The sequence below is a fragment of the Salvelinus fontinalis genome, chromosome 13, assembly GCF_029448725.1.
Source record: "Salvelinus fontinalis isolate EN_2023a chromosome 13, ASM2944872v1, whole genome shotgun sequence".
In the NCBI taxonomy this organism is placed as follows: domain Eukaryota; kingdom Metazoa; phylum Chordata; class Actinopteri; order Salmoniformes; family Salmonidae; genus Salvelinus; species Salvelinus fontinalis.
This window is the reverse complement of record NC_074677.1, coordinates 36,568,592-36,640,680: the sequence shown is the minus strand read 5'-3', so window position 1 is coordinate 36,640,680 and position 72,089 is coordinate 36,568,592. Positions and strand designations below refer to the sequence as shown.

Sequence of the window (72,089 nt, the reverse complement as noted above, 5' to 3'; positions counted from 1 at the left end):
AGGCATCTCACAGTACGGACATTGCAATTTATTGCCCTTGCCACATCTGCAGTCTTCATGCCTCCTTGCAGCATGCCTAAGGCACATTCAAGCAGATGAGCAGGGACCCTGGGCATCTTTCTTTTGGTGTTTTTCAGAGTCAGTAGAAAGGCCTCTTTAGTGTCCTCAGTTTTCATAACTGTGACCTTAATTGCCTACCGTCTGTAAGCTGTTAGTGTCTTAACAACCATTCCACAGGTGCATGTTCATTAATTGTTTATGGTTCATTGAACAAGCATGGGAAACAGTGTTTAAACCCTTTACAATGATCTGTGAAGTTATTTGGATTTTTACGAATTATCTTTGAAAGACAGGGTCCTGAAAAAATGACTTTTTTTTCGTGAGTTTACATCAACTGGCCTCTCAAAGACAACTTTCCAACAGACTCAAACTTTTCCCAGTCTGCTTTATGAAAGCCCCATCTTCTGAATGGTACTCTATCTGGAATAGTAACATCACAGTTCATGGTACACCAAATCAGGAAATGATCACTTCCAACAGTAGAATCATCCATTCCATTCCATTCACACATAGATGCAATAGAGTTAGAAGCCAGTGTGAGGCCCAGGCAAGATGTAACCACTCCAACAACTACTGTACCACATCCATCGTTAAGACATACCAATGCTCGTTTCCATCATACCTTCCACAATAGTACCATTAGCAGCTGTGCATTAAAGTTGCCTCACAATCTCTAGAGCCCAATTCTCGTGATATTTCAGACGTCACTACAGTTAGTTGACGACAAGGGTTGTAAAAATGTTGCAACTTAATATTACTACCTGGATTGTAGATTTCCACCACACATTCATATTCAGATGGGACAGGTATATTACGATATACAAGACCTTCCCTTATGAACATAGATCAACTGGACAGGGTGGTGGTTGTGCTATCAGATCTGATCTAACAATAACCAGGAATAATAAAATCAAGATGTGGTCTAAGCCATGTTCCTTGAACACATCAGGGTTGATCTCTAAATCTATTACACATTTCTTAAACTCCTGACCATTAGCAATAAGGCTTCTGGCATTCCATTGAAGAATGACAAAAACCATAACTTTGCCTATCAAACTTAGACATTCCATCATTAGGACTCAACATATCACCAATCATTGTGACAATAACATTTGTTACTCTTAACTATTTTGCTGCTTCAACTTCGCAGTTCTTTCCATCAATGCAGTAAAGTTGATAACCTTTCAAATGAAGGCTATAAAGTCAATCTGATTAACTATCAACGGGTCCTTTGACAACACATTTGTGAGAAAAAGGATTTCTGAACAGGTCTCCTATCCATGTCAGGACTAACATACGCAACATTCGACAGGAGGTCCACTTATTCCAGGACTGACCCTATTACCTCCAGCATTCTTCTTAATAGTTCCACCAATCTGCCTTGCAGTCTCTGCATAAGATAAATTAGTGAATTAGTGATGATTTTTCCTTTTCAGCACAGACATCCAGGTCTTTGACTTATCCCCACCAATATCATCAGAACAATTATCCATGTCGACCATAGTCCAGCAAATCTGTTGCTAAACCGCCTGCCACAATATTGAACGATAGATTCTGTTTCGCTTATCCACCGACCTGTTTCTGGTCAACCAGCAATGTTAGTTTCCGTAACTAATCTTGTCGCACAACGAAGGGTTTGACTGCGGCCTGAAATTCCCATCCGAAGGTCCGTTTGATCACGTAGTTTCGCAAAATGCAAAATCCCACTTGTTTCGCCGTCGTTCCGGTGCCTTCTATTGCAAGCCATTTTCAAAACCAATGGTGCGTACAAATCCTGGATGGCTGACAGGGGGCACTGTATTTAGGTCAAGGCACAGCCATGTTGGTACTCCTCAATTGTAAGAAAGACGTTGAAAGCTATAGAAATGCATTTATTAAGTTCTACATTTGTTTGACACGTTTATTCTATTTGACACTAATGCATACTTGTAAAATATATACACAAGCAAAAATATTTTTTTTGCGAGTACTAATGTTACTGCCACCACAACAAAAAAATACATGCAATTTTGTCCTTGAAACATCTCATTGAAATAATGTGGAATTCCATTCATTCCTATGGAGGACTGCTGCAATAGGGAGTGCCAATATGGCCGACCAGTGGCTTCAAAGCCTCTGATTAGGGTTGAACAACCTGCTAAATCTTTTCTGTCAAGGACGGGGGGCTTTGCCAAATGTGAAGAAAGTGGGTGGGGGGGCAGTGGTGTGAAGTACTTAAGTGGTACTAGAAGTTTGTTGGGTCATCTGTACTTTACTATTTGAGACAACTTTTCCTTCACTACATTCCTTAAGAAAATAATGTATTTTTTACTCCATACATTTTCCTTGACACGCAAAAGTACGTTAAATTTTGAATGCTTAGCAGGACAGGAAAAGGGTCCAATTCACACTATTATCAAGAGAAAATCCCTGGTCATCCCTACTGCCTCTGATCTGGAAGACTCACTAAACACATAGTTCATTTGTAAATGTCTGAGTGTTGGAGTGTGCCCCTGGCTTTCCGTAAATATATATATATATTTTTAAATGGTACCGTCTGGTTTGCTTAATAAGGAATTTGAAACCATTTGTACTTTTACTAAAGTATATTTAAAACCAAATACTTTCACTCAAGTAGTGTTTTACTGGGTGACTCACTTTTACTTGGGGGACAATGAGCAAAAACACACCCATTCAAATATAAACAATGCATAACAAAGTAGCCATGTGCTATGTTGTCCTAATCTTTAAATGAATTATAAAAAGAAAAAGTGCAGAGACCATAAAACCGGTGTTCTGTGTTCTCCATTTAGTCTTGGTCAGTACCCATGCAGCAGCATTCTGTATGTTTGCAGTTGACCAATGGCTTTCTTGGGTAGACCAGACAGGAGAGTATTACAGTAGTCAAGCCTACTTGCAATAAAAGCATGGATGAGTCTCTCTGTAACTGCCTGACAGAGAAACGGCCGCACATGTTCCTCAGATGGTCACATGACTAATGTGCGATTTGAGTTCAGAATCTAAAATAACACCTAGGTTTTCTTAACTTCATTGACCGTGAATTAAAACGTGCAGTCAGACTATCACTCCGTGCTTTGGCTCCAGTACCTCGGTCTTGTCTAGATTTAGCTGGAGGAAGTTGAGCCATCCAAGTATTTAAAAATCACTAATACAGTCCCAATCATTTATCCGTGGAGCTAAAATCCTCCGGTGACACAGAAATGTAAAGTTGTGAAAAATCAATGCTGTGCTTTCTGATAACATATATAAAGTGAACAGTGCCGGACCAAAAATCGAACCTTTTGCAATGCCATGTGATATGTATACTGAACAAATATACAGTTGAAGTCAGAAGTTTACATACACCTTAGCCAAATACATTTAAACTCAGTTTCACAATTCCTGACATTTAATACTAGTAAAAATTCCCTGTCTTAGGTCAGTAAGGATCACCACTTTATTTTAAGAATATGAAATGTCAGAATAATAGTAGAGAATTAATTATTTCATCTTTTATTTCTTTCATAACATTCCCAGTGGGTCAGAAGTTTACATACACTTAATTAGTATTTGGTAGCATTGCCTTGAAATTGTTTAACTTGGGTCAAACGTTTCAGGTAGCCTTCCACAAGCTTCCCACCATAAGTTGGGTGAATTATGGCCCATTCCTCCTGACAGAGCTGGGGTAACCGAGTCAGGTTTGTAGGCCTCCTTGCTCGCACACACTTTTTCAGTTCTGCCCACATATTTTCTATAGGATTGAGGTCAGGGCTTTGTGATGGCCACTCCAATACCTTGACTATGTTGTCCTTAAGCCATTTTGCCACAAATTTGGAAGTATGCTTGGAGTCATTGTCCATTTGGAAGACCCATTTGCGACCAAGCTTTAACTTCCTGACTCATGTCTTGAGATGTTGCTTTAATATATCCACATAATTTTCTCTGAACAGTTGATGTGTCTGTTACTTGAACTCTGAAGCATTTATTTCGGCTGCAATTTCTGAGGCTGTTAACTAATGAACTTATTCTCTGCAGCAGAGGTAACTCTGGGTCTTCCTTTCCTGTGGTGGCCCTCATGAGAGCCAGTTTCATCATAGCGCCTGATGGTTTTTGTGACTGCACTTGAAGAAACTTTCAAAGTTCTTTAAATTTTCCGGATTGACTGACCTTCATGTCTTAAAGTAATGATGAACTGTCATTTCTCTTTGCTTATTTGCGCTGTTCTTGCCATAATATGGACTTGGTCTTTTACCAAATAGGGCTATCTTCTGTATACTACCCCTACCTAGTAACAACACAAGTTTTGATGTCTAGTTTTGATGTCTTTACTATTATTCTACAATGTAGAAAAAAGTAAAATTCAAGAAAATCCCTTGAATGAGTAGGCGTTCAAACTTTTGACTGGTACTGTATTAGCTAAGACATGACTGATACATGTTGAAAAAATCTTTCACATGCACTGGAACCTAAAATGAACTACTGTAGCATGCTAACGTTAATGTACTGAAGCCTGCAAGATGTGCACACGATTTCACAACTTCAGACGTCTACCATACAACAAAGCACGAATTTAAGTAGATTTTTTTTTGCTACGATTGTAAATGTATTGAAAATGCAGCCAAGTGCTGGCTGATTCTCCCGATACCGAAACCAATGCTACGTGCATTATAAGTAGATGACAAATCGCACTGTATATTAACATTTACAGTTCTCTTTTCCATTCTTACAACTTCACGTGGCAATAACATTCATCGTTTTCATGCAATATTATAAAAAAAAATACTTAAAGCTCTGTGTGATGTAAACAATTGATGCTGTGTCAAGGCCGCAGTATGTTTGTTGAAAATTTGAGTTGGGGCGGGGCTCATGCCAAAGGACGAATATGATTGGACAACACGTCAAACTGGCGATGATGGTTGGATTAATTTAGTTGAGCCTTTCTCGCATTTCCATTGGTGGCTTTTTGCTAGTTGAGACTGGCTAGACATAGGATTGGCTGACAGTGTCAGTAATTTCATGAGACAGAAATCTAAAATCGGTCACAAATATATTTAGCAGATGTTATTGCGGGTGTAGCGAAATGCTTGTGTTCCTAGCTCCAATGCAGTAATATCTAACAATTCACAACAATACACACAAACCTAAAGTAAAAGAATTGGGTTAAGAAATATATAAATATTAGAATGAGCAATGTGCTCCAAAAGGAGTCGGGATCTCGGAGACCAGAACACTCAGACGACAGAGGAATGGGGTCGACTCCAGGCGAAGGCATATTAATTAGAAAATCGTTGTGAAACCGCACATTTTTTTAACAATTAGTTGAGTAAAGTTTTAGCTTCTGTCTTAAGCATCCTAAATAATGCCATAGATTCAATTTCTCAAAAAGAGAATCACAGAATTAAGGGAAGCATGGTGGAAGGGGCAAACCTGCAATGGTAAGTGATTGTTGTCTACGAAGACTGGAGACAAACCGCTGAGCCATGGCGATTTTAAATAGTGGCAAAAACACACAAATAAAACTCAAATGCTGCTTTTCATTGCTGACCAGCAGATGTCACTAATATGCATTGTTAAAAGCTTTAATAATATAAGATTTTAGGCACAATTTGGTCCCAAAGGCTTCAGAAAACCTCAGTTTCCCATCACTAGCGTGCATGAGCAGTCATCTGAGCACTGTAGCGCCATCGATTCTGCGCCCCTCCACCCTCTTGGACCAGGAAGTAACAACTGCAGGAGTAGTGGCTGCGGCAGCAATCTGTCCATTTGCGCGGTTCGCGAGCGGGAGGCCCGCTTCGCAGGTTTTTTGCGGCGGTTCGCGGCCTTTGCGTCTGGTACCGGATATAGTAAAGCTTAACTTTTCCTATTCATTGTCTGTTAAATATTACGCCCATAGTGATGACTTGTGGCCACAGGTTTGTTTTGTGGCGCTGTTCCACATCCCATAGGCCACTATACTGTTAGCTACCTCACAGAGCGAACAACCATCAGAGTCACTGTAGATACAGACCGACCTGGCATTTCTCTATGTGAAAATGACTTCTTACAATGACTGCAATTATTCTCTGATTTATGTCCAAGATATCTATCTTCAGCTGCCTCTAGATCCAGTTCACTTTTAATAGATAGTCTCAAATTGTTTGCCATGCTGTCACTAAATCCATATATTGAGCAAAAAAGACTCAATGAAATTGATTGTTTTCTTTGTAGCTTGCTTATATACACACACTACAGTAGGCTAGTACAGGGGCTAGCTACAGTACACCTTTACTGAATGACAACAATGTAGCCTGAACACTTCGGTCTAGCTAGCTGGCCTTAGACATTCATAAATTAACATATGGAGAGATAACAAATTCATGCAGCTGTGGTCGTGCCACTTGTTTAGCCATTTACCTGCTTTAAAAAAATATATAATAAACATTTTAAAAGAGTGAAAATACTTAAGCCTTCAGCCATACCAGCAGGTCTCCCATGAAAAAGTGATGTTGACTTCAGTGGGATACCCAGGTAATTAAAGCTAAAATGTTCTGTTCACTCAATAAATAGAAGTGTGTGTTGTTCAGTGGCAGATTTTCCTAAAGAAAATAGACCAAGATAGTATCAGCAGTTCTCAATCAGATGACACACCTGGTCTCATTCATTTATAGATGTTACTTATATTGAGAATGATTTCCATATCTGATATTGTTCATGGTGTAACTGTGCTATTTTTAAAAACACACAGTAAACAAAAAGCTGCCATCATTGTGGGTGCCATATAATTTGTGTGCATGTCTTGAAGTTATGCACATTTCATGTTAATATTCCAATACCCTAAGTCCTCCATTCCCGAACATGAAGCTGCCTGACCCTAGCCGGAAGTACCAGAGAAGTGTTAGCTTAAGGTATGAATTCATATTGAGTAAAATTAAGTTCACTCAAGTTCTTATTTAGTGACTGACACGAATTGGAGCATGAACAGGCTTAGTCTACACCCGTGGAACAACAGCCATGTAATCCATTTGTCAACAACGGTTGTGCCAATTAATGCATATCGCAACTGTCGAGAGGTGTGTACACACTAAGCCTTAGAGGTTTCGTAACTTCACATGATTAGGCCTATGTAAATACAGATCTGAATGTTTGATATCCTTTCTACTGTAAACTGTTGATTGTAGTTGATGCCAAAGCTAATCATTTAATATTCTACTACAAGGACTCTGTCAGCTTTTAGATGTGTGCATTATTGGATACTACAGCACTGTTGGAGCTAGGAACACAAGCCTTTCACTACACCCGCAATAACATCTGTTAAATACAGTGGGGCAAAAATGTATTTAGTCAGCCACCAATTGTGCAAGTTCTCCCACTTAAAAAGATGAGGCCTGTAATTTTCATCATAGGTACACTTCAACTATGACAGACAAAATGAGGGAAAAAAATCCAGAAAATCACATTGTAGGATTTTTAATGAATTTATTTGCAAATTATGGTGGAAAATAAATATTTGGTCACCTACAAACAAGCAAGATTTCTGGCTCTCACAGACCTGTAACTTCTTTAAGAGGCTCCTCTGTCCTCCACTCGTTACCTGTATTAATGACACCTGTTTGAACTTGTTATCAGTATAAAAGACAGCTGTCCACAACCTCAAACAGTCACACTCCAAACTCCACTATGGCCAAGACCAAAGAGCTGTCAAAGGACACCAGAAACAAAATTGTAGACCTGCACCAGGCTGGGAAGACTGAATCTGCAATAGGTAAGCAGCTTGGTTTGAAGAAATCAACTGTGGGAGCAATTATTAGGAAATGGAAGACATACAAGACCACTGATAATCTCCCTCGATCTGGGGCTCCACGCAAGATCTCACCCCGTGAGGTCAAAATGATCACAAGAACGGTGAGCAAAAATCCCAGAACCACACGGGGGGACCTAGTGAATGACCTGCAGAGAGCTGGGACCAAAGTAACAAAGCCTACCATCAGTAACACACTACGCCGCCAGGGACTCAAATCCTGCAGTGCCAAACGTGTCCCCCTGCTTAAGCCAGTACATGTCCAGGCCCGTCTGAAGTTTGCTAGAGAGCATTTGGATGATCCAGAAGAAGATTGGGAGAATGTCATATGGTCAGATGAAACCAAAATAGAACTTTTTGGTAAAAACTCAACTTGTCTTGTTTAGAGGACAAAGAATGCTGTGTTGCATCCAAAGAACACCATACCTACTGTGAAGCATGGGGGTGGAAACATCATGCTTTGGGGCTGTTTTTCTGCAAAGGGACCAGGACGACTGATCCGTGTAAAGGAAAGAATGAATGGGGCCATGTATCGTGAGATTTTGAGTGAAAACCTCCTTCCATCAGCAAGGGCATTGAAGATGAAACGTGGCTGGGTCTTTCAGCATGACAATGATCCCAAACACACCGCCCGGGCAACGAAGGAGTGGCTTCGTAAGAAGCATTTCAAGGTCCTGGAGTGGCCTAGCCAGTCTCCAGATCTCAACCCCATAGAAAATCTTTGGATGGAGTTGAAAATCCGTGTTGCCCAGCAACAGCCCCAAAACATCACTGCTCTAGAGGAGATCTGCATGGAGGAATGGGCCAAAATACCATCAACAGTGTGTGAAAACCTTGTGAAGACTTACAGAAAACGTTTGACCTCTGTCATTGCCAACAAAGGGTATATAACAAAGTATTGAGATAAACTTTTATTATTGACCAAATACTTATTTTCCACCATAATTTGCAAATAAATTCATAAAAAATCCTACAATGTGATTTTCTGGATTTTTTTCCCTCATTTTGTCTGTCATAGTTGAAGTGTACTTATGATGGAAATTACAGCCCTCTCTCATCTTTTTAAGTGTGAGAACTTGCACAATTGGTGGCTGACTAAATACTTTTTTGCCCCACTGTATGTGTATGTGACCAATAAAATGTCATGAGACTGAAAAGTAGAGATGGATGATGGAGAAGGGGGAGTGACTACAGACAGAAACAAGTGCTGAAAATCTATTTCCATTGATGGAAGTGGTTTGGACTCATTTGATGTATATTTATTGCACAGGTACTGTACATCCATTATTGTTAATTACTATTGTGTTAATGTGGTGAATGTCTTGTATTAAACCAACTTCGATAGTAAGTTCGTTGTACAAAGGATTGTGCTCCAACAATCATAAATATGGCTTTGGTTTCATTAAAGTAAACCTCAACGTAAAGCAATCTGTGTAATATATTGTCTTTATATGCATTACAATGGAAAATGAAATGTCCTCCAGATGCAAGACGTCCTCCAGAAATGGCTGAAATTTTACTTTGAAAAGCGATATCCCAACTACAAGCACAGTACACACACTGAAGGGTAAAAAAAAAAACATTAACAAGTGGTTTTTAGACAACTTTTTAGCCATTCAAGACATTGGTCTGATGGGAATGGGATGTCATCATGCTTGAGGAACAATACAGAACAAGAAGAGGAAAGCCCCCACTTGTGCAATGCTATGACTTAACTGGACCACCTATTGAGATGTGCCTCTAGGTAAACCAGGTGTTACATTAGGTGAAAGGAGACAAGTACCAGTAGGAAAATAAAAAGCAGTGTGTTTACATACTGTTTCCACTAAACAGACCTAAAACATCTAGGTTTGTTGCATGAAGAAATTAATAAATAGGTGTTGATGATTTAGAATGTAGAGGTAGAATAGAGGTAGAATATTTAAAGTCGAACATTCTATTTTCTGTGTTAAGATTATTCATTTTTTTAACATTTCACAGGATATGCCTTGCTCTAAAGAAGCACTCAGTTAATGAGTGGGTCACAGTGGGTTCTCTCCTCTCCTGTAAAACTGTTTGGTCTGAGGGAATAATTATAATAAAGACAAATTCCATAAACTGATTTTTTTTAAATGATGCTACGGCTGTACATGACTGACCCCATCAACCCCTACTGTCACGATTGTCTTCTTTAGAGAGAGTGGACCAAGGCGCAGCGTGTGCAAAATACATCTTCTCTTTATTTTGAAGATGAACATGAAATGAAACACTTATACAAACTATACAAAAACAACAGTGACGCTACAAACGAAAGTGCGCACCCATAAGCTACTTACGTTCAACATAGACAATTCCCCACAAACACATGATGCCCATGGCTGCCTTAAATATGGCTCCCAATTAGAGACAATAAACCACAGCTGTCTCTAATTGAGAACCAATCTAGGCAGCCATCGACATACAAACACCTAGACAAGACATTTCCCCATTAAACCTACAAACCCCTAGACAAACCAAAACACATACTTCCCCATGTCACACCCTGACCTAACTAAAATAACAATGAAAACAAAGATAACTAAGGCCAGGGTGTGACACCTACCTACATGCACATATCTACCTAGCACCTCTGCACATAACCGTGTATATAGCCAGGTTTTTACTCATTGTGTATTTATTCCGTGTTATTTTTTCTATAGTTTCTCTGCATTGTTGGGAAGGGCCTGTAAATAAGCAGTTCACTGGTAGTACACCCGTTGTTTACAAAGCACGTGACAAATACAATTTGATCTGTATAATACAATTCTCCTCATGGTGCAAAATGTAACTTCTACACTTAGGGTTTTTACTACTGTTGGTTATGGTCATTGTGTAACACAATTAGAGGAATCATTTGGAACAGCATTGTGTACACCTTTCTCCATGTAAAAACGTATGCAAACATCTTGCAGATTCACACCTATACAAACCTTTGTTGCAGTTTTAGAAGATGCTGCTTCAAACACTCGATCAGACGACCTCAATCTCAAACATTTTTTTCAATACGATCACTTGTCGTAGTATGTCAGAGTATGTTAGAGGTTCATTATCGCCAGACTCGCCAGAGCCAAAACATTCGCATGGAATTTACGACACCCTTTGTGATAAGCCATATCTAAATTGCAGTAGTCCAACAATCAAACAAACTACCATTTGCATTTATAGGTGACAAAATAATTGTCTTACCTCTTCATCGATTGTCTTCTTCTCCATAGGGATTTAAATTGGTTGTGCTCTGTGTTAATTACCATAGGCTACACATACTAATAAGGCAATCAGGTCAATCGGGTGACCGAGGTAAAGACCGTTTCAAGTTGGATATTTAACGGATATTCACGCTTTCAAACCTCAATAGCTTTCTGTCACGTTCCTGACCTGTTTTCCTTGTTTTTGTATGTGTTTAGTTGGTCAGGGCGTGAGTTGGGGTGGGCATTCTATGTTAAGTGTTTCTGTTGGGTTAAATGTGTTGCCTGATATGGTTCTCAATTAGAGGCAGGTGTTTGACGTTTCCTCTGATTGAGAACCATATTAAGGTAGGCTGTTTTCACTGTTTCTTTGTGGGTGATTGTTCCTGTGTCTGTGTATGTCGCACCACACGGGACTGTTTCGTTTGTGTTCGTGTATGTGTTCGTTCCTGTTCGTGCGTTATGCTATCTCGTTCAGGTTTGTTCACATCGTTTCTTGTTTTGTAGCTTATTCAAGTGTATTTCGTGTCAGTGTTCGTCTTGTCTATTAAATTCATCATGGAAAATTACCACGCTGCACATTGGTCCTCAGATCCTTCTCGCCTCTCCTCGTCTGAGGAGGAGGAAGAGCTAGACTGCCGTTACACTTTCAAACCACTTGAGCCAAATAAGTGGAAAAATTGCCCACAGCATTGCACAGGTCTTATTTTCACGATTTGGAAATTAATTCGCTTTCCAAAGGGAATAAACATGTGTAAATGTGAGCACCATTTTGTGTTCCAAGTTGAACTGGTAAATGAAGTACAAGCATTATTTACATTCGAATTTCAATAGCTTCTTGGTCATGTGACCTACTTGACTCAAACAATGTCCAGAATGTCCAATGACTACCCTTCTATATTGCACACCATTTAGTTTGTCCATTTTCATCTCACAAGATTTTACATGAATTTTTCAAAATGTAAAATTTCAATAGCTCCTTGGTCATGTGACCTAATGACTTCAAACAAGGTTCAGAATGTCCACTGACTATACCATCATATCACACACTCTGATGTTTGTCTACTTTCATATCATGCTATTAGACTTAAATCTGTAAGCTTTGCAGGCTTTCATTTCACAAGGGTGTTAAAACATTATTTTGAAGTTAACAAATGTTCCAGCCTCACAATAACTATCTTTCACATGGACACTGAAAAGATCTGCAAATGGCTGTATGTGGAATGGATCAAGGACAGGAGAGGTGTTCAAACAGAGGTGCTTAAAGGAAGGTGCACAGGTAGGCCTCATGAAAAGCACTGTTTTATATGCTCTTTTTAATCACAGTAATAGGCACTGATTTGTCAGTCAGAGTAAGCTTGATAAGGTGAAAGAATCCTTTTCATAGCGTCACTTTCATATACTGTACATTTTTAAGACAAATCCTTCTACATTGAGGATAAGAATGCAGTTTACATAACCTGATAATGACTTGATATTTGAGTGCATTCACAACAAGCCACCTGCAGACAACTTGCAAAATGCAATAGTGCATTTAAGGGTTAGTTTTTCTGATGGAAATAGTTATTTGATGCATGGCCTACTATTTCTAACTGGAAAAATAAATTCCTATGTCTTTTGTGAGTAAAATTGGTTTTTTTTTGTTTTGTTTTTTACATTTTTGTAAAGAGGTATGAGGGTTGTGATATGGGTGATTTAATAGTAAAATCATTTAAGGGATCAATACATGTCTATATTGCTTCCCCAGTATCTGCATGAACCATCATGCCAAGTGTTTTTGGTTGACCCTGCTGGACAGAAAGAGAAGGAGAAATCGGAACATGCTGCATTCAAATTCAGGTTTTCAGACATGCGCAGAGCAGACTGAAAGGGGAAGGGGAGCTCTTGACTTGAACCACAGGGGTTCTCTGTAAAGAGAGAGTAATCCAAAAGGCACAGACACACCCCTTGACTTTCAACTGGCACCGTTGACCTGTATGTATTCTCTCCTGATTGGCTCTGTGGTGCACAGTCTGGCAGTCTGACTAAAGTGCCAGAGGTATGAGGAGAGACATCCTCCTTTGTATTTATGGGAACAAATATTTCCTAACACTTTGGATCCTATTCTTGGACAGTTAGAAGACACAATGCATCAATGGAAAAAAATAAAAAATCCTAATTACTAGAGGTCGACCGATTATGATTTTCAACGCCTATACCGATTATTGGGGGACCAAAAAAGCCGATACCGATTAATCGGCCGATTTTTAAAAAATGTACTTGTAATAATGACAATTACAACAATACTGAATGAACACTTATTTTAACTTAATATAATACATCAATAAAATCAATTTAGCCTCAAATAAATAATGAAACATGTTCAATTTGGTTTAAATAATGCAAAAACAAAGTGTTGGAGAAGAAAGTAAAAGTGCAATATGTGCCATGTAAGAATGCTAACGTTTAACTTCCTTGCTCAGAACATGAGAACATATGAAAGCTGGTGGTTCCTTTTGACATGAGTCTTCAATATTCCCAGGTAAGAAGTTTTAGGTTGTAGTTATTGTCGGAATTATAGGACTATTTCTCTCTATACCATTTGTATTTCATTAACCTTTAACTATTGGATGTTCTTATAGGCACTTTAGTATTGCCAGTGTAACAGTATAGCTTCCATCCCTCTCCTCGCTCCTACCTGGGCTTGAACCAGGAACACAACGACAACAGCCACCCTCGAAGCAGCGTTACCCATGCAGAGAAAAGGGAATAAAAACTCCAAGTCTCAGAGCGAGTGACGTTTGAAATGCTATTAGCGCGCACCCCGCTAACTAGCTAGCCATTTCACATCGGTTACACCAGCCTAATCTCGGGAGTTGATAGGCTTGAAGCACAACGAAGAGCTGCTGGCAAAACGCAGGAAGGTGCTGTTTGAATGAATGCTTACGAGCATGCTGCTGCCTACCACCGCTCAGTCAGACTGCTCTATCAAATCATAAACTTAGGTCATTAATATGGTCGAATCCAGAAACTATCATCTCGAAAACAAGACATTTATTCTTTCAGTGAAATACAGAACTGTTCCGTATTTTATCTAACGGGTGGCATCCATAAGTCTAAATATTCCTGTTACATTGCACAACCTTCAATGTTATGTCATAATTACGTAAAATTCTGGCAAATTAGGCGGCCCAAACTGTTGCATATACACTGACTCTGCGTGCAATGAACGCAAGAGAAGTGACACAATTTCACCTGGTTAATATTGCCTGCTAACCTGGATTTATTTTAGCTCAATATGCAGGTTTAAAAATATATACTTCTGTGTATTGATTTTAAGAAAGGCATTGATGTTTATGGTTAGGTACACATTGGAGCAACGATACGCACCGCATCGATTATATGCAATGCAGGACACGCTAGATAAACTAGTAATATCATCAACCATGTGTAGTTAACTAGTGATTATGATGGATTGAGTGATTGTTTTTTATAAGATAAGTTTAATGCTAGCTAGCAACTTACCTTGGCTTCTACTGCATTCGCGTAACAGGCAGGCTCCCCGTGGAGTGCAATGTAATCAGGTGGTTAGAGCGTTGGACTAGTTAACTGTAAGGTTGCAAGATTGAATCCCCCGAGCTGACAAGGTAAAAATCTGTCGTTCTGCCACTGAACGAGGCAGTTAACCCACCGTTCCTAGGCCGTCATTGAAAATAAGAAGATGTTCTTAACTGACTTGCCTAGTTAAATAAAGAGTGAATAAAGGTGAAAATATATATATTTTAAATCGGCCAAATCGGTGTCCAAAAATACAGATTTCCGAATGTTATGAGAACTTGAAATCGGCCCTAATTAATTGGCCATTCCGATTAATCGGTCGACCTCTACTAATTACTGTCCGTGATTAACCTCAACCTTGTGGGTCTGTGGGTGTTTGGGCCAATAAAGTGCCAACTCAATTCTACCAGTGACAAGTCTCTCATGCCCCTATGAACGGGGACACAGGGCAATAGTTTTTAATCTAAACCAGCCCTTTTTTGCTGGAGTACACTAACCCCTAATTGGGGCTCTTTTCTTGACACCCAGTAGCAGTTTACCAGATAAGCAGTCAAGAAGATCAAAAATTTGATTGTTGTAAGGGTGTATGTCTTGTGCTGGCCACATTGTCACATCCATTCTGGATTCTGAGTGGTAAAATCATAGCTGAAAAATGCCTCTATGTATGTGTATACATTTTCCCCCAAACAATCTACTGCAGAGTTCTGTCATGCTATACAGGTCTGTGCCCAAACAGTTCGAGCTTCTACTTTTAAAAATCCACCTTTCCAGAAATAAGTACTGTTGTCGCTTGTTACAGACCCCCCTCAGCCCCCAGCTGCGCCCTGGACACCATATGTGAATTAATTGCCCCCCATTTATCTTCAGAGTTTGTACTGTTAGGTGACCTAAACTGGGATATGCTTAACACCCCGGCCGTCCTACAATCTAAGCTAGATGCCCTCAATCTCACCCAAATTATCAAGGAACCTACCAGGTACAACCCCAAATCCGGAAACTCGGGCACCCTCATAGATATCATCCTGACCAACCTGTCCTCTAAATACACCTCTGCTGTCTTCAACCAGGATCTCAGCGATCACTGCCTCATTGCTTGCGTCCATAATGGGTCCGCGATCAAACGACCACCCCTCATCACAGTCAAACGCTTGCTAAAACACTTCAGCGAGTAGGCCTTTCTAATCGACCTGGCCCGGGTATCCTGGAAAGATATTGACCTCATTCTGTCAGTAGAGGATGCCTGGTTATTCTTTAAAAGTGCTTTACCTCACCATCTTAAATAAGCATGCCCCATTCAAAAAATGTAGAACCAGGAACAGATATAGCCCTTGGTTCACTCCAGACCTGACTGCTCTTGACCAGCACAAAAACATCCTGTGGCGTACTGCATCAGCATCGAATAGCCCCCGCAATATGCAACTTTTCAGGGAAGTTAGGAACTTATCGACAGACTCAACAGCCTTGGTTTCTCAAATGAGTGCCTCGCCCGGTTCACCAACTACTTCTCAGATAGAGTTCAGTGTGTCAAATCGGAGGGCTTGTTGCCCGGACCTCTGGCAGTCTCTATGGGGGTGCCACAGGGTTCAATTCTCGGGTCAACTCTTTTGTCTGTATACATCAATGATGTCGCTCTTGCAGCTGGGGATTCTCTGATCCACTTCTACGCAGACGACACCATTCTGTATACATCTGGCCCTTCTTTGGACACTGTGTTAACTAACCACACAACTCTCCTTCCATGGTCTCCAACTGCTCTTAAATGCAAGTAAAACTAAATGCATGCTCTTCAACCAATCGCTGCCCGCACCTGCCCGCCCGCCTAGCATCACTACTCTGGACGGTTCTGACTTAGAATATGTGGACAACTACAAATACCTAGGTGTCTGGCTAGACTGTAAACTCTCTTTCCAGACTCATATTAAGTATCTCCAATCCAAAATTAAATCTAGAATTGGCTTCCTATTTCAAAACTGTTACGGATACAAGTATTCTGTGTGTGTATTTGTTTTCTTTCCTTCTGCCCTAGTCACAGGTGTCGCCAATCAGTCGCCACTGAAGACACCTGCTCCTTTTCCCTTACCCAATCACATCCCCTTTCCCTTGGTTTAAAAACCCAGTCAGTTATTTTTCCCTTTCTCTCTCTCTCTCTCTCTCTCTCTCTCTCTCTCTCTCTCTCTCTCTCTCTCTCTCTCTCTCTCTCTCTCTCTCTTTGTATGAAGCTATCTCTCTTTTGTTTTGGTGCCTACATCTCACCTTGTCAGTAATTATGTGAGTATGTATTGTTGTGGTTCATGACTGTTTGTTTGTTTGTGGGAAAAGGGGGTACAAAGCCAAGTCGCCCATGGTTATACATTACCCGTAGGAATACTTTGTCTAAGTACCCTAGTTAGAACTGGGCGGACCACCCACTGTATTTTATTGGTTAGTGATAAGGGAATTTATATGCTTAAAGGTAATGATTAAAGAATTCCACCCTGAAGCGTAACTATTAGTGATTACTAGTTTATGTAGCATGTATAATGAACAATTAAAGTACTAAACGTAAGTCCAATAAGGTTCAGTAGAGACATGTGAGGGAGAGAAATGTGTGTGTGTCTAAGAAAATACTGAGCACAATTCAACTGTATGACCTGACTTGACTAGAACTCTTAGAAACTTACAATAGGACAGGGAGTCCTTTCAAGGTTCCTCTAATCTTGGGGGAATGGAACTGTCGGCTTGGTAATGATAAACAGTGGATACAACTCACCTACTGTTCGTGTGTATGTATGTGCGTAGGATATCTACTGTTTGTGTGGAGGTATGTGCGTAAGTAGGGAGTGAGCTATAAAATGGATGTCTTTGTATTATGGACTTCAGAACGTTCTCTGAATAAACTGTATGGACCTTTTGCATAAACTGAGTCTTTGCCTAATTTTATTAAACCCAGGGTCTTACAAACCTCGAGAATTAGTCAAAGCTTTAGTAATTGTTTGTTATTATCATTGGGATCGAAAATTCTCTTGACAGTTAGTTAGCTAGCTGTTATTGAGGAAAGTCATTGGGTCCAGCTCAGCCCCTTTTCCCCACACCCCATTACCGTGTGTTTAAAATAAACCTGACGTGTTTGATGGTAGGTTTAAGTTGTCTGTTGATTTCTTTTAGTTCTCACTGTTCCTTTTCACTGTTATAATTTGCATGAGCTACGTTGCGGGTCTCGTTTCCATCCCCCCTAGACTGCAGGGCCAAAGGGATTCGTAACACAACAAGCATCCGTCACTCATACTGCCAAACATACCCTCGTAAAAGTGACTATCCTACTGATCCTGGACTTTGGCGATGTCATTTACAAAATAGCCTCCAACACTCTATTTTGGGGGCGCCAACACTCTGGGTTTGTGCTGTGGTGGAGATCTTTGTGGGCTATACTCGGCCTTGTCTCAGGATTGTAAGTTGGTGGTTGAAGATATCCCTCTAGTGGTGCGGGGGCTGTGCTTTGGCAAAGTGGGTGGGGTTATACTGGTGCTGTCCCCAGTCCACCTGGCCTTGCTGCTGTTCCAGTTTCAACTGTTCTGCCTGCGGCTATGGAACCCCTACCTGTACCCAGACCTGCTGCTTCCAACTCTTAATGATCGGCTATGAAAGCCAACTGACATTTATTCCTGATTATTATTTGACCATGCTTGTCATTTATGAACATTTTGAAAATCTTGGCTCTCTCTAATTCTCTCCTTCTCTCTTTCTTTCTTTCTCTCGGAGGACCTGAGCCCTAGGACCATACGTCAGGACTACCGGGCATGATGACTCCTTGCTGTCCCCAGTCCACCTGGCCTTGCTGCTATTCCAGTTTCAACTGTTCTGCCTGCGGCTATGGAACCCCTACCTGTCCCAGACCTGCTGTTTTCAACTCTTAATGATCGGCTATGAACTGACATTTATTCCTGATTATTATTTGACCATGCTTGTCATTTATGAACATTTTGAACATCTTGGCCATGATCTGTTATAATCTCCACCCGGCACAGCCAGAAGAGGAATGGCCACCCCTCATAGCCTGGTTCCTCTCTAGGTTTCTTCCTAGGTTTTGGCCTTTCTAGGGAGTTTTTCCTAGCCACCGTGCTTCTACACCTGCATTGCTTGCTGTTTGGGGTTTTAGGCTGGGTTTCTGTACAGCACTTCGAGATATTAGCTGATGTACGAAGGGCTATGTAAAATAAACTTGATTTGATTTGATTTACTCAACAAATTGGATGCAGTCTATCACAGTGCCATTCGTTTCGTCACCAAAGCCACATATACTACTCACCACTGCGACCTGTATGCTCTCGTTGGCTGGCCCTCGCTTCATATTCGTCACCAAACCCACTGGCTCCAGGTCATCTATAAGTCCTTGCTAGGTAAAGCCCCGCCTTATCGCAGCTCACTGGTTACCATAGCAGCACCCACCCGTAGCACGCGCTCCAGCAGGTATATTTCACTGGTCATCCCCAAAGCCAATTCCTATTTGGCCAACTTTCCTTCGAGTTCTCTGCTGCCAATGACTGGAACAAATTGCAAAAATCACTGAAGCTGGAGACTCATATCTCCCTCACTATCTTTAAGCATCAGCTTACAGGTCATTGCACCTGTACATAGCCCATCTGTAAATAGCCCATCTAACTACCTCATCTCCATATTGTTATTTTATTTATATTTATTGTTTTGCTCCTTTGCACCCCAGTATCTCTACTTGCACATTCATCTTCTGCACATCTATCACTCCAGTGTTTATTTGCGAAATTGTAATTATTTCGCCACTACGGCCTATTTATTGCCTTACCTCCCTAATATTTCTTCATTTGCACACACTGTATAGAGACTTTTGTGTTGTGTTATTGACTGTACGTTTTTTTATTTCTTGTGTAACTCTGTGTTTGTGTCACACTGCTTTGCTTTATCTTGGCCAGGTCGCAGTTGTAAATGAGAACTTGTTTTCAACTGGCTTAGCTGGTTGAATAAAAGTAACATAAAAAAATACTATGTGGGAATGTCTTATGTCCGTTCTACATGTATTGCTGGTACATGGAATATTCCTCAACTGCATATATCATAAATTGCTTTTGCAAATAGAAGAATTATGTTCAACAACTGACATTTTCAGATTATTTTGACAAACACACTTTGGTGCTTACAATTCATTCTCTATTGTCATAGATTTGGTGGGAACTGTCATCTGTGATCTTGGTGATATGACCTTCTTTTTGCACGTACTGATGAAACTGTCACTTAATATTTTTTTCTTAGTCTACAAACGCTCTACATTTATTATCTGTGATAGGGTTGGATCCTATATGCTACTTTTATTATTGTCCTGTAAATGGTTCAGTGCCTATAATTTAGGCTGTGTGTAGAATGGAGCATAAAGGAAATTACCTCTACTACTAGATTACAGTGATAAGGAAAACAGCATACAAATTTGGCTTGTGTATTCATTTGCCTATAACTAATCAGAATTCCATTATGTTTACATAAAACGAGAATACTTCAAAACGAGAAGATCCTGCCATGGAAAAGATGACTGGGTGGACATAAAGTGGAAAGGAGGGGAAATAACTCACACCATGCAGCAGGACACCTTCAGCTGCGGGGTCTTTGTAATGCAGGTTTGATAGTTACACTTTCAATAATGAATGGTTAGCTGTTATGTGACAATTAGGTCAAAGGCGTTATTTTTTGGTGTAGATGACCAAGGAGGTTGCACAGAACTTCCCCAACATCCCCTCCCAAATTGATATGGAACATTCAAAAACACATGGAGTGTTAAGGCTGTCGCTCTCCTCATCCTCGGATGAGGTGAGGAGAGAAGGATCTTCAGACCAAAATGCGGTTTCAGGGAAATAAGCCATCTTTTATTTTATAACAACGAAAACTGATGATGATGGCAACACGAAAACAAACACTTTAACAAACTTACAAAATAACAAAACGACGTAGAACGAAACCTGAACATAAACTCACATCACTAAACGTAAACTCACGGACAGGAACGTTACATCAAAACACACGAACAGCCAAATAGCCCCGAAAGTGAATAACATCGACAACGACGAAGACATCACAGGAGACAATCACCCACAAACAAACAGTGAGAACGGCCTACCTAAATATGACTCTTAATTAGAGGAAAACGCAAACCACCTGCCTCTAATCAAGAGCCATACCAGGTAACCCAAAACCAACATAGAAACAGATAACATAGACTGCCCACCCAAAACACATGCCCTGACCATAAACACATAAAAAACAACATAAAACAGGTCAGGACTGTTACAGAACCCCCCCCTCAAGGTGCGAACGCCGGGCGCACCAGCACAAAGTCCAGGGGAGGGTCTGGGTGGGCAGTTGACCACGGTGGTGGCTCCGGCTCAGGACGCTCTCCCCACACCACCATAGTCACTCCCCTCTTCTGTCTACCCCTTCCACTGACCACCCTAAAACTACCTTCCCCTAAATAAACAGCCAGCACCGGGACAAGGGGCAGCACCGGGACAAGGGGTAGCACCGGGACAAGGGGTAGCACCGGGACAAGGGGCAGCACCGGAACAAGGGGCAGCACCAGGATAAGGACCAGCACCGGAATAAGGGGCAGCACCGGGACAAGGGGCAGCACCGGGACAAGGGGCAGCACCGGGACAAGGGGCAGCACCGGGACAAGGGGCAGCACCGGGACAAGGGGCAGCACCGGGACAAGGGGCAGCACCGGGACAAGGGGCAGCACCGGGACAAGGGGCAGCACCGGGACAAGGGGCAACACCGGGACAAGGGGCAGATCCCGGCTGAAGGACTCTGGCAGGTCCTGGCTGAGGAACTCTGGCAGGTCCTGTTTGGACGGCTCTGGCAGGTTCCTGGCTGGACGGCTCTGGCAGGTCCTGTCTGGTTGGCGGCTCTGGCAGATCCTGTCTAGTTGGCGGCTCTGGCAGATCCTGTCTGGTTGGCGGCTCTGGCAGATCCTGTCTGGTTGGCGGCTCTGGCAGATCCTGTCTGGCGGGCGGCTCTAGCGGCTCCTGTCTGGCGGGCGGCTCTAGCGGCTCCTGTCTGGCGGACGGCTCTGTAGGCTCATGGCAGACGGGCGGCTTTGCAGGCTCATGACAGACGGGCGGCTTTGCAGGCTCATGACAGACGGGCGGCTTTGCAGGCTCATGGCAGACGGATGGCTCAGACGGCGCTGGGGAGACGGATGGCTCAGATGGCGCTGGGGAGACGGATGGCTCAGATGGCGCTGGGGAGACGGATGGCTCAGATGGCGCTGGGGAGACGGATGGCTCAGATGGCGCTGGGGAGACGGATGGCTCAGATGGCGCTGGGGAGACGGATGGCTCTGTAGGAAAGAGAAGGAGAGACAGCCTGGTGCGTGGTCTAGGCACTGGCTGCGCTGGAGAGGAGGAAACAGCAGGAGAGAGAACCCGGAGAGACAGCCTGGTACGGGGGGCTGCCACCGGAGGACTGGTACATGGAGGTGGCACCGGGTCTACCGGACCGTGAAGGAGGACACGTGCTCTTGAGCACCGAGCCTCCCCAACCCCACCAGGTTGAATGATCCCCGTAGCCCTGCCAGTGCAGCGAGGTGGAATAGCCCGCACTGGCCTATGCAGGCGAACCGGGGACACCACCTGTAAGGCTGGTGCCATGTACGCCGGCCCGAGGAGACGTACTGGAGGCCAGATACGTTGGGCCGGCTTCATGACATCCGGCTCGATGCCCAACCTAGCCCTCCCAGTGCGGCAAGGTGGAATAGCCCGCACTGGGCTAAGCACGCGTACTGGGGACACCGTGCGCTTTACCGCATAACACGGTGTCTTACCAGTACGACGCCTTCTACCTCCACGGTAAGCACGGGGAGTTGGCTCGGGTATCCTACCCGGCTTTGCCACACTCCTCGTGTGCCCCCCCCCAAGAAATGTTTTGGTCTGACTCACGGGCTCCCAACCGCGTCGTCGCGCTGCCTCCTCATACCAGCGCCTCTCAGCCTTCGCTGCTTCCAACTCCTCCTTTGGACGGCGATATTCCCCTGGTTGAGCCCAAGGTCCTCTACCGTCCAGGATCTCCTCCCAAGTCCAGGAGTCCTTGTTGCTCCGTAGAGCATTCCCATACCGCTTGGTCTTAGCGTGGTGGGTGATTCTGTTAAGGCTGTCGCTCTCCTCATCCTCGGATGAGGTGAGGAGAGAAGGATCTTCAGACCAAAATGCGGTTTCAGGGAAATAAGCCATCTTTTATTTTATAACAACGAAAACTGATGATGATGGCAACACGAAAACAAACACTTTAACAAACTTACAAAATAACAAAACGACGTAGAACGAAACCTGAACATAAACTCACATCACTAAACGTAAACTCACGGACAGGAACTTACATCAAAACACACGAACAGCCAAATAGCCCCGAAAGTGAATAACATCGACAACGACGAAGACATCACAGGAGACAATCACCCACAAACAAACAGTGAGAACGGCCTACCTAAATATGACTCTTAATTAGAGGAAAACGCAAACCACCTGCCTCTAATCAAGAGCCATACCAGGTAACCCAAAACCAACATAGAAACAGATAACATAGACTGCCCACCCAAAACACATGCCCTGACCATAAACACATAAAAAACAACATAAAACAGGTCAGGACTGTTACATGGAGAAACTGCGAAAAGAAATGGCTGAGGATATACAAAAAATGTCTGGTATGTAATGACATTTAATTCAAAGTAAATGTACGTTTATTTTTATGTAGTTGTGTCGGACAGCCATATGTTCAGTTCATGCCTATGATTTCAGAGTTCAACAAAGCCAACAACTGCTTCATGTGTGCCACTGATAAAGAACCTGGATGTGGCCCAAAGACTGACTGGGTTAGTAACTTTATTTAACATATTTATAATATTTTGACAGTGACGGCATGTAAGACAATTTATGATATAACACAATGCAACGCTTGTCGTGGTTGGAAGAAGAGGAGGACCAATGCGCAGCGTGGTAAGTGTCCATATTGATTTAATACGAAATAATGAATACTGAACAAAAACAAGAAAACGACAAACGAACAATCCTGTACGGTGAACCAAAAACACAGAACAGAAAATATAATCACCCACAAAACACAATGAAAAACAGGCTACCTAAATATGGCTCCCAATCAGAGACAACGACTGACACCTGCCTCTGATTGAGAACCATACTAGGCCAAACACATAGAAATAGAACAATAGAACAAAACATAGAAAAAACAACATAGAATGCCCACCCCAACTCACGCCCTGACCAAACTAAAATAAAGACATAACAAAGGAACTAAGGTCAGAACGTGACACACAATGGATGGCTAATTTGTCATTTATCGTACTGCAATGATATTTTATATTATTTATAACGTATTACGCTTTGTTTTGTTTTAGATTGAATGTTTTGCATGCCAACGGTGGTTCCATGTGCTCTAACTAGGAATGAAGACGAGTTCAACAGAGTAATGAACACAAACTGGAAGTGCTGTCTTTGTTGTTGAAAATGTATGCTATACACCATCCACACTGAAGAGGCTCTGAAATGTACATCAACCAGGGATAAAGAGAAAGTTAACACTGTGAAATGCTTCATACTTATTTGAAGTTAAGTGTCTGACATGTTGGAAAAGATTAAAGGCCTACAATTTCTGTTTAATTTGTCGACATTACATTTTTAGTCATTGATATAGTGACCACCATTACTGTGGTTGTCACGTTCCTGACCTGTTTCTGTTAGTTTTTGTATGTGTTAATTGGTCAGGACGTGAGTTTGGGTGGGCAGTCTACGTTTTCTGTTTCTATGTTTGTTTAAGGGTTGCCTGGTATGGCTCTCAATTAGAGGCAGGTGTTTGGCGTTTCCTCTAATTGAGAGTCATATTAAGGTAGGTTGTTTCACATTGTTTGTTGTGGGTGGTTGTCTCCTGTGTCTGTGTCTGTTTGTTGCACCATACGGGACTGTTTCGTGCGTTCTTTGTTTTATGTAGTAATTTTTCCTGTTGTGCGTTCTTCGTGTTTTATGTAAGTTCGTATGTTCAGGTTTGTCTACATTCGTTTTGTTTATTATTCAAGTGTTTTCGTTTCGTGTTTTTCCCGTCTTGTTTAATTAAAATTATGTCATTTCACAACGCTGCGCCTTGGTTCAATCCATGCTCCTCCTCTTCGGATGAAGAGGAGGAGGAACACCGTTACAGTGGTTACATGTTCATTATATGTATTGACCAGCAAACCCACTGCAGCCTACCTCACTTGCTCACTCTCTATCCCTGCTTTGGACAATTAATAGCATGACTCTCGTACTTTGCCGTTTTCCTTTATGGTTGATATTAACGACGAAAGGAGATTATCAGTCTCTCTCTTATTGTGTACCGCTGTTAAATACTGTGAAAAAATTAAAAACAGGGGAAATAAGTACTTAGAATGACTAATTATTATACATAAATATTTAAAAAAGGGTAAACACAACACTGGACTGAACCCTCTAATTGTCAAACTAATATTAATGTACAACAATATAGAAGAGACATAACTAGAGGTTATGCAATATGGGTGTATATCCACTGCACACTTCTTAGGTGTGTAATTGACATGACCAAGGAGCTATTCATATTTAAAACTATGAAAAATGTATGTTACACCGTGTGATTTTACAGCACACCAACAAGAGTGTGCAATATAGAAGGGTACATTCTGCACCTTGTTTGAAGTCATTAGGTCACATGACCAAGGAGCTATTGAAATTTTACATTTTGAACAATTCATGTAAAAACGTTTGAGATGTAAATGGGCTAACTAAAGGGTGTGCAATATAGAAAAGTAGTCAGTGGACATTCTGAACCTTGTTTGAAGTCCCTAGGTCACATGACCAAGGAGCTATTGAAATTTAACATTTTGAGAAATTCATGTAAAATCTTGTGAGATGAAAATGGACTAACTAAATGTAGATGTGCAATATAGAAGGGTAGTCAGTGGACATTCTGAACCATGTTTGAAGTCATTTGGTCACATGACCAAGGAGCTATTGAAATTCAAAAATGTAAATAAATAATTTAAAATAGTGCGAGATGTAAAGCGACAAAAAATAAATGTGTGCAATGGTTGTCTATGCCATCGGGTTAGCTAGAGCCAGTTTTGAAAGTTTTAGGAGTAATGGTTAAATAGCTATTGAAATTTGAAAAATGTGATTTGTCACTGTTGACGGTCCCTAACTGCTGTTGGTGGACGTAAGGAAGACTACAGGCGAATATCCGTCGAATATCCACCCTGAAACTGTCTTTACCTCGGTAATCGGGTGCAGCTGTCAGACAACGTTGTGAACAGGTTGACAATAACCTTTTTCCCTAGCTTGGCAATACTTTATGCAATGTAAATCACAAAACATCATATGGCAACTTAGCCCTATAAATAGAATGCCAAATTCATGGCATTAATATAATAAACATTTGTATATTGTCTTATCCATATATATTATGAATAACATTTATAAAAGACAATATTCAGGTAAAAGTTTATTATTAATATCATTTATTTGGCATCCTATTTTTAAGGCTAATGGGAACTACTTCTAAACTTCTAAAGATCAATTATGAATGAATTATATTATACCTAGCTACACGTTGAAATTGTGGTGTCTTTTGGCCAAATCAGATGTCAATGTACTACCATGAATGTAGCCTACATAAACCCAAACTCACTCCAAATTTACCTTCGCATAGCTTGTGTAAAACAAGTTAGAGTTACTTTCAACTATTCAATGTAATTACGGTAGAGAGCATAGCTATGGAAATTAGTATGGATCAGAATCCGTGGTTCTGGTCCAAACACTTAAAAGACACATCCTCGTCCACTTAACCTCGCCTTCTGCCTTTGGGGGAATCCCCTTTTGGGGGAATCTTGGTGGGTGTTCCAAATGATTAGCCAAGCAAGGGAAGTTTGCAACGTAAGCCCCTCAGCCCTCGTTTTTAGTCGAGTTTGCGAGTGTACAATTATGTTCACTTCGGGGCCTGAAACATCCCATAATTCAATTCGCAACGACTGTACATCCGCAAAGAAAAGTCTGAGAAAACTTAAAAACAACATCAATGTAGAAGCCAACATACAAGTCTTAAGTAAAAACGAATGCAAATAGGTTAGAAATTGTGCTACTAATGCACATGACAGCACAAATTAAATCAAATCAAATGTATTTATATAGCCCTTCTTACATCAGCTGATATCTCAAAGTGCTGTACAGAAACCCAGCCTAAAACCCCAAACAGCAAGCAATGCAGGTGTAGAAGCACGGTGGCTAGGAAAAACTCCCTAGAAAGGCCAAAACCTAGAAAGAAACCTAGAGAGGAACCAGGATATGAAGGGTAGCCAGTCCTCTTCTGGCTGTGCCGGGTGGAGATTATAACAGAACATGGCCAAGATGTTCAAATGTTCATAAATGACCAGCATGGTCAAATAATAATAATCACAGTAGTTGTCGAGGGTGCAGCAAGTCAGCACCTCAGGAGTAAATGTCAGTTGGCTTTTCATAGCCGATCATTAAGAGTATCTCTACCACTCCTGCGGTCTCTAGAGAGTTGAAAACAGCAGGTCTGGGACAGGTAGCACGTCCGGTGAACAGGTCAGGGTTCCATAGCCGCAGGCAGAACAGTTGAAACTGGAGCAACAGCACGGCCAGGTGGACTGGGGACAGCAGGTAGTCCTGAGGCATGGTCCTAGGGCTCATGTCCTCCGAGAGAGAGAAAGAAAGAGAGCATACTTAAATTCACACAGAACACAAGATAAGACAGGAGAAGTACTCCAGATATAACAAACTGACCCTAGCCCCCCGACACATAAACTAATGCAGCATAAATACTGGAGGCTGAGACAGGAGGGTTCATGAACGTCATCAGAAGTGTCCTCTTAATTTGAGGGCTGAGGGGATAGGGTGTGTCTTAAGTGTCTGGACTGCAACCCGAGTCGACCATACATATGGCACCTCTATGTGCCGTTGCTTAGTTTTTGAAACAAGCTGTGTTCCTTTCTGCTGAGCTATTATGTCAACACACGGTCTGCGGTCCAAACACTTAAAAGACACACCCTATCCCCTCAGCCCTCAAATTAAGAGGACACTTCTGATGACGTTCATGACGTCTGACGAGTATACACTTACAGGGCGAGGAAGGAATTACTTTTAAATGGACAACCCTTGGCCAGAAATTCGTCACTCGTTCATCCGGCGATGATTGTGTTTTCAGCCACCGGTAGCTTATGGGTGCTTTATATGTGCTACAATCAATTATAAGTGCATGTCTACTTGTTTTAAATATATGATTATTAATATACGCCTACAGTATGATAGCTAGAAAATGTATTAGCTAAATAATGTTAGCCTGCCTAGCTGGAACTTCTGAAGAAGGGAAATGTTTTATTTCTACAATTTCCAAAAGCTAACCAAACAAAAACATCATTACTTTTACGAGACGTATTTGTGCCGTCATGTGCATCAGTAGCACAATTTCCAATTTATTAAAATTAGTTTATACTTACACTTGTATGTTGACTCCATACTGACGTCGAGGTTTACATTTTTCACTGACTTTTCTTAGCGGATGTACAATCATCGCAAATTGAATTATGGGGAGTTTCAGGCCAAGGAGTGAACATAATTGCAAATTCGACTAAAAATGAGGGCTGAGCGGCTTACGTTGCAAACTTCCCTTGCTTAGCTAATCATTTGGACCGCCCTCCAAGATGGTGTGGGGATTCCCCCAAGGGCATAAGGCGAGGGTATGTGGACGTGGAGGTTTCTTTTATCAGACACAAACCATTCACATGCTTGCCAACCAGATGTAATGACGAGTCAATGTACAATGTCCTAAGTGCAATCAAGCAAACACCACCTCTTCCTTCTTAATCTGACTTTTGAATCTTGGTCCACCGACCTTTCTTTGGAGAGCATATAAATGCCGGCCCTTGGGCTCAGAGTCCTATCTTTTCTGCCACACATCTATCAAAATGGCTCTGATCTTACATTTGGCCTTACTTCTACATAGTGGAAGATTAATATAAATTATATCTAGTTTTAAAGCTATTTTGGCTATCTGGTCTACAATTCCATTCCCTTCCACATCTGAATGGGCTGGTCATGGCTCACATCAACACCATTATCCCAGAAACCCTAGACCCAGAAACCCTAGACCCACTCAATTGCATACTGCCCCAACAGATCCACAGATGCAATCTCTATTGCACTCCACACTGCCCTTTCACACCTGGACAAAAGGAACACCTATGTGAGAATGCTATTCATTGACTACAGCTCAGTGTTCAACACCATAGTGCCCTTAAAGCTCATCACTAAGCTAAGGACCGTGGGACTTAACACCTCCCTCTGCAACTGGATTCTGGACTTCCTGACGGGCCACCCCCCAGATCAAATCAAATCAAAGTTTATTTGTCACGTGCGCCGAACACAAAAGGTGTAGACCTTACAGTGAAATGCTTTGTGTGTGTGTAAGTAAAGAAATAAAACAACAGTAAAAATACATTTGAAAAAAGAGTAGCAAGGCTATATACAGACACCTGTTAGTCAGGCTTATTGAGGTAGTATGTACGTGTAGGTATCGTTAAAGTGACTATGCATATATGATGAACAGAGAGTAGCAGAAGCGTAAAAAGAGGGGTTGGCGGGTGGTGGGACACAATGCAGATAGCCCGGTTAGCCAATGTGTGGGAGCACTGGTTGGTCGGGCCAATTTAGGTAGTATGTACATGAATGTATTGTTAAAGTGACTATGCATATATGATAAAATGAGAGTAGCAGCAGCGTAAAAGAGGGGTTGGGGGGCGGCACACAATGCAAATAGTCCGGGTAACCATTCGGTTACCTGTTCAGGAGTCTTATGGCTTGGGGGTAAAAACTGTTGAGAAGCCTTTTTGTCCTAGACTTGGCCCTCCGGTACCGCTTGCCATGCGGTAGTAGAGAGAACAGTCTATGACTGGGGTGGCTGGGGTCTTTGACAATTTTTAGGGCCTTCCTCTGACACCGCCTGGTATAGAGGTCCTGGATGGCAGGCAGCTTTGCCCCAGTGATGTACTGGGCCGTACGCACTACCCTCTGAAGTGCCTTGCGGTCAGAGGCCAAGCAATTGCCGTACCAGGCAGTGATGCAACCGGTCAGGTGATAAGTGTAGGTAACAACACATCCGCCATGCTGATCCTCAACACGGGGGCCCCTTAGGGGTGCATGCTCAGTCCCATCCTGTACTCCCTGTTCACTCATGACTGCACGGCCAAGCACAACTCCAACACCATCATTAGGATTGCTGACGACACAACAGTGGTAGGGCTGATCACAGACAACGACGAGACAGCCTATAGGGAGGAGGTCAGAGATCTGACCGTGTGGTGCAAGGACAACAACCTCTCCCTCAACGTGATCAAGACAAAGGAGATGATTGTGGACTACAGGAAAAGGAGGACCGAGCACGCCCCCATTCTCATCGACAGGGTTTTAGTGGAGCAGGTTGAGAGCTTCAAGTTCCTTGGCGTCCACATCACCAACAAACTAACATGGTCCATGCACACCAAGATAGTCGTGAAGAGGGCACAACAAAATATATTCCCCCTCAGGAGACTGAAAAGATTTGGCATGGGTCCTCAGATCCTCAAAAGGTTCTACAGCTGCACCATCGAGAGCATCCTGACAGGTTGCATCACTACCTGGTTTGGCAACTGCTCAGCCTCCGACCGCAAGGCACTACAGAGGGTCGTGCGTACTGACTAGTACATCACTGGGGCCAAGCTTCCTGCCATCCAGGACCTCTTTACCAGGCGGTGTCAGAGGAAGGCCCTAGAAAGTGTCAAAGACTCCAACCACCCTAGTCATAGACTGTTGTCTCTGCTACCGCACGGCAAGCGGTACCGGAGCGCCAAGTGTAGGTTCAAAAGGCTTCTCAGCAGCTTCTACCCCCAAGCCATAAAGACTCCTGAACATCTAATCAAATGGCTACCCAGACTATTTGCATTCCCCCCCTCCTTTACGGTGCTGCTACTCTCTTTTATTATCCATGCATAGTCACTTTAATAGCTCTACCTACATGTACATATTACCTCAATTACCTCAACTAACCGGTGACCCTGCACATTGACGCTGTACCGGTACCCCCTGTATATAGCCACGCTATTGTTATTTTACTGCTGTTCTTTATTTGTTACTTTTATTTATTTTCTTTTTTTAGGTATTTTTCTTAAAACTGCATTGTTGGTTAAGGGCTTGTAAGTCAGCATTTCACTGTAAGGTCTACACCTGTTGTATTCAGCGCATGTGATTTTGATCCAGCAGAATCTCACTACTACACCCAGTCTATCAATTCTCCATAATAACATTAATACCTCCAATAGTAGGTCACTGCTATTATATTAACCAAATGATAAAATATTTAATACAGACAGAGAATCTGAGCATACTATAATTCTAACAGGTTGTACGTCCTCCAGTCACTGGAGGGCAACTATTTTCGCCAACAGTTCAACTGAGTATACTGACAGTTCATTTGTTAGTCTTCTACATATCTGCACATCAAATTCAGGAACGTAAACAACTGCTTCTGTGTGCCCACTCTGCATCCTTCGATCCCCCAAAAAAAGCATAAAAACTTCTACCAATGTAATTGTCAACCAGTTTCCCTATATCACTGACTTCTGACCAATACTCACTCTCAGTGTATTACATTACCCCTCATACACCAGTATGAGTCACTGTTTAGGCAGGACTTGTTGGACTTGGGCTTCAGATTTTATTTAAATATAGGTATCTCTTTATTTAGGTTGATGACATGACATTGAAACAATGACGTTGAATCAAACATACCATTTTATTATCAACTTGAAACAAGGTAAAAACATTTTTTTTAATCAAATATGAAATTCAACATAATTTCAACCACCCAATTGAATATAGGATGAAAAACAGACATTGATTAAATAGTAAGAATATGCAAAAATGTCAACATCTAAATGAAAATGAAAATGTGACCTGGATCTGGTGTTGCATGTTCAAACGTATTTACAACACCACATTAAATTAATTTAGTTGCAATTTCCATGTAGATTCTACGTGAGATTTTTAACCATTCTGCGAGGAATATTCAACACAATTTCAACGTATAGATAGTTTTGCTGATTATGTTGAAATTAGATTGATGTAACAACCTGTTAGTCAGGTTAAGTCATTGTATTTAAGTTTAAGTTTTACCATAATTTCGATGTTTGCAATGCTGGTTGAATTTATATGAAAACAGTACTGGTTGATGACTTTTTGCAAATCCAGATGTTTCAAACATAGATTCAACGGCACAATACGTTGACAAATTATGTTGAAACAACGTTGATTCAACCAGATTGTGTCCAGTGGGTTATGAGTAACCTTAGAGTAAGCCCTGTTGGGCTGCAAACATTTTAATTCACATTAGAACACATATGCCATGAATTAGTTAACTGTGTTCAAAGACTTGGTTGGTCATACAACTATTAGCTGTAAAGACAATATTTTCATGATTACTAAACACATTACAGGCCACAGTATGGTAATCAAATTGTGTCAAAATACCAAATGTTTTCAGGGTATACAACAAATCTCCAAGACCATGAAATCCAACAGATACTGTTCTAGGGGCTGCTGATTGCTCTGTTGTTGGCCCACTTCATCATTAGGTAAGAGTTATATGAGGTTGGTTGAGGGCACTCTCCAGGATCTGAGTCTTACCCTCCGTGCTGCTTATCTGTTCTCATGTAACCTACCTTCGGGGTTAAGGATGTGGAAAATGACTGCATGTGACTTGTGTGTATACGCCTGCAACTCATTGCTCTACCCTATATTATTCTTATTATTATTCTGCTTAAAGAACTCTACATCTTATCTTGGCATTGAACTCAAAGAAAATACTTGATATTCACAGTTATGTTTGTTACATACAGAGCCTTCAGAAAGTGTTCATACCCATTGACTTATTCCACATTTTGTTGTGTTACAGCCTGAATTCAAAATTGATTAAATAGATTTTTTCTCTTAATGATCTACACAATACCACATAATACCACACAATACCACATAATGACAAAGTGAAAACATGTTTTTAGAATATTTTGCAAATTTATTGAAAATGAAATACATAAATATCTCATTTATTTAAGTATTCACACCTTTGGCTGCAATTACAGCTGTGAGTCTTTCTGGGTAAGTCTCGAAGAGGTTTGCACACCTGAATTAAAAAAATTCTTCAAGCTCTGTGAAGTTGGTTGTTTATTATTGCAAGACATCCGTCTTGCCATAGATTTTCAAGCCAATTTAAATCAGAACTATAACTAGACGACTCAAGAACATTCATAGTGAGTCCATGCACATTTTTACTCCTGAACCTATTTAGGCTTGCCATAACAAAGGGGATGAATACTTACTGACTCAAGACATTTCAGCTTTTCATTTTTAATTGATTTGTAAAAATTGAAAAAAACCTATTCCAGTTTGTCATTATGGGGTGTTGTGTGTAGGCCAGTGACACAAAATCTAAATGTAATATTCAGGCTGTAACAAAACAAAATATGGAACAAGTCAAGGGGTGTGAATACTTTCTGAAGACACTGTACTCTTAATGCAACAGTCATAAAGTTAATATGAAAATTATTTTCTTATTAGGAAGGACATTTATTGTACATTTGTGCATACCCTTGTGAGTTTGAAAGTGCTTAGAAAGTGCTAGGCCTAAAGCCATGGTCTCAGGCAGCTTTCAAGTTTGAACAGTGGATTCAGTCGGCTCATCATTTCCATGGTCACCCTGCTCAACGGTATTGGCAGCAGCCAGAGTGTCTGCCTCAGCCTCAGATGCTGAGTCTTCGTCAGAAAGGTCTGCGTCTGAGAGGATCCCGCAGCCTGTGTGGCACAGCTGGCGCTCCAGGTTGGTGATGCGCCGCTTCAGCCGCTGCTGTGTGGCCGTGTACTCGCTGAGCAGGCGGGCGAAGCGCGTCTGCAGGGTGTCCAGAGAGGACTCCAGCCTCTCCACCTTCTCCTCAGTGTCCTCTCCACCCAGTCTGCCAGCCTCTGCATTCTCATCCAGGAGGCCCTCCTTCATAAGGATCTCCTTCCCCCTCTCCTCCAGCACCTTCTTAGCATCAGGGTACTCGGTCACTGCTTCCATCAGGTCGTCCTTAGAGAGGCAGAAGAGGTCAGAATAGCCGATGCTGCGGATATTGGCCGTCCTGCGGTTTCCCATTTTGCTTCCCTGGATGTTGAGGATACTTATCTCCCCAAAGCAGCTGCCGGCGGTGAGGAGGGCGTACTGTGTGACCCCGTCATTTGCCACCACTGCCAGCTTCCCCTCTTTGATGATGTACATCTCCTTCCCTATGTCCCCTTTGCGGCAGATGTAGTCCCCTGGGCTATAGACCTGTGGCCGGAGTTTCAGCACCAGCTCCACCAACAATCCAGCCTCACAGTCCTGAAAGATACGCACTTTCTTCAGGGTCTCCAGGTGCACATTGATGGCGATCTCAGCCCGCAATTTGTTAGGCAAGTTCTTCAATACCTCCTGCTCATCCACTGCTTTCTTATTAGTCCAGAGGTAGTCAAACCACTTAATGACGCGTGCTTCCAGCTCCTTGCTGACCCGGCGGAAGTGCATGTAGTGTTTGATGGCATCAATACGGGCCTGAAACTCTGCACGTGTGGCATTCATGTTGGAAATCATGGAGCCAACATTACCCACAATCGTGGCAAAGATCAGCACCCCAACTAGGAAGTCAAAGACCACAAAAAGATACTCCTCATCCCGTACAGGTGCAGGCATCTCTCCAATAGTGGTGAGGGTGAGGGTGGACCAGTACAGGCAGTAGACATAGCCCCGGGTTAGGGAGCCATACTCAGGGTTGGAGATGTTGGGGTACACCCAGGTATCAGAGCCAAACCCTAGAGATTTGGAAATAGCAAAGTAGATGCAGGCGTTCCAGTGGATGATGACCAGGATGTAGAGCACCAAGTTGCAGATGCGGAAGATGTTGGGGTAGTTTGTGCGTGTCTCAGTGCGGTCAAAGAACTCAAACATGCGTGGGAAGCGCAGCAGGCGATTGAATCTGAGCTCTGGGGTGTGGATTCCTGTGGATATGTAGGCCAGATCAGTGGGTAGGATGGACACGACATCCAGCTTGAACTGAAATGTGCGGACGTAGCTGTCTCTCAGCTTGGAGAGGTCCTTCACCAGCAGACCCTGCTCCAGAAACCCTGTGGTATAAAGAAGGTGTTGCCATTAGCACGAAAATATCTACCCAGGTTATCAATCATCTCTCACATCTCTTTGTTTGGATCAGTAAATAATAAATACAGCTATACATAATGTAACAAAAGTGTGTTTAGTCTCAAGCTAGGACCTGGTTTAAGGGTGTATATGATGGTGATGTACCTGTGCGGAGTCGGACACATGTGTCCAAGATGTACAAAGCGTCTGAAAGGTAGTCCAGCACCAACCAGCAGATGTAATTGCTTGTCTGCAGTTTGTCAAAGCATGCCCTACACAAAGAAGAGAAAAAGAGAATACTTAACTCCAGCATCAAACTTCCATCTATCAGTCCAACATTATATTGTTTCATTTTACTGATGAATTAACATCCCCTCTGGTGTTGTGCTATGTGTGGACTGTAGGACCAAACAGAAAATGCCTGTGTTCTCAACTACCTAGCCACAATGAGGATCCAGTTGTATAGCACAGCTATAGCAATAACAAACAGCCAACGGTAGTACATGTCGTCTGATGGGGACACAACGAACACACCCCATTTTTTCCTGAGAAATGAAAGAGAATGGTTCATGTCAAATCAGGTTACACAGCCTTTTTTGTTTCTGCAGGTAGACATGGGTGGATCTGATCTTCAAGGGCCATGTGTCTGAAAGACTAACCACTGAATATATATCAGCTTTAATAATGACTACATTATTATGATGAGGCTGTAGACTGTATCAAATGGGGTCCATTTAAGGTAGTAAACCAGACGATGGATTTTTATTAAACTGAAGTAGATACATGTTACATTGTAATTCAGAACAGTTTATAGCATATTTAGAGAATCATCACAGAGACAGACATACCTAAATCTCCCTTTGGTATTGTTGCCATTGGCATCAGGCTGCGTATTGCTGATGCGACTAGGGGCAGTCCTGAGCTCAGGGCCACGGAAGCGTTCCAAGAAAGAGTCTGGCCGCTCCTCCTCCTCTACAAGGCTCCTGTGTGCCCACTCCCTCAGAATCACCACCAAATTCACTAATCTGAGCGAGAGAGAGAAAGAGAGAGAGAGAGAAAGAGAGCGAGAGAGAGGGAAGGGAGAGACAGCTATTCAGAGATACCGGTAAAGCGTAGCAGAGTTTGTATAAAATAACTGTATTAAGCAGAGTAAATTGGGACAGATTAGCATATGGGTGAGGCAATTTCAACATCACACTATCTATCAGTTGTGAGCTTTGGAAACTACCATTGCTGAGGTACCAGAATTCACCTAGACAGAGCTCCCCGTCCTTGAAAAGAGTTCCTTGAGTTGTTTCCACCATCGAGAGCGGCCACCCGTGCCAGCTCTGAGGATGTGTCATCATTATCATGATCACATTCTGATGGCACTCTAGGAGAAGAGAAGACAGAGGCAGACGCAGAAAAGATGCACTCTTGAGCAGGGGTAGGTATACATTTGGATGCACAAACAATGACCATTTGAGTCTCTGATTAGCAGTTGAAAAAGGGAGGCAGGGTCAAATACTGTACATGGTGGTACATTGTGTAAAACAGGAAGAGTTGTATATAAGCATAAAGGATGCATGCAGCAAAGAAATATAATTCTAGAACTAGAACCCTATGCAGGCCTCTCTGTATAACCCACCTGCTGAGAGTACTCTCAGCTCTCTCCCTCTCTGGCTCCTCCTCCACAGTGGTCTTCACTGAGAGACGATGGGGGGACAAGTCTCTGTCGGCCACCTGGCCTGTCATCTTCAGCTGAAATGAGCTTTCAATTCATACAGAGAAACAGTAAGAGTCTTTCCATTCCATCTGATTTGATACGCCCAAAAACTGACCACTACTTGACCATAATTATGAGCTTTTCATACAGTATGTAACTAACATCTTGTTACGTGCCTCCTAACGGAGGGAGGTGCAGGAATCAGGAGCAGGAGAGCGAGGAATTCCCAGTGGCAAAATAGTTTAATGAGCAGTCCAAAACACAACTACAACATGGGACTGAAACACGCCCAAACGAGGTTGCCACACACACAGGGAAATAAAGCGCATACACACGGGGGAGAAACCTCTACTCCTAAACTCAATACCTAACGGCACAACTGCCGTGAGAAAAGAAACCCCATGGTGCAGACACGCACCCCTAAATAACGTAACCACAGAAAACAATCCCGCACAAAGACTAGCAGGCAGCGGAGGTAAATATACCCACCGAAATCAGCTAACCAGACACAGTTGTAAACAATACAGACAGACACAAACGAAAAGTAAAAATGGATCGGTGGCAGCTAGTAGGCTAGCGACAACGACCGCCGAGCACCACCCGAACAGGGAGAGGAACCACCTTCGGTGGAAGTCGTGACACATCTGCATGGCACCATGGTATTTAGTCATATAATCATTAAATGTGGCTGGTGTTTTGCCATGGTCAGGGCCGGATTAATGCAGGGGCTTACCGGGGCTGAAGCCCCTGGGCCCAGCCCCTTGGGGGGCCCAAGAGGAGGAAAAATGTTTTTAATAAAATCATACACTGAGTACAGTTGTGGACAAAAGTTTTGAGAATGACACAAATATTAATTTTCACAAAGTCTGCTGCCTCAGTGTCTTTAGATATTTTTGTCAGATGTTACTATGGAATACTGAAGTATAATTACAAGCATTTCACAAAGGCTTTTATTGACAATTACATGAAGTTGATGCAAAGAGTCAATATTTGCAGTGTTGACCCTTCTTTTTCGAGACCTCTGCAATCCACCCTGGCATGCTGTCAATTAACTTCTGGGCCACATCCTAACTGATGGCAGCCCATTCTTGCATAATCAATGCATGGAGTTTGTCAGAATTGTGGGTTGTTTGTTTGTCCACCCGCCTCTTGAGGATTGACCACAAGTTCTCAATGGGATTGAGGTCTGGGGAGTTTCCTGGCCATGGACCAAAAATATCGATGTTTTGTTCCCTGAGCCACTTAGTTATCACTTTTGCCTTATGGCAAGGTGCTCCATCATGCTGGAAAAGGCATTGTTTGTCACCAAACTGTTCCTGTATGGTTGGGAGAAGTTGCTCTCGGAGGATGTGTTGGTACCATTCTTTATTCAAAATTGTGAGTAAGCCCACTCCCTTGGCTGAGAAGCAACCCTATACATGAATTGTCTCAGGATGCTTTACTGTTTGCATGACACAGGACTGATGGTAGCGCTCACCTTGTCTTCTCCGGACAAGCTTTTTTCCAGATGCACCAAACAATCAGAAAGGGGGTTCATCAGAGAATATGACTTTACCCCAGTCTTCAGCAATCCAATCCCTGTACCTTTTGCAGAATATTAGTCTGTGCCTGAGGTTTCCCTGGAGAGAAGTGGCTTCTTTGCTGCCTTTCTTGACACCAGGCCATCCTCCAAAAGTCTTTGTCTCACTGTGTGTGCAGATGCACTCACACCTGCCTGCTGCCATTCCTGAGCAAGCTCTGTACTGGTGGTGCCGCGATCCCGCAGCTGAATCAATTTTAGGAGACGGTCCTGGCGCTTGCTGGACTTTCTTGGGCGCCATGAAGCCTTCTTCACAACAATTGAACCACTCTCCTTGAAGTTCTTGATTATCCGATAAATGGTTGATTTAGGTGCAATCTTACTGGCAGCAATATCCTTGCCTGTGAAGCCCTTTTTGTGCAAAGCAATGATAACGGCACGTGTTTCCTTGCAGGTAACCATGGATGACAGAGGAAGAACAATGGTTCCAAGCACCACCCTCCTTTTGAAGCTTCCAGTCTGTTATTCGAACTCAATCAGCATGGCAGAGTGATCTCCAGCCTTGTACTCGTCAACACTCACACCTATGTTAATGAGAGAATCACTGAGATGACGTCAACTGGTCCTTTTGTGGCAGGGCTGAAATGCAGTGGAAATGTTTTTGGGGGATTCAGTTAATTTGCATGGCAAAGAGGGACTTTGCAATTAATTGCAATTCATCTGATCACTCTTCATAACATTCTGGAGTATATGCAAATTGCCATCATACAAATTTAGGCAGCAGACTTTGTGAAAATTAATATTTGTGTCATTATCAAAACCTTTGGCCACGACTGTACAAAACATTAAGGAAAACATTTCCATGACATAGACTGACCAGGTGAATCTAGATGAAAGCTATGATGCCTTATTGATGTCACTTGTTAAATCCACTTCAATCAGTGTAGATGATGGTGAGGAGACAGGTTCATGTCACGTTCGTTGTAATAATGGTCGGACCAAGGCGCAGCGTATGTTGAGTTCCACATGATTTTAATGAAAGTGAAACTAAGCAACAACAAAAACAAATAAACAATAAACTTACAACGAACCGTGACTATAGAGATGCTATGTGCACTAACTCAAAACACATACATTCAAACAATATCCCATAACCCACAGGTGGAAAAATGCCACTTAAGTATGATCCCCAATTAGAGACAACGATTACCAGCTGTCTCTAATTGGGAATCCTACCCAAACCCCAACATAGAAAATAAACCTAGAACCCCACATAGAAATAATAAACTAGACTAAAACCTCTAGTCACACCCTGACCTACTCTACCATAGAAAATACAGGCTTTCTATGGTCAGGACGTGACAGTTAAAGAAGGACTTTTAAGCCTTGAGACAATTGAGACATGGATTGTGCCATTCAGAGGGGGAAGGGCCAAGACAAAATATTTAAGTGCCTTTGAACGGGGTATGGTAGTAGGTGCGAGGCACACAGGTTTGTGTCAAGAACTGCAACACTGCAGGATTTTTCACGCTCAACAGTTTCCCGTATTTATCAAGAATGGTCTACCACCCAAAGGACATCCAAACAACTTGACACAACTGTGGGAAGCATTTGGAGTAAACACGGGCCAGCCTGCCTGTGGAACGCTTTCGACACCTTGTAGAGTCCATGCCCCGACAAATTGAGGCTGTTCTGAGGGCAAAGGAAGGGGGGTGCAACTCAATACTAGAAAGTTTCCTTAAAGTGGAATTGACAGCATTTTAGCAACATGAAATCTTATTCAAATCTGATTATATACACCCACAGGAAGAATATGACTATTTTTTTTGACAATTTCTGACAAGCGAGCACTTTGATATGGTCATTTTCAAGTTTTCAAAAATTCTTAAAATGGTTGGGAATTACATATACTAAGGCATTTGTGAAAATGCTATAGCAATATACAGTGGGAAAGTGGCAGTGCGTTTCGACAATTAATAGACACTGCAGTAAATAAAATCGAACAAAAAAAATATGTCTCATCCAGGACCAGAGTCTATGCAGACCTTAGCCAATCAGAGTTACAATAGGCCTTTATGCAAACAAGCCATTTGTCACACGAGCCTGCCATCATTCATTTGAATTGGACTGTGTGTGTTTACAAGCAGTAGCACCAGCGCGTCTTTAGATCATTAGAATGCATTTGGCAAAAGCCAAAAAATACACCTGAATGGATTTCTGCAAATATGTAAATACCTCGGGAGTCTTCTTACATTTGGGAACTTTACAGTCCTATTGATCACACAACCATGAAAAGGTAGGCTGTATTTCCCTATACATCAACAAGATCACCATCTAAAGCTAGCCAGAGTAAGCTGAGCTAAAATCTAACGAAGGAGCATTAGATAAACCCTCTCAAACTTTTTCAGCTACTTGGCCGTAAGTAGCCTGCTCGTCCTTCTGCAGCTTGCCTGCCAATGCATGCTTGTCCCAACCAAGCACCCAAGCTAACTGGCTAAAGTTGGATCGCTTGCTAGCTAGCTACCTCCAGACACAGATAAGAACACACCTCACTCTGACCAGTTTACTCGCCCTAGCAGAGCTGGTTAGGCTGTTTACATGCTCTCTAGCGCGTTCGTGACTAACATACTTTTTTTGCTGACGTTTACTGACACCTGTCATATTCAGCGGGTGTTGCGTGTTCGTAATTTCATCAGTTATTCTGCGCTCTAGCACATTCAGGCGAGGGTGCTCTGAAATCATAGTAGATAGCCAGAGTGAATTTGCGAACGCAAGAGATATGCTAACTGGATAACAGTCGTTCAAGTTCAGCATAGCTAGCTAGCTAGCTAGCTAGCAAAGCGATTCACATTTCTTGCTAGCTAACCAAATGACACCTGCATATCTGGCTGTGTAGCCACCGAAAAACAATATGAGGGAAAAGTCAGTCAGTCACTAACTCCTCCAATGACATGACATCCTCCTAGCAACTCGCTATCTAGCTAACGTTAGGCTCTGTGTTTTTAGCTATCTACATAAATAGATGCGCTAGCCTATTAGCCACGTTATAACTGACTTGTGATCATTTCCCTTGCTAGTTTGATTGTATTGACATTCCTAGCCTCAGTTGCAGTCGTCCGTTTTTGTCAGAAATATTTAGTCATTTAAACTGAAACAGTGCATACCGAATGGAGGCAGCAAACAATGTACCAGGCCAGCTGTGATTTACGTGATAGCAATATTTTTTGGACTACCAAGAAATGCATTGGTGAATTATATTAATCATGCATTGAACTGCATCCATCTATTCTGCCAACAAAGCCTGGAATGTTAAGTCAAATATAACCTATTTTTAAAACCTCCTTTAAAGTTAGTTTTGTAGCATAAACTGGGAATTTGATATTTTTGACTGATTGTCTGATTTTTGACTGATTGTCTGTTTTGATTCATATCTGCAAAGTAGTTAAAACGCTATCAGTTTGACCTTAATGTTTTGTACACTCAATGTACAAAACATTAAAGCAGTATAAACAGCATACACTCAATGTACAAAACATTAAATCAGTATAAACAGTATACACTGAGCATGGACTCTACAAGGTTTTGAAAGCGTTCCACGGGGATGCTGGCCCATGTTGACTCCAGTGCTTCCTACAGTTGTCAAGTAGCCTGGATGTCCTTTGGGTGGTGGACCATTCTTGATACACACGGGAAACTGTTGAGTTGAAAAACAAAGCAGCGTTGCTGTTCTTGACACACTCAAACCAGGTCGCCTGGCACCTACTATCATACCCCGTTCAAAGACACTTAAATATTTTGTCTTGCCCATTCACCCTATGAATGACACACATACACAAATCAATGTCTCAATTTTCTCAAGGCTTAAAAATCCTTCTTTAACCTGTCTCCTCCCGTTCATCTACACTGATTGAAGTGGATTTAACAAGTTACATATATAAGGGATCATAGCTTTCACCTGGATTCACCTGGTCAGTCTACGTCATGGACAGAGTTCTTAATGTTTTGTACACTCAGCATATATTATACAGTTTACACAGTGTATATATATATACACTGCTCAAAAAAATAAAGGGAACACTTAAACAACACAATGTAACTCCAAGTCAATCACACTTCTGTGAAATCAAACTGTCCACTTAGGAAGCAACACTGATTGACAATAAATTTCACATGATGTTGTGCAAATGGAATAGACAAAAGGTGGAAATTATAGGCAATTAGCAAGACACCCCCCAAAACAGGAGTGATTCTGCAGGTGGTGACCACAGACCACTTCTCAGTTCCTATGCTTCCTGGCTGATGTTTTGGTCACTTTTGAATGCTGGCGGTGCTCTCACTCTAGTGGTAGCATGAGACGGAGTCTACAACCCACACAAGTGGCTCAGGTAGTGCAGCTCATCCAGGATGGCACATCAATGCGAACTGTGGCAAAAAGGTTTGCTGTGTCTGTCAGCGTAGTGTCCAGAGCATGGAGGCGCTACCAGGAGACAGGCCAGTACATCAGGAGACGTGGAAGAGGCCGTAGGAGGGCAACAACCCAGCAGCAGGACCGCTACCTCCGCCTTTGTGCAAGGAGGTGCACTGCCAGAGCCCTGCAAAATGACCTCCAGCAGGCCACAAATGTGCACGTGTCTGCTCAAACGGTCAGAAACAGACTCCATGAGGGTGGTATGAGGGCCCGACGTCCACAGGTGGGTGTTGTGCTTACAGCCCAGCACCGTGCAGGACATTTGGCATTTGCCAGAGAACACCAAGATTGGCAAATTCGCCACTGGCGCCCTGTGCTCTTCACAGATGAAAGCAGGTTCACACTGAGCACATGTGACAGACGTGACAGAGTCTGGAGACGCCGTGGAGAACGTTCTGCTGCCTGCAACATCCTCCAGCATGACCGGTTTGGCGGTGGGTCAGTAATGTTGTGTGGTGGCATTTCTTTGTGGGGCCGCACAGCCCTCCATGTGCTCGCCAGAGGTAGCCTGACTGCCATTAGGTGCCGAGATGAGATCCTCAGACCCCTTGTGAGACCATATGCTGACTCATGCACATTTGTGGCCTGCTGGAGGTCATTTTGCAGGGCTCTGGCAGTGCACCTCCTTGCACAAAGGCGGAGGTAGCAGTCCCGCTGCTGGGTTGTTGCCATCCTACGGCCTCCTCCACGTCTCCTGATGTACTGGCCTGTCTCCTGGTAGCGCCTCCATGCTCTGGACACTACGCTGACAGACACAGCAAACCTTTTTGCCACAGCTCGCATTGATGTGCCATCCTGGATGAACTGCACTACCTGAGCCACTTGTGTGGGTTGTAGACTCCGTCTCATGCTACCACTAGAGTGAGAGCACCGCCAGCATTCAAAAGTGACCAAAACATCAGCCAGGAAGCATAGGAACTGAGAAGTGGTCTGTGGTCACCACCTGCAGAATCACTCCTGTTTTGGGGGGTGTCTTGCTAATTGCCTATAATTTCCACCTTTTGTCTATTCCATTTGCACAACAGCATGTGAAATATATTGTCAATCAGTGTTGCTTCCTAAGTGGACAGTTTGATTTCACAGAAGTGTGATTGACTTGGAGTTACATTGTGTTGTTTAAGTGTTCCCTTTATTTTTTTGAGCAGTGTGTATATATATACTGCAACCGCCAACCACAGGAGGATTCAGGAGACCGCTCTCAATGAGTGTACAGTAGACAGCCTGCTGCGGTCAGCTGCTGCTCTGCTAATCCTCAGATGGGGGAGGAGAGGAGGTAGGGGCCCACGTGGGTAACTGGGGGGCCCTGTCTTGGTTAATAAAACATTTAAAAATGAACTACATAATAAATAAATGTGACTGGTCAATTGTATGAGTCAGGGGCTGGCCCAAGCCCATAGTGGGCGCAAGAGGCAGAAAAAAACAACAACAAAAAACTATTCCGTTACTGTTTTTATTATTTTTTATCCAACCACAGGCGCCCACTCTCAATGTTCAAAATACACCAGAGAGCATCTTTTGACACAGAGGACCAATAGTAATAAAAAAAATACCTGTGGATTACATTTTATCACAAGCTCATACAGGTAATAACCAAATAAAGGAAATACCAACATAAAGTGTCTTAAAATGGTGTTGGGCCACCACGAGCTGCCAGAACAGCTTCAATGCGCCTTGGCATAGATTCTACAAGTGGACCTAAATCATGCCAGGAAAATATACCCCACACCATAACATAAACGTTGTATCCCGCATTTACTAAAGTGTTTCCTTTATTTTGTGTGTTACAGGTTTACTACTGTCGGGAAGGCGACAATTTGGGCAGCTTGGACACCAAATATACAGCTTGTTGCGTTGTCGCCGTAGACATACACTACCGGTCAAAAGTTTTAGAACACCTACTCATTCAAGGGTTTTCCTTAAGTTTGACTATTTTCTACATTGTCGAATAATAGTGAAGACATCAAAACTATGAAGTAACACATATGGAATCATGTAGTAACCAAACAAGTGTTAAACAAATCAAAATATATTTTATATTTGAGATTCTTCAAGTAGCCACCCTTTGCCTTGATGACAACTTTGCACACGCTTGGCATTTTCTCAACCAACTTCATGAGGTAGTCACCTGGAATGCATTTCAATTAACAGGTGTGCCTTCTTAAAAGTTAATTTGTGGAATTTCTTTCCTTCTTAAAGTGTTTGAGTCAATCAGTTATCCTGTGACAAGGTAGGGGGGTATACAGAAGATCCATATATGTCCATATTATGGCAGGAACAGCTCAAATAAGCAAAGAGAAATGACAGTGCCAAAATAGTCATCATAAAATATATTTGTTTAACACTTTTTTGGTTACTACATGCTTCCATATGTGTTATTTCATAGTTCTACCATGTAGAAAATAGAAAAAATAAAGAAAAAGCCTTGAATGAGTAGGTGTTCTAAAACTTTTGACCGGTAGTGTATAATCCATAGAAGGGCTTCAGAACCTCTCACCCTGGAAATTATAGTGTCAAACTCATGGATACACTAGCAATGGCTGCCAGTCCTGACTTGTTTGGGAACTGCCATCTATGGATTATATTTCTATGGTTGGTTGCGGCTGTCTGTTTGCCTTTTGCCATTAAAAAATAGAATCGCAGGATAAACTTAGTTTGGAAAGCAAATGCCTACTGCTGAAAAGAGAAGACTGATCTGTCTGTAGAACCAATATAAAGAAAACAAAGCCCCGGGGCCTAGGATTTCTTAATCCGGCCCTGGCCATGTTTCAGGGGTGTACTGTATGTGGAAGATAAGTGCTATAGTCATGGTTTGGTACAGATGTAGGATCTTAATTTGAGCCAGTCTCCTACAGCAGGAAAATAATCCTTCAGCAACAGGAAATGTTAATTATTAGTCTATGCGGATTATACTTAATGGACATTTTTGTAGGGGTTGGTACATTTTTCATAAGGGAAAATAAAGTCTGAAATGGAAATGACAAACTTCAGAAGCCTTTTAAAACCTAAAATACACTACAATTTTCACATTTCCTGCATTGTCCTGCAAAAGGTTGATCAAATTAAGATCCTACATCTGTAACTCTCTCTTCAGTGTTTAGGGAGTGTGTGACAGATAGAGCAGAGGGACAGAAGACGACTGGGACTGCCAGCCACATTCCCTCATCTGGGGCCTCCGAAACAGGCTGTGGTCGCCGTGGTGACTATTTTGGCATCCACAGCAACCAGGGTTGTCAGCCAATACTACCTCCTGCTCCTCTCACCCGTCAGGGGTTGGAAAAATATGTATAGTCTACTATAAAGGGTGTATGTTGACGGTATATGAGGATAAACATTGTTTGAGAGCAATGATACGGTATGGTGACAATGTATGATCCTTCTAACACCACTGTACTGTGTGAAATATGGTCTCTATGTTGTAGGCTTCTGAGTAAACATCCTAGCCACAACCTACTTTTTTTCTGAGAAAGAGAAATGTGGTAGCCTAAACCATATTGAGCACATAATCCTTTACTGTTTCACTAATTACAGATTGCAGTGGCATAACTATCTGTCTGATCTGGTAGAATTTCACTAAACAAAGATTTACAAACCTACCACACTGAGACAGAGCTTGAGAGGATCTGCACAGAACAATGGGAGAAACTCTCCAAATACAGGTGTGCCAAGCTTGTAGCGTCATACCCAAGAAGACTCGAGGCTGTAATTGCTGCCAAAGGTGCTTCAACAAAGTACTGAGTAAAGGGTCTGAATAGTTATGTAAATGTGATATTTTAATAATTTGGGGTAGAAATTAGCAAAAATTTCAGAAAACCTGCTTTTGCTTTTCCATAATGGGGTATTGTGTGTAGATTGAAGAGCAAAATTTTTTTTTTAATCAACTTTAGAATAAAGCTGTAACCTAACAAAATTTGGAAAACGTCAAGGGGTCTGAACACTTTCCGAAGGCACTGTATATATAAGTTTGGAGATTTGTATGACATATTTGAATAATATAATGTTGGAATTAAACAATCAAGGCCTTCAAACACCTATTGGACAATAATTCAAAAAATTAAATGTATTTTTATAGTGTCTGACAGAGTTGACAAATCCAGTTAGTGAGCATTTTATGAATAAAATAAAAATAAATAGGTTGCTCCTTTACATGCTGTGATAGCTGATACTTAGTCTATCAAAATATATATTTAACTTTTTTGTTAATATATATATTTCTTTTAAGTGAGATGGCCCCGTCTTTCAAGAATCCTGAGCTCTAAAATAGCAACATTTTCTCTCAGCCTCATGGCAAAATTTGTAAATTAGAATAAGATTAGCTATACAACTGCACATTTTTCTCTCTGGCCTTTGCTCGGAACTTATGGGGGCCTTGTGAAACTGTGCTATGCCACTGACCTACCTCTAAATTGTCATTACGTTCTGACACGTGGAAGCACTGAAAGTATTGAGAAGGGTGGTGTTAGGGCCATGACTGGCTCATGGAAGTTGAAGCAGACAAATGATGATGGTGTTTAGACAACTGTTTCCAATGTTTTACTAATTGGTGGATCATTAGGGGAAACAGTCAGCCTGAGGCACAGTACTCTGCTCAGTGAGCCAATCTAACTGCTCCCACAGGACCAAGCTCTCCACATCATAGCTGACAACAGGTGCGTTTCATCACTTGAGGCAGCGAAGGTAGTGACTGTCTATATGCCCAGTGTATCATGTGTGTCTCATGACTGTGACTAAGTTGCTACATTAACATAGTGATAAATGCAGGCAACAAGTGTCTGTTGGCCATATGTAATTTCCTATGGCAATGGGAAAGTGCCACATGCTACATAAGAACACAGACCAAAATAACAAAAATAACAATGAATGCTATAAACACATAGTATAAACACATAGTACAGTGCCGTTTCGCTAAAAGATAAATGTTTTTAGGGAGGTGGTCACTCACCAGCTTGTTTCTATACCCTGCTTGCATCCAATCACTCCAGTAAAATTCTTATGGCCATTTCAAAGACAACCAGAGCTCCTTTCCAGCTATTGTTTCCATTGCGGAGAAGATGGAACTGCAGGAGCATGCATTACTGAAGGAGCACCAAGCCAACACATTTCATACCTCTTCCTTGCTTCGTCAACATGTCACGTCCTCTAATTGTGTCAGGTTTTTGAAGTGGTTCTTCTTTCTTCCCCTGGGGTCTCCTCCTTTCTTCACTTGTGGAAAGCATAGGCACTGCTTGTCAACATGTCTAAGGCAACAGGACTTCCAATAGACTGACTGTAGGCAGAGCAGGATGGGTGAAGGGGAAGAGAGAAAAAGAGGGCGGGGACGTGGAGAGCTTTCAGGGGTAAAAAGGAGTGCTTAGCCTCTCTGTCTTAATGAGAAGAACAAGCACCAAGAGAGTAAAGTCCGATCAGCAAGTCACATCAAGTGGGTGACAGACACTTCGTCCCCCATGTAGAGAATTGACTCTGGTTAGCTTCTGTCCTGTTAATTCAGTAACTAATGAACACTAACATAGAAAAAAAAGTAGACACTCCCCAATGTAGCATTCAGTGCCTGTAAATCCAGATAATGAAGCCCATGAGAGCCAAAGCAGTCTGTCATCTCATCTTGTCTTTCACCCTCATAGAGCTCTCTGACAGACTGTGGCAGACAGTCTCCACTTAGTAAACAGTATGCGACAGAGAGGACTTAGAAAGCCTGAGGGGGCTTGTGGTTTAGAGCAGTCTCAGCATCTGTTCAGGATTCAGACCAGTGAACAACGTCCAACGATCTGCTATCTGGGTTCCCCATGGTTTAATCACTACACCGAAACTAAAGAACCTCTATATGGATAAGAGAACACATCCACCCAAAGAACACTGAAGTTAGTGCCATTATGTATCCGAGTTTACAGAGTTGCACTTAAGTACAGCAGCCTACTGTTACTTTATGGATTGAAACTGTTGTGAATGCAAACAAGTAGAGCATGCAGGTTTCTGGAGAAAATAAGCAATGCATTTGGGTAAATAGGTGAACTGCACTGTAGTGTAAAGCCTAGGGCGGTGCAACCGCATCACCTGTCCCTCCACAGACTGTAGAGATTAACCTGCAAGTAGACAGTCCACAGAGCATACGTCCCTTCAGACCTCCCACAGCACACAATGAATACAGGGAAACAGAACCACCATTCACTATGCATACCTTTTGTTGTCTGCTTGCCAAAGGACAGAAAATACTATATGACCACGGCTGAAATAAGGTTCCACAATGTATTGTATATGTAGGCCTATGTATAAATAACAAGCAGATTCTTACGCATTGTTCATTTTCTTATTTATTATTTGTATAAAGCACTTCAGAGTAAACATGTACACATGAGACCAAAATGCAATGGTACGGTAACTATGGAATATAATGAAAATATCTGCAAGGCAGAAATAGTTTAGGCAATTTTTTTGGTCATGTTGAATACAAAAGAAAAGAGGAAACTAATGCGCATCAGAAGTTGGCATTAAAAGATACTGCACAACCAGGGACACCAAACTATCAAGTGAGCTCCCTTGGTTTCTTCCAGAGTAATAAGACATACCAATAGCACAATAGAAAAAAGCCAGACAGACACCCAGCTGCTCTCAGCTTACTAGCTAGCTACCATAATCCCCCCAAAATAAAGTAAATACAGGAATACACAGAGAATACCCTTCAGGTTTGGTCATTACTAAGGTTTGACCTTATGGCTTCCATAGATATGCAGCTGTTGACAAGACTAGATATTAAGATATGCATGCATTTCAATAAGGGAGAGGAGAAAGTTCAGGTGCAACACCTAAACCGCCACCATTTCAGTTAGTCCAAGTTAAATATTGTTATCCACTGTGTAAGGGATGATATGATTATGTATTATATAGTGTACACGTCAAGGATATAATTGTAACATAATCAACCGGAGTAGAACTACTCAGAAACACAACCTGTTAACTGGAAAAATACATACATACATATACCATACAGCATTCTGAAACATGAATTGAGAGTGTTGCATATCGAAAAGTAACATAGGAAGTTGTCCTCTGTAACATGAGGCATAGTGTTCTTCAGTAACTTTATGTTTTGGGCTTACCTCATAAGACTGCACAATATTTTGTAGTATACATACCTCCGTTCAAAACGAGGTTGAAATTTTAGGTTTTGATTGCAAAGAGTCTTACAGTTTTTTTTCAATCACTTTGGTGCAAGTTTCACAAGTATGTGATACATTTTCTCAACGCTTAGTACAAAACAGATGATCAAAAAGGCAGTTTCTAAACTACGCACATATTCAATTGACTAAGTACAACACACAATCATTCACCTTTTCATAAAACTTAAATCAGTGTTTCATCTTGAAATAAATAAGTCTAACATTGCAATACGTTCAAATAAAGTAAAAGCTTTTCACAACACAATGCTCACGTTACTTTTGATATGATTGTATTTTTTACTATTACCTAATCCGAATGGTCTAAATTGATAATCATTTAACCATTTGGTAAACCTCTAGATGTTAAACTGGTTTGTCTACTACAGATTGAGAAATACACCATGAAAATGTTTGTAAAGTATGAACATAAAGTATGATATATACTGTATTATAAACTGGGTGGTTCGAGCCCTGAATGCTGATTGGCTGACAGCCGAGGTATCAGACCTCATACCACGAGTATGAAAAAACATTTATTTTTACTGCTCTAAAATACATTGGTAACCAGTTTATAATAGCACTAAGGCACCTTGGGGGTTTGTGGTATTTGGCCAATATACCACGGCTAGGGGCTGTGTCCAGGCACTCCGCGATGCGTCGTGGATAAGAACAGCCCTTGGCTGTGGTATATTGGCCATATACCACACCTGTTCGTGCCTTATTGTGTGAATATACTATGATGGTGACCATTTATTTTATTCTACTGTAAGTAAAAAAACATATACAAGACCAAAAATGTACTGTGTGTAACAATTGAATCCCCTAAATAATTGTCGAGGGCCATATTGATATTTTTTTTATTATTGAGCGGAATGCCGCAGATTTCTTCTCCAGGACCTATTCGTTTGTCGAAAGCTATTTGCCGGACAGAAAAAGGTCCATTATTTCCCACCGGCCGTATGTTGCTCACCACTGCCCTAAATATGTGCCCAAAATTACAGGTGTCTTTTTGATTGGGGGAGGGGTTACACTGCTTTACTATAATTGCATTGGTCAATATAGTACTGTAATTCATAATATGCCATTTAGGTAGAGCAGGCACTTTTATCCAAAGTGGCAACAGTGAGTCAACACATTTTCCTGTGTGACCCCAATAGGAATTGAACCAAAAACTCTGCGGTGTTGCTAGTGCCATGCTCTTACTGAGCCACATAGGGCCAATACAACACAATATTAGAATACAGGTGGAAGGTGTATGATTGCAATCCCCATGAGTGTGCCACCCTCCTTCAGGCCATGGATGAGGCATGCAATGACATCATTCCAGATCTATGTCAGGCTTGGATTCACCATGTCAAAAGGTTTTTCCCCCAGGTGCATGAACAATGAGGACATTTACTGTGTTAATGAGAACCTATGGTGAAATGCTTAACTGGCTTGATGCAAACTTGTGCCTGCTAAACGTTAAGTTTCTTTCATTTGATTACAGTACACCTATAGTGTAATTATATCTGAATACATTTATATTTTGCATCAATGACTGTGAAAGAATGAACACACATGGGATAGAAATTAGATTTTCAGTAAATGTTGATGGGTAGTGTAAGTGTATTCCCTAACGTGAAAACTGTGTAATGTAATGTACAGTCCTGTAGCATACTACATTTAAAGGGGAATTTTGAAACATGTATCTTGCATGTTTGCTAATGGATTAACTGGTTGTTAAAATAACTAAATTGAGAAGATATCATGATGCTGTGTTTAGAGTTTTGTACAAAAAGTTTTGAAAAAGTACCACACACACAGGTGAATATAGCACAAAACCGATAAAAAAAAAAAAAAACTGCAAATGTCTATTGGTAACAATTCTTCCACATGTCTTTCTTCATTCCCGGGTGGCCCTTAATAAAGCGAAAGGCTTGTGGGTAGTTGTGTGGCAATGCCAAAGTGGCACAACCAGTCCGTTAAGCCCTCTTCATCCCCCGGCCCATCAAGCAGGCGAACACGGTCATCACCATCTTGGGCTTGACCTCCACCAGGTCGTCTGGGAGAGCGTAGACACGCGCGCCGATCTTCCTCGCCATGGAGACGGCATATCTAATAGGGAAAATGGGTTGTTTCATTTAATATTGATCAGCACTTACTTCTATGGCTCGACATCTCAGACACATTCCTATTTGTTTAATATTCATTCGTATAACTTGTGAATATATACTTCACAACCCCTCCATATTTCAATTTTTTTAACAGATAGTATAGCAAAAAAACAGGAAGTAGTTGAAGCTTGAGTTCTTCATACAGGTCAATATCCCAAATCAATGATCATCAGGACAGGTATATCAGTGGAAGTCTTACTTGGCGTTCTCCAGCTTGTCCTCGGCTGAGAGGCTACCAGTCTTGACCAGGTCGTAGCTGATGCTGCCAGGTTGGATGGCATCAATCAGGTCCACCACTGGTAAACTGGTGCTGATCTCCTTGTCCTGACAATCAAGGGCAGAGGACACACAGTGTCAAATACCCTGCTTCACAAATCAGCTCAAGTACAGTGTCAGAATTTGTGGCATGCCACAGATTAGGTCTGCCGATTGGAGGATTCAATGTAGCGACTGCATTATCACTACAGAACATAGTTGTATAACACATGTATGCACCTAACAAAGATATAAACAAATGTATTAAATGAACAACCTAAATATATCAATAAAGCTTTACAAACCTTGAAGCTTGAGATCTTGGTTGTTTTCCCTGCCTCTGACAAGGTTGTATTGACCCATTTAACAATGATGTCATCATTAGCTTTTTGTCCATCTCCTAAGTCCTCCAGTACATTCAGCGTATATCTAGGAGAGATGTCAAGAGTTAGCTCACATATTGATCAGTTTCTTGGGCACTCGGCAGTGTGCAATGGTCAGCATGTAACCATCGAAGGCCCGTCAAAAGTACACCAAAAACAATCCACTTATTCATCAAGTTCTGCTTAAGAATGAACAATCCACTGTTTAAATGTTCCAGTGCAGTTGCCTGAAGGACAGGTTTACAAAACATTTGCCCCTATGCTGCTTTACCTCTTCTTTTACGACCCTGATTTACTGAGAAATAATCGTGTGAGAGCATGTCATAAATATTGTTGACAGTGACGCCACAGATACTAGCACTGCACCAGGACAAACCGGCAATTCTAGTTAGTCTACACGCACCACCCACTTCAACAACTGGCCCTGCCTAGCAGAACCATTGAGAAAACAACTGGTTGGTATTTAAGTAACAATGCAAAGCTACATTGGAGCTGCATATTTGGGGTTTCAGGAAACAACAAATAAGATAGTCAAAATATTTAGTCAGAATATGAAAACAAGACAATTGCCCCTTTGCTAAGTTCTGCCCCAGATCGCTCCAAAGGATAGCAACTAGAGGTCGACCGATTGTGATTTTTCAACGCCGTACCGATACCGTTTATTGTAGGACCAAAAAAAGCCGATACCAATTAAATCGGACGATTTAAAAAATAAAAAAAATAAATTGTAATCATGACAATTACAACAATACTGAATGAACACTTATTTTAACTTAATATAATACATCAAATGAAACATGTTGAATTTGGTTTAAATAATGCAAAAACAAAGTGTTGGACAAGAAAGTAAAAGTGCCATGTAAGAAAGCTAACGTTTAAGTTCCTTGCTCAGAACATGAGAACATATGAAAGCTGGTGGTTCCTTTTAACTTCAATATTCCCAGGTAAGAAGTTTTAGGTTGTAGTTATTATAGGAATTATAGGACTATTTCTCTCTATACCATTTGTATTTCATTAAACTTTGACTATTTGATGTTCTTATAGGCACTTTAGAATTGCCAGTGTAACAGTATAGCTTCCATCCCACCCCTAATAAAAAAATAAAAAAAAACAGTATAGCTTCCATCCCTCTCCTCGCTCCTACCCGGGCTCGAACCAGGAACACAACGACAACAGCCACCCTCGAAGCAGCGTTACCCATGCAGAGCAAGGGGAACAACTACTCCAAGTCTCAGAGCGAGTGACGTTTAAAACTCTATTAGCGCGCACCCCGCCGACTAGCTAGCCATTTCACATCGGTTACACCAGCCTAATCTTGGGAGTTGATAGGCTTGAAGTCATAAACAGCGCAATGGTTGAAGCATTGCGAAGAGCTGCTGGCAAAACGCACGAAAGCGCTGTTTGAATGAATGCTTACGAGCCTGCTGGTGCCTACCATCGCTCAGTCAGACTGCTCTATCAAATCATAGACTTAGTTATAACATAACACACAGAAATACGAGCCTTAGGTCATTAATATGGTCAAATCCGGAAACTATCCTCTCAAACAAAACGTTTATTCTTTCATTGAAATACGTAACCGTTCCGTATTTTATCTAGCGGGTGGCATCCATAAGTCTAAATATTCCTGTTACATTGCACAACCTTCAATGTTATGTCATAATTACGTAAAATTCTGGCAAATTATTTCGCAATGAGCCAGGCGGCCCAAACTGTTGCATATACTCTGACTGCGTGCAATGAACGCAAGAGAAGTGACAATTTCACCTGGTTAATATTGCCTGCTAACCTGGATTTATTTTAGCTAAATATGCAGGTTTAAAAATATATACTTCTGTGTATTGATTTTAAGAAAAGCATTGATGTTTATGGTTAGGTACGTTTGAGCAACGACAGTCCTTTTTCGCGAATGCGCACTGCATCGATTATATGCAACCCAGGACACGCTAGATAAACTAGTAATATCATCAACCATGTGTAGTTATAACTAGTGATTATGATTGATTGTTTTTTATAAAGATAAGTTTAATGCTAGCTAGCAACTTAACTTGGCTTCTTACTGCATTCGCGTAACAGGTAGGCTGCTCGTGAGGCAGGTGATTAGAGCGTTGGACTAGTTAACCGTAAGGTTACAAGATTGAATCCCTGAGCCGACAAGGTAAAGATCTGTCGTTCTGCCCCTGAACAAGGCAGTTAACCCACCGTTCCTAGGCCGTCATTGAAAATAAGAATGTGTTGTTAACTGACTTGCCTTGTTAAATAAAGGTGCAACCAAAAAATAAAATAAAAAATCCCCTCTTTTTTAAAAAAAATCTGCAAAATCGGTGTCCAAAATTACCGATTTCCGATTGTTATGAAAACTTGAAAATCGGCCCTAATTAAATCGGCCATTCCAATTAATCGGTCGACCTCTAATAGCAACTGTCGTTGAGTCCGAACACCTCAGACAAGCTCATGTTTCAAACGCATGAAAGCCAATGAGAGCTATGGCAAAACAGAGTTAATCAAAAAGTAGCTAAATTACAGTGCACGAGGGGAACTTGCTACTCTGATTTCTGAAATGCAGAGCCTGTTGTATTTTTAGAATCTGAAATTAGACTTTTGTTACTTTGTTTGCTAGCTCAGCTGGTTAGCTAGCGTTTTCTCAATGACCATCAAACCTTGCTAAAGCTAGCTAGGCAGTTAACAAAACATTTTCTCAAAATGTATGTAAGCTAGCTAAGTTAGCTACATTATGAATACAACCATCTGCTGTCGACGTCAGGATACTACTTGAGAGTACTAATCAGCTCCAAGTGGTTAGTAGTAACGTTGACTGCATGCATTCAGAGCCATCCAGTGGCTAGCCACACTACAAACTTCATCGTAACAGGTTCCCCTGAAGTGTAATGACAGTCCACCACAACATACCCAATAGTGTCCTAATTATCAAGGGATAGTCTGCGTTTAATTTTATGGTGTATTAAAAACACAGTTTGGCCTCCCGAGTGGCACAGTGATCTAAGGCACTGCATCGCTGTGCCACTAGAGATTCTGGGTTCGAGTCCAGGCTCTGTCGCAGCCGGCCACGACCTGGAAACCCATGGGGCGGTGCACAATTGGCCCAGCGTCGTCCGGGTTAGGGGAGGGTTTGGCCGGCAGGGATGTCCTTGTCCCATCGCGCACTAGCGACTCCTGTGGCAGGCCCGGGCACAGTGCACGCTGACACTGTCGCCAGGTGCATGGTGTTTCCTGCGACACATTGGCGCGGCTGACTTCCAGGTTAAGTGGGCACTGTGTCAAGAAGCAGTGCGGCTTGGTTGGGTTGTGTTTTCGGAGGACGCACGGCTCTCGACCTACGCCTCTCCCGAGTCCGTACCGGAGTTGCAGCGACGAGACAAGACTAACTACCAATTGGGTACCACATAATTGGGGAGAAAACAGGGCAACATTTTTTTGAGATTGATGTGAGGGGTTTTCTCCAGAAGTTTGAATGGGGAATGGAGCTTCCTGGGAAAATGTTGTCCGAGTGGGGCGGTGGTCAGCGAAGAGTAAATTGGAGTCAAATTTCCTTTCAGCGCTTATCCCTTCTTTATTTACCTGTGCACACATATGTTTTCCATAAACATCAAAGTAACAGCAACATATTTTGCAGTGGTGAAAACAGAAAATGTGTCCCTGGTTATTGAAGGTATGTTACATATTGATCTAAGCATGTGCCAGGACTCACCTCCTCATCAGCTGCCACACCAGGGCCAGCGTCAGGGTGGCATTGCCATCGTTCAGGTCCTGCCCACCGATGCCAACAAGAGAGAACTTCGCCGTCGTCTTCCCCAGCTCCACCGCATAGTTGCAGTTCTCCAACTGAGCAGAGAAAACATAGTAGTTGTGAAGAGAAACACACCTTTAGTCTCTCTCCAGAACTGGAGCTGTGTTCTTTTGATCTATGAGCTTCTGAATAGTTGAAGACAGAAACAGTAAATTCCGCCATACGATCATTATTTAGCATTTTTTCAAAGTAAGAATTATAGGAGGAACATACATTTTATTTGAGAATATAGTTTACCTTTTTCATGTTTGTCCCAATCTTGGGATATGGTGGTTTATTGACTTTGTTGGTCCAGTCGACGGGCACTTTGATCTTTTCATAAAGTTGAAGGATGACCAAGGCGTCCGCTAGATCTCTATAGAGGAAAGATAATCCTTATATAGGTTACCTGACCCTGTGTATGAATACCACTGGTAGGGAGCAGTAAGGTATTGGCATGTTAATTTTTAATATAAATAATTAGCTGCATTTGGTACATACCCATACAGATGATTGACATGTGGGTTCACACCCAGGGAATTCATCCAGTTCCGGAATGTTCTTTCTTCTCGTGTCTCACCTAAACAGAAAAGATGTTGGGTGATTTTATGGTCTCAGGGAGTACAATGTACACTGGACAGAATCCACCCAGCAATCATAACCAACAGATGTCTAGCTCAGCACCCACCTTCCAGCAGCCCCCAATCGATGTCCTCTCCCTCAGGCTTGGTGAGAGATGGGTACTTGTTGAAGAGATTGGCCACAAAGGCCAGGTTGAGTTTGGGGTTGCCGGCAATGACGTCGGCTGGGGTGACAAACTGTCGACAGCCCAGCCTGTCAGCCTGCTGAAGCATGTTCTCTGCCCTTTTCAGGTCATCCTTCTCCTGCAGGTCATAGACACACCACAGGTTCATACCAGGGACGCATTTTATTTATCCCTTCTGAATGTACGTATATTAACTGAACACAATTGATTCTCTGTATATGAAATGTGTATATTCTCCGTGAAGGTGCTTACACTGAAGCCTGCCATGCTGATGTCTATGCGTGGTTGATCTTCCTCTGTGCCTTTGGGGGAGATTTGGTTGAGAAGGTGGAAATAGGCTCTGGAGTCCTGAAACAGAGACAGACATCTCGTTTGAACCTCAGCATTGGAAAGATATACAAGAACACTGGGATACAAGGTTGTGCAGGCCACATGGGAACAAGACGACACAACAGATAGGTATGCAATGACCATGACGAACAATGGAAATATTAATACTGTACAATGATCTTGATGACACATGTATGAAGCTATTGTCAATTCCTATACATTATGGAAGTTGATCTATGAAGTACCTTTACAGGTTGAAAGGTCTGTCAGCTGAAGAAAAGATACAGTCAGTCAGAAATCTCATAAAGCACGGGCATAAAAACCAAAGATATCATCAGAGCAAAGAATTGTTTGCTTTGAAAGAATATAATTAAGAGTCCAGATTTGGTTGAAGCCTTGATTGGCTAAATAAAATTGATTAGACATAGTTCCACCACTTCTTTGTGAGGACAACATAAAACTATTTCACCTTCATTAACCATACAGATACAGTGAAAACGAACCAAACATACATGGACCGTACATCCCTACCTTGATGTCGGAGCTGAAGTTATTGATCTTCTGCCAGCCAGCGTTCTCCAGATGAAAGTTAGCCCAGCGCAACAGCAGCTCCTCTGGAGACAGCTTCATCAGGTCCTCCAGGGTCTCTCCATCTCTCAGCAGAGCAGCCAGGGCTGGGGTCACAGGACATTCACTCAGCTACAGCACCTCAACACTCACTGACCAAAGATTTCTTTAACCATGAAAAGCCACTCCAACACTGAGGACAAACTGGCTTGACGTCATAATGTTGTGATATAAAAGGAAAGAGACCTTTCCTCCTTGTAATGGGTAAATGTACCATGATGAGGAATAACACGGCGGTTAGATACAGGTTCATGAGTCGCCAAGACAGTGATTGTGCTGTGAAAGTCCCTCACCTTCATTTCTGCTGAGCTCAATGTCAGCAAAAAGGCCGATCTTGATGATCTGCCACAGCAGGCCCAGCACCAGGTGGGGCTTCCCCTCCCTTAGGTCCAGAGCCCCGATGTTCACCACGTGGCAGCCAATGGCAGAGGCCGAGTTCAGAGCCAGGTTCAGATTCTCCTGCAGGACGTAGAAACATAAAAAGCTTTGAAGTCCCTTGCAGGAAAGAGAGAAAAACAAACAAGTCCTCCCACATTCGTACATGAAACATAAATAGAGATGACAGAAATTCTATCTATTTGCTAAATCGCTAACAAATCACTACATCGCTAAGGCTGCTTTTACACAGTCAGCCCAAATCTCATATTTTTCCCCCACAAATTGGTCTTTTGACCAATCACATATATTTTTCAGAGCTTATCTGATTGGTCAAAAGACCAATTAGTGATAGAAATATGAGAATTGGGCTGTGTTTCTAGGCAGCCTAAGAATCCCCAATCAGTGTACTGTGTGTGACCAGTCTGGTTGAGTTTGTACAGACCTGTATTGTGAATGGTGTCAGCTTCTTCTTGTTTATGGTCCTCTCGTCAATCGTGTCTGGCACCGACAGGTTGATCATTTTACTACAGGAGCACATAAACAGCTGGCTTATGAGGGGTCCTAATGTTGGGCGACGCAGATATGCCCCATTTCAACCAACCACGTGTAAGGAAAATTAGCTGTGTTAGGGGCTGTAAGTGCAGAATTACACAGAACATAGGGATTTATGTAATTGTGTCTCACCAGAGAACGATGCCGTCGCCCATGGCCTTGAAGAGGGAGTCTGAGTTGGGGTCCATGGGCAGGGCGTGCTTGCAGTCAGGGTCATTCTCCAGCGCTGTGTTGAGCCAGTTAACAAACGCGTACCGCTCCTCCTCTGCACAGGGCAGCACAAGGAAACTCTCAGCCCAACACAACTTTATACACCTTCTCTCACTACACGGGAATAATGTTATGTTTAACATCCAAGGAAACCCAGTTATTGGTTTCGATTGACTAGGGCCCCTAGCGTAGAGTAGGTAATCAATCCACTATGAGATTAGAGAGACAGACAGAGCATCTACCAAAACTCATGAGAAAGATTCCCTTAAATTAGATCAAAAGGCCTATACACTGAGTGTACAAAACATTAGGAACACCTTCTTAATATTGAGTTGCACCCCCCCAGAACAGCCTCAATTCATCAAGGCATGGACTCCACAAGGTGTTGAAAGCATTCCACAGGGAGGCTGACCCATGTTGACTCCAATGCTTACCACAGTTGTGTCAAGTCAGCTGGATGTCCTTTGGGTGGTGGACCATTGTTGATATACACAGAAAAGTATTGAGCACAAAAAAACTCAGTGTTGCAGTTCTTGGCACAAACCGGTGTGCCTGGCACCTACCACCATATCACATCCAAAAGCACTTAAATATTTAGTCTTGGCCATTCACTCTACGAATGGCACACATACACAATCCATGTTTCAATTGTCTCAAGGCTTAAAAATCCTTTAACCTGTTTCCTCCCCTTCATCTACACTAATTGAAGTGGATTTAACAAGTGACATCAATAAGGGATCATACCTTAACCTGTATTCACCTGGTCAGTCTCATGGAAAGAGCACATGTTCTTAATATTTTGTACACTCAGTGTGTATATACACAGTACAGCATACTGTAATGCAATCCCATCAACATTAGTAGAAGGAGACTGAGCAGCTCACCAGAGAAGGAGTGTTGCGTGCCCTCGCTGGACTGCGTAGATGTCCCCCCAATGGCCAGGATCCCCTCCTTCCTGTTAATGGCCTTGCGAAAGCTTTTGGCAATGTCACTGCTCTTCAACTCCTGGAATATCTGCAGTAGAGGCGGCAAAGGGCATTTTAGCTTCAACGGCCAACCTCTTCAAGATCCTAATACATTTCTGATTACATTATGCACAGTTATCATAATAAGCATTATTACAAGATAAATCAGTGTAAGCCTGCCATGGTATTCATTACGGTTCTCACTGGGGAGGAGCAGTAAAGATACAAAAACACCAGTGTTTACCAGGAAGCCAAGCGCCTCTGAACCAAACGTTTTTATCCTCCTAATTCAACATGTTACCGGATACTGTACGAAGTCTACACCAGACCATAAACATAGGATCAAGTGGTGTTAGCCTACACTGCCTATGCACAGTAGATAGAGGCCCATGGAAAACACAATAGTATGCATTTTTTATTATTTAACTAGACAAGTCTGTAAATAAGAATTTGTTCTTAACCATGGCGGCCTACACCGGCCAAACCCAGACTACGCTGGGCCAACTGTGCGCCATCCTATGGGCCTCCCAATCACGACCGGTTGTGATACAGCCTTGATTCAAACCAGGGTGTCTGTAGTGACGCCTCTTGCACTGAGATGCAGTGCCTTAGAGCGCTGCGCCACTTGGGAGCACAAAATGTACCTTCATAACTAATAACTCTGTTGTGATTTCATTTACTTTCAATTAAATGGATATGGTTTACTATTATCTTAATCTCAAACTGTACCCACCATATTTTAAATGAAAACAGAGACATGGACTTTCTCCATTTAAAAAAAATGTTAATTTGTTAACATAACTGAGGCTAACCCATACAAAAAAGGCTGATATAATCCCCCCCCCCACCAAAAAGTTCCTCTCGTCGGTGAGCTATGAGAAATGGTATAAAATAGAGATTAGTAATAATTATTTTATTTTTGGATCCCATTGGTCAAATCATTACTCTAAAAATCATTACTCTAAATGGAGACTGGCACAGGCCAATAAATTACTGTTCTCTCATCATGGGTGAAACGAAATACAGGAACTCACCATCTGACCTCATTTCCTCATTCCTGTGTGTGCTTTAGTGGACACTCAATTGACACGTTAAAGAACTAGTTCACAAGAATTTCAAAGGGGAACTTGATTTCACAAAGGAGACAAAAGATGGTCTCCTTAGTCAGACAGGGATAGGCAGAACTCCCAACAACAAATCCCTCATTAACTGGAACAAACTCACCAAACCTGACTTGCTGACACCAACTCCCTGAGGATGACTGGCCAAACCTGACTTGCTGAAACCCGACTCCCTTAGGATGACTAACACACAACTGTCAAACATGACTCACCGACAGAAACTCATCAAAGCTGATCTTGTTGTCCTTGTTGCGATCCAGCTTCTGAATGATCTCCCTGACTTTGTAGCCAGGCAGGGGAAGGTTGGCCTCCTTGAACAGTTCATGGAGCTCATAGTCGCAGATGGACCCATTGCCATCGAGGTCTACAAAAGCACAGACAGACCGCAGCGGTTTGAGCATATTTTCTAAATACGTTTCAGCTAACACACAATACTTTTTTGCTAGAATCCTTGGGCTGGTTCGCAAACAATAGAAAAAAGCAGGCAAGGGACGAGAGGCGAACGTCAATAACTAAAGTCAGGGACAGTACAATGAAACAGTTGTAGACTTGTAGCCTGTGTGTAATGTAACAAACATGTATTATGAAACAAGCCATACTGGTCGTACTAATGTAGCAAATCAAATCAATCAACTGTAAAATCACAGATGTAGCCGACTCACCAATTTTGCCAAACGCCTCTCGCAGCTCCTCCAGCTCGTCTTTGGAGATCTTTCCTGCCATGTTGATGGAAATGACCGAAGGTGGTCAGTCAAGAGAGGTGGGTCCTGTGCAGACAAACAGGTTGGGACATTAGAGAGAGACAGGGAACAGAAGTCCTGAACTGGTCAGATCATGAAAGGCAGAAGGGGAAATGACAGTAAGGGGATACCATTACACTACTTCCCTTATGAGCAACCCTCTCTGTAACAATACGACCCTCCATGACCTCTTAGCGGGTCTGGAGGAGAAGAGGACACCAGTATTAGTCCTGTCAATGTAGTCCTTGTCCTGCCTGCTGAGCATTTGAATCCTTGTTGCAGTGGGAGGGAACGTAAGATAGTGTCACTTTAGCGTGACAGATGACATTCTGTGGCTCACTTGGCTGGAACCTGAGCTCACACAGACAGACAGAGACACTAGAGCGCTGCTGCCTCACTGACCACTCCCCATCAGCACAGCACATGTCTAATTGGATATTAGGCTACTACAGTATGTTCAAATGAATTATTGATTCATTCATCAATAGTGACATCCTTCAACAAAACTTGAAGGATGTCACTATTGCTATATAATCAGATTAAGCATGGTTAGTAGGATTCTATTTCTACTCCAATGATGTCTTGTTCTTGTGTACTTTTACAATGCGGGGGAGGGGGGGGGGGGGGTGCGAAAGCGGTGAGAGGTCACAACTCAGGAATGAGCCAGCCGTAAATATTTTGGCGATAGTCACCCTTCACATTGAAATATTTGTTTCACTATTCAAGGGCACCAACAAATACCAACCAGATAACAGAATACCAGCCACCCATTCCACACACTTTCATGTTTCCTTCACCAACATTTGCTGATCTCTATTCTTCATGGATAAGTACTTAGTTTAGGCACCGCCACCCCTCCCATGTTGAAGGGGTAGAGAAATGCAGTAAACAGGTCTGTCTATAAAAATAGGCTACATCAGCTGCATACATGTACATTTTTGTCAGCTGCATACATGTACATTTTTGTCATTTAGCAGACACTCTTATCCAGAGCGACTTAGAGCATCAATTAGGTTTAAGTGCCTTGCTCAAGGGCACAGACAGAATTTCCACCTTGTATGCTTGGGGATTTGACCCAGCGATCTTTCAGTTACTGGCCTAACTCTTAACTGCTAGGCTACCTGCCGCCCTGTACTGTTCCCACTCTGTGCCATCCAAAGCTAAACCGGAATAAGCACATTCTCCTTCCATAAAGAGTTCACCCATGAAGGCTTGCACTGACAAAATACTCACAAGTATGAATGTAATTACAATGTTCTTTTTTAACAAATTATTGCTCCCTGAAGACATAGGCTTGGGAATCTGGATTCCACACAATCATGCTTACAGAACATAATTAATAGGCTTGGGTAGTATACCGTATATACTTTAGGAAAAGCCACAGGATGGCTCTTCAATACCCCAGAGTGCTGAAGCAAGTAAAAATCGTATGTCCTCGGTTGCAACACTAACTACCTAGTTCCAAACTGCCTCTGAAGCACCGTCAGCACAATAACTGTTCGTTAGGAGCTTCATGAAATGGGTTTCCATTGCCGAGCAGCCGCACACAAGGCTAAGATCACCATGTGCAATGCCAAGCATTGCCTGGAGTGTTGTAAAGCTCATCGCCATTGGACTCTGGAGCAGTGGAATGAGTTCTCTCACTCTTCACCATCGGGCAGTCCAATATACAAATCTGGGTTTGGCGGATGCCAAGAGAACGCTACCTGACCCATGCATAGTACCAACTGTAAAGTTCTGTGGAGGAGGAATAAATGGTAAGGGGCTTTAAAAAAAATCCTCTCTTCATGGTTTGGCCTAGACCCCTTAGTTCCAGTGAAGGGAAACACTACAGCATACAATGACATTCTAAACAATTCTGTGCTTCCAACTTAAGGGCCACAGCTTGGGAAGACCCTTTCCTGTTTCAGCATGACAATGCCCCTGTGCACAAAGCGAGGTCCATACAGAAATGGTTTGTCGAGATCGGTGTGGAAGAACTTGACTGGCTTGCACAGAGCCCTGACCTCAACCCCATTGGGATGAATTGGAACGCCGACTAAATCGCCCAACATCAGTGCCCGACCTCATTAGTGCTCGTGGCTGAATGGAAGAAAGTCCCTGCAGCAATGTTCCAACATCTAGTGGAAAGCCTTCCCAGAATAGTGGAGGCTGTTGTAGCAGTAAAGGGGGACCAACTCCATATTAATTCCCATGAGTTTTGAATGAGATGTTTGACAAGCAGGTGTCCACATACACTACATGACCAAAAGTATCAAGATCAAGCAGCAGACAATCCCCTCCTGGATTAAGATCCCTGCTGCCTAATATTTGTTTTGTCTGTGCTGCAAGCTATGTTTTGAGACTTTCATAACTTTATAGGCTGGGTTGTCTGTCCTAGAGGTAAATGTTTGCATGTGCTCGTTAGCATTTACCTAGCATGCGATATGAGAAGTCCTTAGTACTTGTTAGCATTCTGGTAAGTGTTGGTTTTTGGCCTTTTATTTAAAAAAAAAATTGAATAAATTGCACCCCATGTGTACTACTGATAAAACTGTATATCCCAGGATGGCACAGGCACGGTATGGAGATCTGGACACAGCACAACCCTAACAACTAACATGTCGAATGGGCTATACAATACAGTGAGTCAGTGCATAACAAGCTCTCCTTTCTAAATATAAGTCCTGGGTATGAAGAAATGATCTATGATAATAGATCAATTGATTAGAGAGGCCTAAATCATAAGTCATGACCATAAATAAGATGGCAATATCAGTCAGTTCAGTTCCTCCAATGGGACCATTTTCTCTTAATCTGCATCTGGCATCACAGGCACACATTCAACAGGACGAACAAAGGACAAAAGACAAGAGAGAATGTATAATCACTGCCATGAATGAAGATCATTGATTGCCTTGACACTCACATAAACCAAGGGGGCAAAGAGGTGCTTTGGTTTCTGCTTATGACACTCACACTCCTTATCAAGCAGCTGGAAATTTAATTCAGTCAAAACCATACTAGGCAATCGTTTTCCCCCCAGAGAGTAGCAATTTCCTATGTGAGTCATTTCCCCAATAATCAAACCATCTCATTCTGCAAGTTGAAATTCAAAATTACAGGGCGCAAAACTGCTAGAAAAGTCCTACAACATGAAGGCAAAAAAATGTAGCCTAGCCTGATCAAAATTCACACATCCCTCTCATTTTGTATTGTTTAGCCATTGAAAGACTATACAACGAGAGAAAACATACAACCCTAAGTAAACCTTTGTATTATCATTAGGAAAATTACCAACCATGTGAATGACTATTACTGTGCAACTGTATTTGAGCCTCGCCTGGATGTGAAATGAGGCCACTGGAATCAGACCAGCCATAATAAGGGACTCCAAACATTACCTCATATGCCAACCCCTGTCACACCCCAGACAGAGAGGGAGAGAAAGCGAACGAATGAGAGAGAGGGGGTTGGGGTTACATACACAGAGCAAAAATGGAGGCGGTAGAGAAGTAGTGTACACACTGTAGAGTATAATCATTACTGGTATAGAAGAATAAGGACATTGTAATGTGAACCATCATGTCTAGACATGGGGATAAACGTTAAGAATAACATCTCTGTCAACACCTAAAAATAGCAGGCCTCAATGGCAGTTGACAGAACAAGCTGTTTTTGGACGGGTGACAAAGTTAAATACATTGGACGGATACAGGTAACAATGTACTCTGAATAGAAGTACATTTGCATAATAGCATGATCACAGAATGTGATATGATTCAAATGCATTATTCAAATTGACAATGCTTTGCTTAGCAGCAAGTCAACGCCACAATTTACACATAATTATAACATCTTGACATATGGCTAGGCACACTAAAGACTAGTACAAGACCAGAGGATTTATAGAAAAGTTATTCTGCGACTAATACTAGCCCCACCTCCACGACAATTAGACACTTTGCAGCAGCCGGCGACAGCTGTTAATTGCCACAACATAAAAAACATCTACAAGTTTGAACTGATCTTTCTGACAGTTGAGTCAGATCAGGGGAGGGTTCCCAGATGGTAGAGACAACAGGGTAGAGCCAAGACCACACCTTGCCAGTGCTTCACCCGCCCCGTCCGTGACATGGGAAATGTAAGGCACATAAATAGAATGGGCACCCCTCCCAAGTGTGGTCAAGTTCTTGTGCACACACCCAGCGAGCTCCTACAGGAACATGAGGATTTTCTGCACCGTCAGCTTTTCACTTACATGTGATATCTTGAGCCTATTCTAAACTACATGTTCTTTATGAAATTGTAGTTAAACTTCCTGTCAGCTTGTGGGGGTACAAGATAAGCATAATTATGTTTGCTGACAGGTGACTCACTGACAGATCCTAAATATCAACAAACCACAGAGTGTGACCTATTCCAACATGGTTAGAAAGAACAGCTTTCTGCCCGTGAAAAACAGCTGACACATTGCTGATGTGCCAATGCTAAAACCAAACTTTGGGCTTAAAGCTGCACTATGCAGAAATCACTCTGCCATTTCCTTTCCAATAAATTTCAGTTTGTGACAAAACAAGCACGTATAGTGTAGATAATCATTGTACCATCTAAACTGCTGAGAAATATATTTTTCATAACCAAACATATTGTATTTTCAGCTATTTAAAGCTGATGTACAAAACTGAAAGTAAAACAAAACTTAACAAGAAGCAGACATAGCCCACATAGAACAGATATACCGCTTCTTAGACTTGCTTTCAATGCAAATGACCAATCTATAACTAACATTTCTATGTGAATTTGGAAGAGTAGCCCAAAAAGTTACTTATTGCAGCTTTAACTGGCCAAGGCAAAGCTATGTGATTACTCATTTTATGAGTAAGGACAACAAAAATCAGACAATACTAAGACAGAAGAATGAGCCAACTATAATGCATTCACTCACAGAGAAAGGAACTAGACTAGCCAGGAAAAGATCTTAACCAAAGATTATTTATATACACTACTATACTTCACCTCTTCCTCTCGGTCTTCACTGCACTATAAATAGGTCTAAACATGTCATGCCTAACTTATGTTTACTCCACCACAAAATGCACACATTTGTACAACTGTATGCCCAAAGTATTGTCTATAGGGGTTGTTACTAACAAATGTATATAAAATATGCACTGTCTAATGACTGTCCTTGCATCCTTAGCTATGTCTATGAATGTGAGTGATTAGCCTACATTTATTTCCCTGGCTCCATCCCTCAGCTTCATACAAAACCGAGTGCCGAGGATGACTTGGCCTTAAACACAATCTCAAGATTGTGGCTTTAACTCACACACATGCATTGGATTAAAAAAAATTGTATGAACAGTGTGGCATTACCTCCCACAAAGTAAAAAATTAGGCAACAGGTATCAGGCAACAGGTATCCTGCATGCATGGAAAGAATGTAATCAGATTGGTGAGTGAATTCTTGAAGCAGCCAGTTATTTGGTCTACGCATAGCAAGCAGCAAGACATCACCATGGTTGAGAATGTTGCCTACATGGGAGAGAGGATATGTATGATTTCATTAAAGTCAGTCATGTAACAATGATGTCCTCATTATTTTACATTCCTAACCAGCACCAGTCAGCACTAATATTTAGGACATTTTTCAAATCCCCTATAATATTGAAATATTGCTTCAAAATAAATAGTATAGGTCATGGTGTAATATTTCCGACGATAATACTTACTTCGAATGTAATTCAAAACATTGCCAATAGAGTCTGGCTGGTATGTACTTATTTGGGTAGGCTACGAACAAAAAAAAGTACGTTTTTGAGGGTGCAGTAGACTATGTGGCACGAGTCTACTCCCTGTTTGACTTTACGGCAGGCTACTAGGTTAGGTCGTACAAACATACCGACACTTTAATAGGCGCGAGATAGAAGAATACTCATCAAACATCCTGTCATGTTGGCAGAAAACAACCAACTGCAGCTGCCTCTTTTCATGGCAGACGCAATTAACGTTAGTTAGCTAACACTACTGATTGTTCTTCCAGGTGCAATGAGTGGGTGGTAAAATGGATGCAAAATGGTATTCCCCGTCGTCCTTTCCCGACATATTTTTAAAAATATATTGCCATTTTAAAGAAATTAATGTAACCAATCACGTATTCAACCTACAAAGCCATTTACCCAAGTAAAGTTGGGACGATTAACGAATAACGTAGCTGGCTAGCTTGGGTTGCTAGCTAAATGGCTAACAGATGCGAACGTACTGCAAGCAACAAAAAAAAAGAGAGACGCTAACTAATACTGTAATGGATGAACAATTCGAACGTTTTTAACAAATTTCAACAAACCATGATGTAATTTTTGAATCTTAAGAATAACTTACTTTAGCTAGCTAGATGCCCCCCAAATTCCACAAAACGTCCAGCTCGAGCCCAGAGACTTCCTCCCTCATCCAGCAAGGCACGGAAAAGTGAGCGGGTGGAATGTATCCCCGCCCGCCGACGAACCATTAGGTGTTCAGAGTAGCCAGAACATTCCAACCCTACCGTTACAATTGTTTACACTGGGGTCGGAACGCCATCATGGTTAGATTAAGAGAGCTGAGCCAGCATGCGATATTGTTCGGAAAACGTTCCTCAAGGCAGGGATGGGATATGCTACTGTACTCCAAATGTTACCTTTATCCAAACTGATACATTGAGAAGATTGAAATACTGCTTGTTGTTCAAGAAAATTGTTGTTTTCATCCTCATGCTAGCTAGTAGCAGCCACCGCAGCCAATAAACAAATTGAAAAGCCGTAATAATGTCTGGCTCATAATAATGTCTAGAACGGAGGAAATGGAAAAGCATCAAACACATGGAAACCATGTTTTTGATGTCTTTGACACCATTCCACCTATTCTGCTCCAGCCATTACTACGAGTGCATCCTCCCAATTTAAGGTGCCACCAACCTCCTGTGATGTAAATACATTTGACTGGTCATGGTTATTGGTCTATAGGTTAATTTGCATAATCTAGTGGAATGAAATTGGCACGTGTGTACAGTATATTCATTATGTATCTTATTTATCACACGCGTACAGAATACAGATAGAGAGCCCTTTGAGCGGAAAATGTGTCAGACAAAGCAAGAGCTGATGCTGGAGCATATTGTGGGGCTTTCAAGGCAACTGGGAACTCTAAAAAATACGAGGTCAAATCATGACGTCAGTGATCTTCAGGTCGAAAAGTTGGAGCTCTAGAAAGAGTCAGAGATTTCCGAGTTCCCAGTTGTTAACTCAGCATCAAACGGCAACGGAAGGAAGGCTTCATCAGCGTGTCACACACCACTTTGCAATGAGCTGGAGGCAGTACCCATTTTGAAAACATATAATTAGTTGTTTGAAACCTGAAAGTTTGAATACATATTATGAGGCATGTCTTACCTTGCTTCAAAGTAGCCTATTAGAACTTCTCTCTTTCTAAATTGCTAACAGTTATTTTAATCTATGTCACATGAAACTGCTCGCATGTGCAGTGCCCGTTTGACAATGCTGTTTTCCTGCTAATTACATTATGGAACGAATATTCGGGCCTAGCCTACTGCCTTGTGTGCATTGCTGCGCTTATGTGAAAAATTATAGTTTATTAACATTTAAAGCTAAACGTTCTGATCTGTTGCATCAGACTCATTGCTTTTGAAAAAAATATTATGTAGCATAGGTTGTACGAATTTGGGATCTATTGCCCGACAACTGTCCCAGAGTCGGTTTGGAATAGGCTAGTTCTTTCTCGACAAGCTGACCAATAAAATAGGTAGCCTAAACTTTTCTACTATAATAGATTGATATACGCTAATGATTTTGCTGTTTGATACTCATCTTATTGGCTGATGAAAAGTAAGTGTGGGCAGTTATTCTAACATGTTTAAAGTACACATCAGAATTCAGTAAGAAGGACCGCAGATCATTGCATCCTTGACTTGCATGTTCTGTTAATATGAATTACCATATTCTAAATATGATTTTTGTCATTCTTAGCACCGTGGATGCACTAATCAGGTTACGCACCCAATGCATATGGGTCCGGTAAATTTCTCAAATGTCTGGTAAATTAAAATGTTGCTGCTCAAATGTCCGGCGCCACATTTTCCTAATTGAAACCCTGCTCCCAAGTGGGAAACTCAGGATCCGACTTCCGCCTAGGTTAGCAAGTCTGAAATTTTTTCGGAGTTTCCGACATGACGTGGACTCGGCATCAATCTAACCATCATGGCGTTCCGACCCAAGAGCAGCTCAGTGTAAACAAGCGTAATGGTAGGGTCCAAATCTTCTGGCTAGTGAGAGCAAATTAATGTCAGTCTGCCCATCACATAGAAGTCATGTTCCCCTGCTCAGGCCAGGCAAGGCCCCAGGCAAAGATGGTGGATAAATGAAGATAGTTCACTCAGGCCGTTTACCTTTTTTTATGGTAAATTCCGGTCTACTTAAATGGGTGTGTCTCCCATAGACACCAAAGCAATCGAGGGGTTGGTTGTTTAGCAACAAAATCGATGCCTGCACAACTATGGGTCAAAAATACGGGGTTGGCTTAGATTGTTGACAACATGTAAACTATATCTCATCGCCAATGTTTATTGAAAAGATAAATACATTTGCACATGGAGCAATTGTCTCTCAAATACATAATTTCAGTTGTTGGTTAGTTAGCTAGCGAAGTTTAGCCATATTTGTATAGACATGACATCAGTCAAAACACCTCAAAACAAGACATGTTATCAAGAACAAGATCAAACTAGCTGAAACGAGCCACCTTTGATTCCCCACATGGCAGCTTGTTGTTATTAGCTAGGATTCCATCCAATTGGCGACAGATTTTCATACAAATATTCTCAAATCTGCATAAAGAAAATATGCACATTTTCCCACCAAATGGCCTTGGTGCAGATAAAAATGCGTGATGACATAGTGCACACAAAAAGTAATTTTCATGTACCGAATAAAAATCTCAAATTGAATGTGTTTCCATCGCATTTTCAACTCTACAGATAGTTTTGTCTCAAATGTTTCATTAAATAGCAAATGTGCCTATCCTGGTCTTGACATGTGCGCTTAAGCCAACAGTTTGCAGATACAGTGCGGGTAGACTGTGTGGGTAGGCTAGCATACATGATGAGATTATTATGGATATTTGTATTTGTCAAACGGCAGTCAAGCATCGATCATCATGCCACCAGAATCAGACCCTCGATATTTATTGGAAAGGAGCATCAAGATCACTGTGCACAAATCATAAATGATTTAGTCTGAAGCCTAATTAACTGCATGGTTTCCCGAGGGGTAGTGGGAGGACAACACACTATATCATCGCGTGACTCGAAGTTTAATTCGATATGATGGTTATTATATCAATATTTGCGCATAAAGGCAACATTTCTGTCCAACATTTCCACCAACATTTCTATCATTGTTAATTTTACAGACACAACAAGATCCCACTATGTCGAACGAACAAATTATCTTTAGGTATTTAGACAATTGTACCCGAAACTTCCTGTTTCCATAACTGCTGTCGTGATTTTTCTTTCATACGGTATGACTTTACTCGCATAAAAACTAGATGGAAACGTGGTTAGAGTTGCTAGCTATCTGGCCATCCAGAATCCCAACAACACACGGACTTCTGCCCTATTGAATCGTGCGCCTCGTTTTCGTGACATTGTCAGCTAACCCGTCTATATTGCAGCTGGGTCTGGTCTACTTCACTGACTTGAAGTGAACCAGAAAAAAACTAAGTGGGATGTCTCGCTTCCTCTTCCGTCTGGCCCAAGGGTGTAACATTGGTCATACAAAATATATATATTCTGTATTTGGAAGAGATGCCTGCCCTTAGTGACTCAATTCCACTGCTCCTGCCACCGCTGCACCACCACTGTCCTTATCAGGCTCTTAGCCTCTGCCTTGCTCATGGAAACCTCAACATCGTACTCCCCATCGCTAACGGCCTGCTTCGATAGTACATCAGATCGGACTCATTTCACTCCGCCAAAGTAAATCAAAGTAAATCTAGGCTATATACCCATCTATATTAGTCTGCCATGGGTTAGGATAATCTCATATAGCCGTTTCTGTCTGCTACGTGAGCTAAATGATAACTACTCTGTTTAGCTTGACTTCCTCCACC

The 72,089-nt window shown here is 42.0% G+C and overlaps 2 protein-coding genes across 2 annotated transcripts; both read right to left on the bottom strand.

The window, feature by feature from the left end:
* Positions 1-31,496: 31,496 nt before the first annotated feature.
* On the bottom strand, positions 31,497-36,576 carry LOC129867795 (cyclic nucleotide-gated cation channel-like). The gene is made up of 6 exons (XM_055941296.1): positions 36,458-36,576; positions 36,083-36,202; positions 35,679-35,855; positions 35,268-35,375; positions 34,996-35,102; positions 31,497-34,817 (listed from the first exon to the last, which is right to left on the bottom strand). Exons 1-6 carry the CDS (start codon positions 36,562-36,564, stop codon positions 33,331-33,333), a joined length of 2,106 nt encoding a protein of 701 aa, XP_055797271.1. The 5' UTR covers positions 36,565-36,576; the 3' UTR covers positions 31,497-33,330.
* A 12,233-nt stretch (positions 36,577-48,809) lies between these two features.
* Positions 48,810-68,415, bottom strand: LOC129868579 (plastin-3). Its single transcript, XM_055942686.1, has 16 exons — positions 68,307-68,415; positions 61,866-61,970; positions 61,416-61,567; positions 60,002-60,131; positions 59,040-59,172; positions 58,798-58,879; positions 58,271-58,436; positions 57,882-58,024; positions 57,273-57,368; positions 56,943-57,138; positions 56,756-56,834; positions 56,513-56,630; positions 56,177-56,310; positions 52,390-52,513; positions 52,029-52,153; positions 48,810-51,770 (listed from the first exon to the last, which is right to left on the bottom strand). The coding sequence occupies exons 2-16, from the start codon at positions 61,924-61,926 to the stop codon at positions 51,638-51,640; spliced, it is 1,872 nt and encodes a 623-aa protein (XP_055798661.1). The 5' UTR covers positions 61,927-61,970; positions 68,307-68,415; the 3' UTR covers positions 48,810-51,637.
* Positions 68,416-72,089: the final 3,674 nt, after the last annotated feature.

What these genes read in the sequence shown, in the direction of transcription:
- LOC129868579 (XM_055942686.1), bottom strand. Translation starts at nt 61,926, where the DNA reads ATGGCAGGAAAGATCTCCAAAGACGAGCTGGAGGAGCTGCGAGAGGCG. An exon ending in AGAGGCGTTTGGCAAAATTG is followed by an intron (nt 61,568 to 61,865) that starts GTGAGTCGGCTA and finishes GTGCTTTTGTAG; the next exon opens with ACCTCGATGGCAATGGGTCC. An exon ending in TTGGGACAAACATGAAAAAG is followed by an intron (nt 56,311 to 56,512) that starts GTAAACTATATT and finishes TTCTCTGCTCAG; the next exon opens with TTGGAGAACTGCAACTATGC.
- LOC129867795 (XM_055941296.1), bottom strand. Translation starts at nt 36,564, where the DNA reads ATGACAGGCCAGGTGGCCGACAGAGACTTGTCCCCCCATCGTCTCTCA. An exon ending in AATACCAAAGGGAGATTTAG is followed by an intron (nt 35,376 to 35,678) that starts GTATGTCTGTCT and finishes TTCATTTCTCAG; the next exon opens with GAAAAAATGGGGTGTGTTCG. An exon ending in TGGATCCTCATTGTGGCTAG is followed by an intron (nt 35,103 to 35,267) that starts GTAGTTGAGAAC and finishes TTCTTTGTGTAG; the next exon opens with GGCATGCTTTGACAAACTGC.